Here is a 71,784-nt window from a genome sequence, read left to right as displayed (position 1 = left end):
GCTTTTCCTGGCCAATGTTGACTGAATCCAGAGAGGCTGATCAAACTACAGGCTTTTCTTTATCCTCACAGGGCCCCATCCTCTCCCCAGGCAAGATTTCTGTAGATATTTGGCAAGTTACAAGTGAACAGAGACAGTTACTTCATCTTGGCACAAGAGGGGGTGGTGTCACAAATTGTGAATAGTGCAAAGATTAGTTTTGCACTCATATGCAGTTGAGTGTGCAAGTCACTTCAGCCATGCTTATGTAAGAGATGATGGGAGTTAATTAGATACAACCACTATGTATTTATATAATCTCCTTTTCTGCACCTCATCTGTACTCTTCGCTGAAACACAGACCAGTGGTTCTGCTGGCTCATGATGTTTTGGAATCTCTCACGCAAGTATTGCAGAGTTATTCTGTGCAGGACCCTGTATTTAAGTGTTAGGAACAGCTTCTGGTCAGTTACCAGGAGACAGTGTCATGCAACTACTCACTGAAGAAAAAATTGAAAAGAGTAGTTGGAATACCTCTGAAATACTTTCCAAAGCAAAGGCCATTAAATACTCAAGTTACCCCTGGTCCTTACTGTACAGATTCCAACAACTCGGCTGCTGGCTTTCGATATACACGCATGTAGTGAAATTTTGGTTTGTAATAACTGTATTAAGATGAAAAGTTTTGCCATTACATTTATAGAACTATACTTTCGCGCACACACATGTAAACCCATTCTTTCCCCTCGTATCTTCTTTCAGTGATGATTTCTCAGACTAGAGGGGGACATAAAACATATCTTCCGAAACTGAAAAGATTGCAGCCTCTCAGCCCTCATTCATTCTCTTGTCAAAAGTTTGGGAAAGCCTCTGCAACTAGTAGTTCCTCTATCCTTGGGTGAATAGCTGACTGGTTCCCCTTAGCGTCTGCGATGTCAATCTGCAGCCTTTATCCAGAATGGGATCATCCTATACAACATTCATTCCCTGGGCTCTCGCTCTCTAGTACACTAGTTTTCAACCTTTTTCACTTCCAGAACCCAACAAAATTTCGAATGAAAGTGTGAAAACCTGTGGGAACCTAACAGATAGTTCATTTCACAGATGAAAGTCGTCTATTACTCACTCTCTCTCTGACTGTCTATGTATTGTATTCAGAAAATACACAGCACCTTGGAACGGTATTGTGACATCCATGGAGCTGAGATGCCATAATCATGAGTGTGTATGTTAAACCCAATTCTTGGGCTGTTGATATGGTATATTGGGTTAAATATCAGGATATTACCAGCATGGCTAGTCTTAATTTAATAGCACCCTGCTGGAAAACAAGCAGGAAGGGAAACAATAGCTAAAGAAAAGCCATCTCTCACTAAACACTTCAGGGATGTTGAGAGAGAACCCCTGAGCTTCACGCTGTGAAGACCCCATATCCGGGCTCCAGCCAAGTTACACAGCTTGCTTTGCCAGTGCTGGGAGTTTGTCCAGAGGTGGGGCAGCAGGTGCTGAGAAGCTCCTGACACTAACACACACACAGACAGCGCTGGGAGAGTTGGAAAATGATTAACCTGCCTGGGTCCCCATCAGAGTGGAAGGGCTTCAGAGAGACGTACAGACTGTTGTTTTAAATCCCGTTTATTCTCTCCTGTGATGCTTTATTCCTACGGTTCATATAAAATAATACTTTGGTTCAGGAAGGCTGGCTGGTCACTCTTCTCACCATAGGTCAGAGACCCTCAAAGTGTGGGAGAATCAAGGTATTCTACACCAGGAGAGGGAAAGGGACGAGGCTGACAACTGGCACTTGGAGACCAGAGAGGAGACAGAGATGCAGGATGCCCTGTAACTGTGAGGAGCATCTACAGAGCAGAAATGCTGGAGCCCTCATCCAGTCACGAAACAGAACTATTCCATGTGCCTTATATGATCCGTTACCACAAAGCAACACAGCTCTGAATTCCTGGGTTCACAATCCAGTCAGAGAATAAAAGCTTTGAACATGGATTTGCTGATTAAATTTCCAGGAGCAAATAAACCTGAGGTGATTTGGGAACTAGTCACTGATATTCCATGGGCTCTTCTCTTGCCCAGAGCTCAAGGCACCTCTGGAAATGGGACCCATTGAGAAACCCTGACTCAGGGCATTGGGGTTTTCACAGTCTGAGATCGCTTAGAATCTGGGATTTCTGTGTATCTGGAATGATCCTGCATGGACCACGGGCACATGGATTGGAGGGTTCCCTGGCTACCTAGTGCTGCCTGTTCTCCAGCCTCTGTCACTGAGTCACACCCACAGCCCAGCAGAGTCAGCTGCCGCTGCACAGAACATCTGCCCATCTCAACAGCTGGCAGCCTTTACCCTTCCCTTGGCGTTTGAAAGATTTAAAGACACAGAAACCTACCAACGTACCCAATGCCTGCGAGAAGGGGAGCAGCTACCAGCAGAGATCTGCACCCTAACGGAGAAGGAGTCAGCGGAGAGCTTGCACGGGCAGCAGGCAGTGTCTGCTCAGACAGGCTGCAACTGTCCTTATGAAGCATGTTTGCCTATTTCCTTGGGGGGCCACTTGGCCACCTGGGACGCTCAGCTGATTGGTTCAGTGTGTGCCAGCTTTAACCCCGTCACGGCCAATGGCAAACTTCTGGAAGCCCAATCACAGGGGATTCTCGGTGATGCCGCCATACTGGACAGCAGTACACGTCCTGCCGCAGGCTCTATTCTTGCAATCCAGGCCGTCAGTACAGTGCGTATGGCTCAGAGGAGTGAATGGGCTCCCTTGAGGGCAGCCGAGTGGTACCGATGATGTTGTTACATCTGTAATCTTGCTGCAATACAGTAAAATAGTCTAATAATAGTTATGTAGGTTCAGATTATGTAGGTTCAGATTTCTCCCCGGCATCCCCCTTTCCTGCATTACAAACCCAGAGTGCTGGCTGGGGGAGGAAGATTCCACACAGCTCCTACCTGGAAATTTCCCTCAGATTGTCCCAGTAGGGCAGGTCCCTTCCCTTCTCCCTGACATATAAACAGGGCGACCCAGCATCCATGGATCCCCAAAGCTATGCACAGATCTCAGTGATTCTCTGATAGCCAGGCCCTCCCACCCACAATCTCTGTGCCTCCACAACTGCTCTCGGACCCTCTGGATCTTCCTGGGAGCACAGGTTCACTGTAGATGTGCTACCGGGGTCTGTCACAGTAGCCACTGCCCACAGGATATGCTGCAGGCTGCATGATCGAGCAGGATTTTTATAGTCCTCTCTAGTTGTCTGTCCAAGCTTCCACTTCTTGTAAGCTTCCTTTTAGAGCTTAAGCTCATGTGAGATCTTTGTTAAGCTAAGCTGTTTGCATGCCCTATTTGCTATTTTTTCTGCATACACGGATATTTTTTTCCTGCTCCTTTAATAAGGTTTCTTTTAAATAAAGTCATCTTCCTTAGACTCATTTTCTCCTTCAAATTGGCCTTCCATGGGATCCTGTCCATCAACTCCCTGAGGGAGTCAAAGTCTGTTTTTCTGAAGTTCAAGGTCCATATTCATCTGTTCTCATTTCTTCCTTTGGTCAGCAACGCCATGGCAACAGAGTATAAATGATCAGTTTTATATGAAATGCCCCACAATGGAGGAAATTTTACTATGGGTCAAAATTTTTCATTGGTGGAGAATCCTCTGTTTTCCAGCCCAGCTCCAACTCAAACCATTAGCCTCTGTCAGTCGTGTTACCGGACCCCGAGGTGTCAGCACCAGCCCACATCGGCCTCGTGCACTGAGCAGCCCTGCGACCTCTGCTGGGCGCTATACTGGCTCTATGGAAGAGGGAGCCCCTGGAAATGGCCTGCCTGTGGCTACCCATCCATCTGTGGAACAATCTAAGAACACAGGAACGGCCGTATGAGGTGAGACCAATGGTCCATGGAGCCCAGTGTCCTGTCTGCCAACAGTGGCCGGTGCCAGTTGCTTCAGGGGGAGTGAACAGAACAGAACAATTTAGCGACTGATCCATCCCCTGTCACTTAGACCCAGCTTCTGGCAGTCAGAGGTTTAGAGACACCCGGAGCATGGGGCTGCCTCCCTGACCAGCTTGTCCTCCGTGGGACTCTGTAACACTTTTCTGAGCCCAGTTATGCTTTTGACCTTCACAACATTCCCTGATAATGAGTTCCACAGGCTGCCTGCCCATTGTGTGAAAAAGATCTTCCTTTTTTTTATATTTAAACCTGCTGCCAATTATTAATTTCATTGGCTGACCTGTGGCTCTTATTTTATAAGAGGTAAATAACGTTTTCTTATTCACTTTCTTATTCCACTCCAGTCTTGGTTTTATAGATCTCTATTACAACCTATTAAGAAGCCTAGTCTTATTAATCTCTCCTTATGTGGAAGCCGTTCCCTTCCCCCTAATCATTTTTGACACCCTTCACTGTACTATTTCCAAGTCAAATACATTGTTTTTGAGATGGGCGACCAGAACTGCATGCAGCATTCAAGATGTGGGCAAACCGTGGGCTTATACAGTGGCATTATGATATTTTCTGTTTTATGATCTATCCTTTTCCTAATGGTTTTTTACATTCTATTAGCCTTTTTGACAGCTGCTGCACATTGAGTGGATGCTTTCAGGGAACAATCCATAGAAATTCCAAGATCTCTTTCTGGAGTGGTAACAGCTAATTTAGACCCTGTCATTTTATATGTATAGTTCATTCCTTAGCATTTATCAATTTCTTCTGCTATTTTGTTGCCCAGTCGCCCAGTTTTCTAAAATCCCTTTGTAATGCTTTGCAGTCAGCATTGGGTTTAACTATCTTGAGTAGTTTTGTATCATCTGAAAATTTTCCCACCTCACTGTTTACCCCTTTTCCATATCACTTCTGAATGTGTGGAACAGTACTGATCCCATTATACACCCCTGGAGGACACCACTGTTTAACTCTCTCCATTTTGACAACTGGCCATTTATTCCTACTCTTTGTTTCCTATCTTTTAACCAGTTACTGATATACAGAAGAACTTTTCTCTTAAGCTATAAGAGCTTACTTTGCCTAAGATCCTTTGGCGAGGACGCTTGTTAAAGGCTCTCTGACAATATAAATACAATATATCCAGTGGATCACCTTTCTCTATGTGTTTGTTGACCTCCTCAAAGAATTCTAGTAGATTGGTGAGGTATGATTTCATTGTACAAATAAAATGTTGACTCTTCCCTAACAAATCGTGTTCATCTATGTATCTGATAATTCTTTATTATCGTGTCAACCTGTTTGTCTGGTACGGATGTTTACTGACCTATAATTGATGGGATTGCCTCTGGAACCTTCTTTACAAATTGTCGTCCCATTAGCTATCCCCAAGTCATCTGGAACAGAAGCTTATTTAAACGATAGGTTGCATTACACAGATAGCAGTTCCACAATTTCATGTTTCGGTACCTTCAGAACTCTTGGGTGAATCCCATCTGGTCCTGTGCTCACACATTACTGTTTAATTAATCAATCTCCTCATGACAAGCGCTCTGTGAGAGCTAGGGTTTATTATTAAGCCATGGGTGAAGGATCCATGTATAGAAAACTGCTGGGTCCCAAACCACTCCAGGCCCATCATACTTGCACATGGCTTCGATGCTGCTAAATGCACCAGATACCAGGTCCAAGTGCCTATTGTAGCCTGAAAGTGCCCAGGGATCACGTTCTCCTCTGAGTTGTTCACATCCCCAGGCACACGCCCGACCCTGACAAACACTGAAAAATAATAATAAATACTGCTCTATACCCAGAATCAGTGACAATCGAGTGAGCTTGATCTTCATGTATTTTATTTAAACTATGCATAATGAATGCGTGGAGATCCTGGCCACCAGCTGCTGTTGCTTAGGAGATTAGGAGGATTCAACAAAAGGACTGGACGTTTTTACGTCTGACAGGAACACACAGAGCTGTGTGCGACAAGAGCACAAAAAGGAGAAGAGTTCTGTTCTCTTTTATTTAGAGGTTGTTACCTTCTGCTCCCATCCTGTGGCTGAGAAAAGGAAGGAGGGTCTTGTGGGTGAGGCCGGAATAAGGCAACTCACATTGAATTCCAAACTCTTCCACACACTGCCCGTGTGACCTTTGACCTCAAGTTACAGAGTAGTGTCCAAATCATAGGACCAACATGTGAGCTGTACCGGTAGGATTCTCTACTGCCCCAGGGCTCCCCCTGATCTGTGGAGATGTCGGATAGCAAGGAGCCAGTTACAGGGGTTTAATTTCCGTGAGCTCCTGATGAACTGAACCTTCACTTAATGAACACCCTGATTATCCTTGCACGAATGGGTTTGGTTTTCACGCTGTACACAATTGGGTTCATCATGGGTGGGATCAGCCAGGAGACGTTGCCAAGGACATTCTGAAGCAAGGGAGAAGAGTTCTTCACGAATCTGTATATCACAGACAAGCTAATCGCGGGCATGTAGAAGAGCAGGACGATGCAGATGTGGGAGACGCACGTGTTCAGGGCCTTGAGGCGCGCCGCATGGGAAGAGATGCTCAGCACTGTTTTGAGGATCATAACATACGATAGAAAGATAAACAGCAAGTCCAACCCCTCTGAAAAGACTGTTATAAAGAACCCATATATGATGTTGACTCTGAAATCTGAACAAGCCATCGTCATGACCTCCTGATTCAGGCAGTAGGAATGAGAGAGGATATTGGCCTGACAGTATTGGTATTGTTTCAGGAGAATGGGGAGTGGGAATACTAGGGCCACCCCTCTAAACAGAGACACCAGTCCCATCTTGGATATTCTTGGAGGGGTTAAGATGGAAGCATATCTCAGTGGGTTACAGATCGCAACAAAGCGATCAAAGGCCATGACCAAGAGCACGGAGGATTCAGTGTATGTAAGCGAGTGGATGAAGAACAGCTGGGCAAAACAGGCATCATGGCTGATCTTCCTAGAGTTAAACCAGAATATGCCCAGTGTTGTTGGCATGGTGGATATTGATAAGCCAAGGTCCGTGATGGCTAACATGGAAAGGAAAATGTACATGGGCTCATGGAAGGTTGGATCTGTTTTTATAATGAATAGAATGAATGAATTTCCTAATATGGAAAAAACGTATATTAAGCAGAAGGGGATAGAAATCCATACATGGACTTCTTCCAGCCCAGGTATTCCGGTGAGAAGGAAGACTGCAGGTTGCAATTTGGTGTCATTGACAGCTGACATAATGCTCTGAGCAGGTCCAGGCAGTTTTGAATGTTATTTCCTGAAAAGAAAAATTATAGGAGACTAGATGATATTGAATGAGACATCATTCTGCTCTCAGTTGAAGTCTTGAGATTCCAGGAGCTTAGGCAAGATCAGCAAAAGCACAGTCTTGGGTTTATACTTCATGATTATCTGTTCTATTCATTCTATCTGCAGCACCTGGCATTTGCCACTGTTGGAAGAGAGGATACTGGGCTAGATGGACCATTGGTCTGACCCTATATGGCCGTTCTTATATTCTTATGTACACCACCTATACAAAGATAGATATCGTCAGATTGGAGTAGACCTGTAGTCCATCTAGCCCAGTATCCAGTGGCCAGTACCAGAAGCTTCAAAGAAAGATAAAAGAAGCCCTGCAATAGACAGGTGGGAGATATTCTGCTCCCAGGGAAAGATTCCTTCTGCCAGACATTAATTAGACATAGTTTATGGTGTAAATCAGGAAGATTTATAGCCCACCCAAGCCATTTTAAAAAGCCTTCACTACAGTAAGTAGATTATCTGATTACCCATATAGACACCCAGTCCCTCTTTGAATCCTACTAAACTCTTGGTCCCATTGATATCTTGTGGCTGTGTGTTCCACAGCCTACTTCAGCACTCTGTGATATAATAATTGTGACCTTGCTGACGACATAGTGAAAATGGTCTCTGTATTCATCTGTCCTGCACTGATGCTATTTATAAATGTGTTTCATTCCCTCCTTATTTTTTTTCTATTACTGAGATCCCAAATTACGCCTCTGCCTCTTTGCAGTACACAGCAAAAATTCTTAGTGCCAGGTTCTGAAATCAGAAACCTCGACTGCAACTGCAACAGCATCACTCCAAATTTACACGTGTAAATTCAATCAGACTCAGGGTCTATTAGCTTTCACTTACCAAATGCTCTTGGTGATACACTCTGACCTCCAAGAATCCCTCCAAGATAATCTGAATGCTTTGCCCCACTAGTGTTGTCTGGCTGCAGAGAGGTCAATCATCCCACAGGACCCTCATCCTCTCCTCATGCGAGGGGTCTGTAGATATTTCTGTAACTCTCTTCTTTTTCTGGGTTACTTAGGAGCAGACAACACTCACTGGTGTGCAAGGACGCCTAAGGTTGCTGACAACACAGGAGATCCTGAGTATCCCAGTGATGATGTAGGATAAGTTGGAATCCTTTATCCACCCCTCTGCTGCAGTCTCTTTATTCTTAAAGGAATTTAAAATTGACAGTGCGTCCACCTGACTGGACTGTGTACACGCTCAATAGCATGCTTTGGGAGCTTCCAGGACTAAACCTAGTCTAATAATTATAATAATCTGTGACATAGCTCTAACTCAGCAATGCAATTATGCAAAGTAAACATACAATATACTTAAATTAGAGTGAACACACCTTTACTGAACAAATTATGGACATATGGTGGTGTTAGAAATAACCAAACAGGTTGTCCTTGGGGCGGATTGGGAAGATGGAACCCTTTATTACCTGCTAGTTTTACTTTGACACTGCAAGTTAGTGACCGGGCGGAGGTGTTACTTTACAATTCTTTTATCCATACCAGTATGTAAATGGATACATTTCCAGCAACTCCCCATAGACCTTATTTGGTTACATTGACAATGAATATTAACAACTACATGATGAATACAATTATACCCGCCCCTGTCTGTTGTTCACAGGATTACCATACAGAGGGCAGGCACATCACCCTAAAACCTCTTAATTTTACATTAACAGTCTCTGAAGTAAAGATATGCTGGTGGGGGAAAGAAGATAATGCTTTCTTCCCACCAAGGCCTTGTGCAGGAGTGGTGATAGACTCATCCCCTGCACAGATGGCCAGAAAGGGAGGAGAAGAGAGATAAGAGAGTCTAACTAGAATTCATACCATTTAGCAGAAACAAGGTTTGTCCGTGCCATGACCCCATTCCCTATAACTTAGGCCTGACCATTTGTCTAGTTTTTAACTCTTTACTCTCCTACGGCCATAACAGACTGAAACTAAACATCACTATTATTTTAAATTCACAGGGGCAGTTGAATAAATCAATTAATAAAAATTGTATACAGTAATAAAGGAAACATATCTATCTGGCATCTACACTGCCACGATTTACCCCACCTCCCGTGAGTTACTTCAGCTGGGTGGGAGAGGGATTGGTGGCCCAAATGGTGAATAGTGCAAACACCAGTGTGACAGGGTGCTGAGCAATACCTGCTTAGTCTGCCCTGTGTCATGCCAGCTCCAGTTAGGGAGGTGAATTGAAGCTGGCTGGAGAGAAACCTGCGCCTAGTTAGAGAACCAGAGACAGCTGCCTGCCCAGTCAGCATGGGGGCTGCATAAAATGCTGAGGGGATGGAAGCCAAGGGAGGGAGGCAGGAGGTGGAAGTGGAGCAATAGGTCTTCCCTGCTGGGTGCAGATGCTAGAAGGCCAGCTTGGTACGGTGAAAAGGTGGTGGAAGCACAACCTGTAAATAAAACTGCGCCAGTGGTTACTGAATCTGAGGGTCTCCCACTGACTTTGTGAACTCAGCAGAAGCAGAAGCAGGGCAGGCACGGCAACACCCTGCTACAACTGGTTTTGCACTAATAACCAGTTGAGAGTGCAAGTTACTGCAGCGACGCCCATGTAACCAGTGATGGGCTTAAAATACATACAGCCACTATATAATCCCCTTGACTGCACCTCATTTTTACTCTTTCCTGAAACATGGACCAGTGGTTCTATTGTTTCATGATTTTTTGAAACATTTTGCACAATAATAGCAGAATTATTGTGTGCATAATTCTGAATGTAAGTGTTACAAACAGCTTCTGCTTTGTTACCAGGAGACATAATCATACAACTGCTCACTGAACAAAGAGTTAAGAGCACAAACCCATTGCAAATAGAATTTGGAATACCTCTGAAATATTTTCTGAAGCAAAAGCCGTTAAGTAGTAAAGTTAATCTTTCTGCATCACCTCTGCTGCTGGCTTTCGATAGACATGCATGTAATGAAAATTTGTTTTGTAGAAATTGTATTATGATTAAATGTTTTGGCATAACATTTATAGAACCATACTTTAGCACACAGACATGGACCCATTCTTTCCCCTCACACCTTCTTTCAGGAGTGATTTCTCACGTTAGAAGGGGACCTAACACTTAATGTGTGTCATCTTGCTTTTCTGAGAAGTTGAAAAAATGTTAACCTCTCGGCCCTCATTCAATCGCCTGTCAGCAAACAAAAAACTGGGGAATCCTTTGCAGCTGCTAAGTTCTCTATCCCTGGGTTCATAGATGACTGGTTCTCTGCTGGTTCTCTGATGTCATTCTGCAGTCTTTAACCGCAGCATGCAGGCTTTCAGATCAGCATATACAATATTTATTCCCTGGGATCTCACTTTCTAGCACACTGGTTTTCAACATTTTTTCATATCTGAACCCCTACAAAATGTCAAATGCAGGTGCGAATAACTTTGTAAATCTTATACATAGTCTGCAGACCCCCAGGGTCTGGTCTAGTCCATTGTACAACCACCAGGAACAACCACTGCTCTAGTTCATTGTAACGCAGCACCTGTTACTCAGCTATGATGAGGGCTTGCGGGAAGCAGGTTTCAAAATGAAATACATGAGTATTCATGGAAATCAAACTTCATTTCACAGATGAAAGTAATCTATTGCTCTCTCTCTCTCTCTGACTGTCTGTGCACTGTATTATATAGTCCCAGTTTAATAGCAGGCTGCTGGAAAACAAACAGGAAGGGAAACAATAGCTCAAGAAAAGCCAGCTCTCACTGCAGGGAGATGAAGAGAGAGCACCTGAGCTTCATGCTGAGATGAACCTATTTCCAGGCTCCAGCCAAGTTACACAGCTTGTTTCGCCAGTGTTAGGTGCCAGTTTAATGGTTGGGCAGCTGGTTCTGTGAAACGCTTTAGACTCAGACACACACACACAAAGCATGGGGAAGTCAGAAGATGCTCATTCTCCTTACTCCCAACGGAGTGGGGGTGCTTGAGATAAGAGTCACGTACAGACTGTTGTTTTAAAATGCTTTGATTCTGCCACAGGAGGCAATTTTTCTACTATTCAGATTAAACTACAATTTGGTTCAATAAGACTGGCTGATCACCACAGGTCACAGACTCCCAAATGGAAGAAGCAAAGTCGCAGAATACGTTTGACCTGCTGGGCAAACCCAGTTGACCCACCCTGTGCTGTAGCCCAGGGTCCAGTCTGAGGATGGGAGTACGGTGGAAATCCACCTCAGGAGAGGGAAAGGGACCAGGCTGACATCTGGCATTCGGGGACCAGAGAGGGGGGCAGAGATGCAGGATGCCCTGTAACTGTGAGGGGTTTCTACAGGACAGAAATTCCCATCAGCAAATAAAGGTGAGGTGTTTTGGGAAATACACATATTTCATGGGCTCTTCTCAGTCCCAGAGCACACGGCACCTCTTGAAATGGAACCCATTGAGAAATCCTGATTCGGGGCACTGGGGATTTCACAATCCGAGCTCTCTTTGAAACTGGGATTTCTGTGTCCCTGGAATGATCCCCCATGAACCACGGACACATGGAGGGAAGGGTCCCCCATTTACCTAGTGCTGCCTCTTCTCCAGCCCCCGACACTGAGTCACACCCACAGCACAGCAGAGTCAGCTGCCGCTGCACAGAATCTCTGCCCATCTCAACAGCTGGCAGCCTTTACCTGTCCTTTGGCGTTTGAAGATTTAAAGACAGAGAAACCTGCCAACGTACCCAATGCCTGTGAGAAGGGGAGCAGCTGCCAGCAGAGATCTGCACCCTAACGGAGAAGCAGTCAGCGGAGAGCTTGCACAGGCAGCAGGCAGTGTCTGCTCAGACAGGCTGCAACTGTCCTTATGAAGCATGTTTGCCCATTTCCTTGGGGGCCACTTGGTTCAGTGTGTGCCCCGTCACAGCCAATGGCAAACTGCAGGAAGGCAAATCCCAGGCAATGTGCAGTGATACCACTAAACTAGACAGCAGCACATGACTTATGAGGAGAGGCTGAGGGACCTGGGCTTGTTTAGTTTGCAGAAGAGAAGCGTGAGGGGGGGATTTGATAGTGGCCTTCAGTTAACTGAAGGGAGTTCCAGGGAGGATGGAGCTAGGCTGTTCTCAGTGGTGGCAGATGACAGAAAAGGGAGCAATGGTCTCAAGTTGCAGTGGGAGACATCTAGGTTGGACATTAGGAAAAAACCTTTTTCTCTATAAGAGTGGTGAAGCACTGAAATGGGTTACCTAGAGAGGTGGTGGGATCTACATCCTTAGAGCTTTTTACATCCCGGTTTGACAAAGCCCTGGCTGGGATGATTTAGTTGTGATTTGGTTACACTAGATAGCTCCTGAGGTCCCTTTCAACCCTAATCTTCTAGGATTCTTTGATATCTCAGGGAGAAGAGAAGGGACCTGCCCTACTGGAACAATCTGAGGGAAATTTCCATGTAGGGACCTGTGTTCAATCTGCCTTCCCCAGCCTGCACCCTAGTTTTGTAATGCAGGAAAGGGGGCTGCTGGGGAGAAATGTCACCCTACATAACTATTATTAGTCCATTTTACTGTACTGTAGCAGTATTACAGCTGTAACAGTATTACCTGTATCATCGGTACCACTCAGCCACTCTCGTGGGAGTCCTGTGACTCCTCTGAGCCGTATGCACAATGCTGACCTCCTGGATTGTAGGAATACAGCCTGTGGCAGGGCTTGCGCTACTGTTGGAGAGGATTTTCTTCTTACTAAAAATTTTGACCCATAGTAAAATATTTCCTTTTCATCCATTTTGTGGGTGGGTTTTCATAGGAAACTGATCATTTTTCACTGAAAAGTCAGTTGCCATGGAGTAACTGAAAAAAGGAAGAAAGGAGAACAGTAGGATACAGACCCTGGACTTCAGAAAAGCAGGCTTTGACTCCAACACGGAGCTGATGGGCAGGATCCCCTGGGAGGCTCATATGAGCGGGAAAGGAGTCCAAGAGAGCTGGCTTTATTTTAAAGAAACCTTATTGAGGGTGCAGGAACAAACCATACGTGTGTGCAGAAAACATAGCAAACAGGCATGCAGAGAGTTTGGATTAACAAAGAAGTCTTCCATGAACATAAGCACAGCTCTGTCCACACATCGACTCTAGTGACAGCATCACTGGTCCTAACCAGGCCGCCCTCTTCTCCAGGTGCCCTGTTCGAGAACTCTCTATGGTGGTGTTCGGCCCTTCTGCCCATCTGGGAGCAATGGGGGGGCTGCCCCCACATCCCGAGCAGTGGTGGAGATAGGCACAGAAGGAGAAGGAGGAGGGGTGGCCATGGGTGCCGGGTACTCAGGATACTCAGGGTCACCGGCGGTGATAGGGCCAGCGCACACTGGAACCTCAGGGAGCCCAGGTGCTCCTCCGGGCCGGGCCAGGCGGCAGTCCCTCCGGATGTGCCCCATTGCCCAGCAGAGGAGGCACCAGTCCTTCTGTGAGGAATAGTGGATCCGATACTGGGCCCCTGGATGGGGCACCAGGAAGGACCCCTCGAGTGCATCCCCATCACGCACTGCTGCTGACAGCAGCTGGATCTGGACCAGTCAGCAGAAGGAGAAAACTGACAGAGGATGTGGTCCTTGTCGCCCAGCTGGAGAGGGCTGATAAAAGACATAGGTTTCCCCAGGGTGGAGAGGAAGGGGATCAGGTTGGCATTAGGGAAGAAGGGCGGGACGGATGTGAGGACCACCCATACACCCAGGTCCTCTAGGGACTCTAGGGGGACATAGATGCCCCTCACCACCAGGCCCTTCTCTACCACCTCCTGGGCAGCGGCCTCTGGTGCTAGAAAGAAGATAACCTTGCCATACATCTTGGAGGCTGACGCAATGGCTGAGGGCCCCACTATCGGTGCCAACGCCTGCACATAGGTCTCTACATGGGTCAAGGCAGCCACCAGGAAGCAATGGATGCCTGGTCAGGGTGGGGAAGGGGCCGTGGCCACTAGAGATGTAACTTGAGGAGGCGGTGGGAGCAGATGATGAGGCGGCGGCTACCTGGGCATACGCTGTGGGGGTCGAGGCAGAAACACCCCCAGAGCTGGTGGAGGTGATGGCAGGGGAAGGTGGCCCTGTGGCTAATGGTGGGGCCACAGCGCAGAGAACGGCCCCCACCCTGGGTGGCTTTGCCTTCCTGGCGGGGTTCTTTCCCTTCTTCTTCCCCTGGCCCTTTCTGCTGGCCAATGAAGTCGCAGTAGCACCGGTGTCGGTCCCTCCCATGCCTGCCACTGCTGTTGTCCCAGTGGGGGCAGAGGTGACTTCATATCTGGTAGTGACATCAGTCAGAATGGTAGTCATGGGAATGGGTGAGGGAACAGGCTGAGGTCGGGGGCCGGGGTTGGCTGGGGGGAGTTCCCCTCACAGTCTCCCCATCCATCAGATATCGGGGACAGCAACAAGAACGGGAGAGGGTGGGCGAAGACAAGGGGGTGGGAAAGGGCCGACCCTTCCTCCCAACTGATGTGCAGTTCGGGGAGGACGGTACTCACAGGGAAGTGTCACAGGGGCAAGCACCGGGGAGAAGTGGGGGGTTCCAATTAGGAAGGGTCACAGGAGCCTTGTTTGGGTCATGGGGGTTGCTGGTTCCTCCAGCTACACTGGGTGAAGAGGGGGTTACAGAGGCATCGAGGGGGCAGTGAGCAGGGGCAAAACAAAAAATACACCAGGGGGCTGCAGGGGCTCACAACAAAAGCTGGAGGGCTCGGGCGGGGCAGGGCAGGGAAACCAAACCAACTCCCAGAGAAAAAAAAAACAAAGGGAGGGGGACAGAGTGGGGAACAAGGGGCGGACGGGGAAGGGTGGGAGGGAGAAGGGGGGGGTAAATTGCCTCAGAGAGACCGGAGGGCAAAGCAGAGAGTTGTGGGGGCCCTCCAGCCAAACGTAGCTGTGGAAGGGAGGGCACGTCCAAGATAGGGGGGAGGAAGCACATGCGCCCGGGTGGTAGAAAATAGAGTCCTTGCTGCTGCAGCAGTCCCAGGTGTTACAGGAGGTCAGCGGCTCAGTTGAGGGGTGAGGAGGTGAAGCAGCTGGTGGAGGGTGAGTGGGGTGGTGGAGGGGGCAACCGTGATGGTGGTGGGGTGGAGGGGAGTAGATGGATTGGGGGAAGGGCTCCACACTGCTCCCTCCTCTCCCCACGGTGACAACAGGAACTGCCCCCACCACAACAAGAGCAGAGATGTTAAAGTCGCTCAGTCCAGGAACAAACAAACCCCCTGCACAGACTTCTTCACCCGTCTGGAGGTCTCCCCCAGCAGCAGCAGCGATGGTTGTCCTCCTCCAGGCAGTAACAGCAGCAGGCTCCAGGGTAGCAGCATCAGCAGATTCCAGCTGTCCAGGAAGGGCCCCCCACAAGTGGTAGCAGCAGCAGCAGTGGTGGGGCCACTCACTCCCTGCAGGGAGGGAAGGAGGCAGGCCAGCAGAGCCCTGAGATGGCAGTGGTAGCCAGAGGTGCAGGGGGGCCAGCCCCCACAAGAGAGTACTAGCTCAAGGGGCAGGGTATCAGCCCCAAGCTCAGCAAGTCCCTTTTCCCCTGGTAGCTGAGCAAGGGTTACTCCAGGTTAATTAACACACCTGAAGCCAGGACTTGTTAAACCCTCCCCCCACCCCCCAAGAGAAAGGGTGTGACTGGAGTTGTGGAAGTGAGGTGAGCTACCAGAGTGTGTGAGCAGGCAGATACTGTGAACAGGGTTTTGAAGAAAGAGCACAACGCTGGCAGGAGAGATCCCTGCAGGTACAAAGACTGGGGAAGGGAAAACCCTGCCTGAAGAGGGCAAAGGACCTTTCCCAGGCCTGGAGGTCTAAGGGAAGAGACCCTGCCAGAAGGGAAATTTTGAATTGGACATTTGGTTGGGCACTACCATGGCCAGTGAGGCTGTGAATCGTCAAGAACCTTCCCTGTCAAGGAGGCCAGGAAAGACCCCCGTCCGAGCAGGCTATGGACATTAAATCAAGGGGCATGGGGAAGTCACCCAGGGAAGCTAGCAGCTTTTCTGAAGCCACAGCATGAGGCTGCTACTTGTAGGGTCCCAGGGCTGGGGCCCGGGGTCAAGCGTTGGACTGGGCCCCACCCCTTAGAACCCATTCACTGGAGGGGAAAGAGCTTCAGTGAAGAGCCAAGGGCCTCTGAGAACCAGAGACAGAACTGAGAGCCAGCAGGGAGCAGCCATCTTAGAGAGGCTGTAGTACCTTCCCCCACCAGTGGAGGGTGGAAGAAACACTAAGAAGTGAAGCAATTCTCTGACCTACTGCTAAAAGGAAGTGCTGGACCCCCCCAAGGTAGAGGAAGAGCTTTGCCACAGTACTTAGAGGCTAAAATAGGGACTTGGATCTGGAATCCAGTGCATTTAGCAGAACCAAAGCCGTGCCATGGCTGGTTGGGCCTGGAGTGGGGTGGGACCCAGCAGTTGGCTATGCAGGGATCCCTCACGCAGGGCTTAATAATAAAACTTTGCTCTCATATAGCACTTGTCATCAGGATATAGATAAATTAAACAGTAATATGTGAGCACAAAACCGGATTGGATTCACCCAAGAGTTCTGAAGGAATGCAAATGTGAAATTGCAGAATTACTAACTGTGGGGTGTAACCAATCATTTAAATCAGCTACTGTGCCAGATGACTTGAGGATAACTAATGTAACGCTAATTTTTAAAGAAGGCTCCTAAGGCGATCCCAGAAATTGTAGGCCAGTAAACCTATCTTTGGTACCAGGCAAACTCATTGAAACTATAGTAAAAAATTATCAGACACCTAGATAAACATGATTTGTTGGGGAAGAATCAACATAGTTTTTGCAAAGGAAAATCATGCCTCACCAATCTACTAGAATTCTTTGAGGGGGTTAACAAGCACTTGGACAAGAATGATCCAGTGGATATAGTGTATTTAGATTGTCAGAAAGCCTTTGGAAAGCTCCCTCACCAAAGGCTCTTAAGCAAAGTAAGCTGTCATAGGATAACAGAAAAGCTCCTTTCCTGGATCAGTAACTGGTTAAATGAGAGGAATCAAAGGGTAGGAATACATGGCCACTTTTAAGAATGAAGCGAGGTAAATAGTGGTGTCCTTCACGGTCTGTACTGGGACCAGTCCTGTTCAACATATTCATAAATGATCCTGAAAAGAGGAAAACAGTGAGGTGGGAAAATTTGCAGATGATACAAAACTAGGCAAGACAGTTAAGTCCAAAGCAGATTGCAAAGAATTATAAAGTGATCTCAGAAATCTGGGCAACAAAATAGTAGATGAAATTCAATGTTGATAAATTCAAAGAAATGCACATTGGAAAACATAATCTCAAAAATAAATATAAAATGATGGGTTCTAAATAAGCTGTTCCCACTCAAGAAAGAGATCTTGGAGTCTTTGTGGATAGTTCTCTGAAAACAGCCACTCACTGTGCAGCAGCCTGAAAAAAAGCTAAAAGAATGTTTATAAGCATGAGGAAAAGGATAGATAATAAGACAAAAAATATCATAATGCCACTGTATATATCCATGGTTTGCCCACATCTTGAATACTGCATGGAATTCTGGTCAGCCATCTCAATTAAGATCTATTTGAACTGGAAATACTACAGAGAAGGGTGACAAAAGCCATGGCTTCCATATGAGGAGAGATTAATAAAACTGTAAGTGTCTCCCAAATCACTTCAGGTTTATTTATTCCTAGTTAAAAGCTGTTACTAGATGCCCCCAGTCCCCAGATCTGATTGGTGTTTATCTCTTTAAATCAGCATTAAGAACCAAATTCTCGACTGCAAGGTAGGGATAGGATACAGAGTGACCTAAACAAACTGGAGGATTGGGCCAAAAGAAATCTAATGAGGTTCAACAAGGACAAGTGCAGAGTCCTCCACTTAGGAAGGAAGAATCCCATGCACAGCTATAGACTGGGGACCGACGAGCTGGGCAGCAGCTCTGCAGAAAAGGACCTGGGGGTAACGGTGGATAAAAAGCTGGATATGAGTCAGCAGTGTGCCCTGGTTGTCAAGAAGGCTAATGGAATATTGGGCTGCATTAGGAGGGGCATTGCCAGCAGGTCACGGGAAGTGATTATTCCCCTCTATTCGGCATTGGTGAGGCCGCATTTAGAATACTGTGTCCAGTTTTGGGCCCCCCACTTCAAAAAAGATGTGGACAATTTGGAGAGAGTGCAGCGGAGGGCAACCAAAATGATTAGGGGGCTGGAGCACAGGACTTATGAGGAGAGGCTGAGGGAACTGGGCTTGTTTAGTCTGCAAAAGAGAAGAGTGAGGGGGGATTTGATAGCGGCTTTTAACTACCTGAAAGGGGGTTCTAGGGAGGATGGGGCTAGGCTGTTCTCGGTGGTGGCAGATGACAGAACAAGGAGCAACGGTCTCAAGTTGCAGGGGGAGGTCTAGGTTGGACATTAGGAAAAAGTTTTTTACTAGGAGGGTGGTGAAGCATTGGAATGGGTTACCTAGGGAGGTGTTGGAATCTCCATCCTTAGAGGTTTTTAAGCTGAGGCTTGACAAAGCCCTGGTTGGGATGATATAGCTGAGGTTAGTCCTGCTTTGAGCAGGGGGTTGGACTAGATGACCTCCTGAGGTCCCTTCCAACTCTAATATTCTATGATTCTCCCCCATTAAGTAAGAATCCCACACTTTCCCTGACCTTCTTCTTGTTACTAACAGAGCTGTAGAAACCCTTCTTGTTACCCTTCATGTCCCTTACTAGCGGCAACTCCAATTATGATTTGGCCTTCCTGATTTCCCCGCTGCATGATCGAGCAGGATTTCTAGTCGTTTGTCCAAGCTTCCACGTATCATAAGCTTCTTTTTTGTGCTTAAACTCATGTAAGATTACATTGTTAAACTAAGCTGTTCGCGTGCCCTATTTGCTATTTTTTTCTGCAGACATGGATGTTTTTTTCCTGTGACCTCAATAAAATTTCTTTAAAATACAGTCATCTCCCTTGGACTTCCTTTCCCCCTCAGATTAGCCCTCCAGTAGTTCCCACCCATCAGCTCCCTAAGGGAGTCAAAGTCTGCTTTTCTGAAGTTCAGGGTCCATATTCTTCTGTTCTCCTTTCTTCCTTTGGTCAGCAGCGCCATGGCAAGTGTGTTTTCAGTAAAATTGGTCAGTTTTATATGAAACTGCCCCTCCCCCCAAATGGATGAAAAAGAAACATTTTATTCTCTGTTTTCCAGCCAAGCTCTAGCTCAAACCGTGAGCCTCTGTTGCTCGTGTGTTACCAGACCCCTAGGTGTCAGCATCGGCCCCCCATTGGCCTCTCGTACTGAGCAGCCCTGTGACCTCTGCTGGTGGGGCTATGCTGGCTCTATGGCAGAGGGAGCCCCTGGAAGTGGCCTGTCTGTGGCGACCCATCCATGCGTGAAACAATCTAAGAACACAGGAACGGCCATATTGGGTGAGACCAATGGTCCATGGAACCCAAGGTCCTGTCTGCCGAAAGTGGCCGGTGCAAGATGCTTCAGAAGGAGTGACATTACTAAACACTCAGGGAACTAAACTCCTCTAACATCACTAGGTGAACAGGAACCCAAGACCAACTCCTTTCCCAGATAGTTACTCTGAGCCATACTTTTTCCTTAGTCTATTTTGAGACAAAGCCATTGGAGAGGGCACAAGTCAGGGGTCAGAGTGGACAAGCAACTCAACATGAGCTCCCAGTGTGACACAGAATGAGCTAAAGTGACCCATAGAAACTCAGGGCCAGAAGGACCTCCTGGGTCTGTGAGACCAAGCCCCGGCTTTAACAGGCGACCCCGGCATATCCCCCAGGGCGGACACCTGTCAAGCTCCATTTTAAAACCAGTTGGGTTTCCCCCCCGCTCCTGTTGAGTAGCTCATCCAGAACATCCCTCCTCTGAAGGTCAGAAACCTTCCTCTCCTTTCCAGCCTCAGTTTACTTCTGTCCCAGTTATCCCCATTTGTTCCTGTGCCAGCACAGTCCTTTAGGTTTAAAAGCTCTTCTCCCCACCTGGTGCTTTACCCCTCCTCCCACAATGTATTTATAGAGCAACCAGTTCCCTGCTCAGCCTGCATTTTGTTAGGCTAACCCAGCCAAGCTCTCTTAGTCTCCTCTTAAGCCAGGCTGTCCTTTGCCCTGACCATCCCAGGAGCCCTTCTCTGCACCAGAGTCAGTCTGAATTCTTCTTTCTTGAATATGGGTGACCAGAATTTTACAGAGATTTTCAGAATAGGGTTCACTAGTGCCTTGTATAATGCTATTAATACTTCCCTGTCTCACCTGATACATTCTGGGAGCTCGTTTGCCTTATTCACAGCCGCATCCCATTGGTGGCTCACAGTCATCCTGGCACTGACTAATACACCCAGCTCTTTCTCCTCCTCTGTCCTTTTCAACATACCCTTGGCTGTATAAACAGAGGTGTAGTGAGTAGAAGTAGGGAAGTGATTTCACTTCTGTAGATGGCATTCGTGAGACCGATGCTGGAATACTGCATCTGGTTCCTCTGGTGCCCATATTTCAAAAAGGATTTTGAAAAATTGGAGCGGGTGCAGAAAAGAAGCACAACAATTTTTCAATGGCTGGCGAAAATGACTTACAGTGAGAGCCTTTGAGAGCTGCACCTGCTTAGCTTATCCAAAGGATGACAGAGCACTGACTTGATCACAGTGTACCGCACCTTCACAGGGACAAAATACTGGGTCCTAAAGGGCTCTTTAATCTAGCAGAAAATCTTATAACAAGAATCAGTGGCTGTAAACTGAAGGCAACTGAAATTAGTCACACATTTTACACACTGAGGGTGATTAACCAGTGGAACAAACTCCCAAGGAAGGTGGTGAATTGTCTTCATATCCCCAAATCAGGTCTGGATGCCTTCCTGGAAGATACACATTAGAGATGAACACAAATTAAGCTTTAGTCAAATACAAGACTTTCGGTTCAATAAGGGAGTAAATGGGTGAAATTCTGCAGCATCTGATATATGGGAGGTCAGACTAAATGATCAAATGGTCCCTTAGGGCCTTAAATTCTATGAATCATTGTCTTGAGTGAATCATTTTCTTGGATACATTTTGAATAAGTTGGAACACTGAATGCTTAAGAGCATTCAACAAGAAGATATGCTGGCCAAGATAAATCGGGGTTGTCAGAGTAAAACCAGGCTATATGAACTCTATACCATATAAACCAGGTATTCCCCTTCTTGGGGTCGAATCTCACAATTGTCCCCTTCTTCAAGTTGGGTATGACACCCTATCTATGCCAAATGCATATCATCATGCAGATCAAATTGGACATCTGAGTCTCTTCCCTTTATGTGCTTTTCATCAGAGCTATACAATTCCCCCAATCTCCTTAAAACCAGGGGCTTTATTAGCAAACAGCACAAAGAATGACGGAAAATGTTTTTAAAATAACAAGCAGCTGTTACATATCTTCACTCATCTATATGATGCATCAGTACAAGCTAAGTTAGACAGGCTTTACACTGGAGATACACTAACAGAACCGGCCAAAGGGAAATGAAGGAGCTTTTGCGACCCAGCCTGGTGTCTGAGAGAGCACATTCCCATTTGTGTGCCCCTTTCTTGAGGAAGCAGCCTTTCCTCAAGGCCTCCCTGCGTTAGCCTGGGCCCAGTCACCATTGTGCTCAGCTGTGCCTGTGTCACAAGGCTGAGGGATGAAGCTGACGTGGAAACATGAAGTTTGTCACAAAGACAGTTTGAGCATGTAGCTGAAGGCTGAGAGGACGTTAGGACATGTGCTGACTGATAAGAGTGGTCAGCTAGGCTGGGTGAAGTTTTCTCGGAAGCTGAATGAAATAGCAAACTACTGACTGACTCTTTCTTCTTAACTGAAGTTGTATTTTTCCAATTTAGCAATAAGCTATGTGCATGCCTTCTTTTGTAACCAAATACGGGAATGTAACCAAATACAGGACGTTCCTTGTTTTGCTGTATAACAATGACTTTGTAATAGGTTTGTATAAAAACCCTCACGCGACGCAGCTCAGGGGTGCAGTTCAGTTAAAGCTGTTGCCCCAGGTAATTACCTTGTAATAAAGGTCTTTTCCTTGCCCACCCAAAGAGAAGTGAAGACTGTGTTTTCTTTTACACTGACCTTTGCCCTGAGACTGCTTTCTCCCAGCCTGGACATCTAAGATGACACCCCTGTGGCTGTTGCTCCATTGTTTGGCAGTTAGACCCATTCAGCCCCAATGGCTTGAGATCACCAGTCTGGTGCATGGACTGACACCCTTGGCTTCCCCGTGACACCCCAGCCCTCCCATCAGAGATCCAGCACCTAAACCTCACTGCGGGGAGCAGATCAACAGTCACCCTGGAGCACCCCCACATCTGCCCCAGAAACCCAGGTGCTGGAGTCACTGGGATTCCCAGAGACCAGCTGTCACAGGAGGCTGTGGTAAAGCTGTGGCTTCTGACAGCCAAATGTCAGGGGCGTTGCTCTTTGGATCCCTGGCCTGATCTCTGACCTGATCTTAGGGTCTCCCTCTGCCCCCTCCTCAGAATATCTGGGCACCTTGAACATATTCATCCTCCCGCCACCTCTGGGAGATAGGGCTGGGCTATCATCTCCTTGTGGGGGTTGATTCTCTGACCGGTTCCCCAGTGGAATGTGGAGAAGCCTAGGGGCTGAGCTGACACCCGTCCATTGGCAACAGCTTCCAAGAGCACAGAACAGTCAGGCCAAACCCCTGAGGATGTGTGTCACCCCAGCATGCCACCTTGCGCACTGAGGTACCCTGCAAGCACCCTGCCCTTCCCTCTAAGGTCCTTGCAGTGACTTACTCTCAGCCTGGAAGACTGAAAACAAGATCCCCCTGTGTGGGGTCATATTTGTTCTCCAAAACACAGGCTCTCTTATCCTGCACCCCACCCTCCTCCATTGCCCAGGAGCCCCCCGGCCCTCCTATCTGGGGTCTGCATTGGTTCAGGCTCACCACAGCTTTCCTGGCTCCTCGCCAGCTGATCCCCTCGGTAGCTCAGTCCTTTCCCCCCCTAGGCTGAGCATGGGCAGCTGTCCTTCCCCTGCTGCAGTTGCCATGGTCTGAGAGAAGAGGTGGCCAAGACCTGCCTCCCACGGCTCCCGTGGGTGGCAGGGAGTGAGGGGAGCCAATCCCTGCCCTGCGCTACCACGCCCTGGTCTCAGGCCCTTAAAGAAGCAGTAGGCTGGGATTTCCCAAAGCATGAACTATTCCCCAGATGGGACCATCTTCCTCTGTCCCCGTAGCTGCCTCTGCTAGGTCTGTGTCAGCTCCTAAAGTCCCAGGAACATTAAAGGGTCAAACTGTGGAGCAGAGGGTGACTTACCCCGCAGGCCTCTCCCACCCTCAAAGGGGAGAGTTCCTGACACACCCCCTCTAATGGCTACTGAATGGCTGGGCTGGGTTAGGAGCCAGTTGTGTCTCTGCTGGGAAGCTGAGGCCCGTTTCCGCCCCTTTTCATGGCTGGGGCAGAACAACAGGAGGGGATGGGGAAGGAAACTGGGTGTCAGGTTGCAGCTGTGCTCCTGGAATATCCCCTCTCACAGCTTGTGTCACTCTCATGGATCACGCAGCAGCCAGAGTGCTCAGGAAGGGCCAGGACTGCAACAGCAAAACTGCTCTCCAGCTTTTCTCATGGTCCCTGGATGTTTAACCAGAGACAGGACAGTGACAGGTCATGTACAATGGGTCACAACATCCACATTCATTCTCTGTTCTGACTGCATTGATAGGAATTCTGAGGTCTGAGCTGACACTGATACAGCTCTTTATTCGATAACATCCCACCCATCCCCTGGCTCAACACAAACACAGTCACTGTGTAAATGCTGCTGTGCTGCGGTCCCGTTCCCAAATGCGTTGGTGAGGGAGATCAGTATCTCATGTCCACTCGGAAGTACCTGAAGTGCAGTTCCAAAGACAATGGGGCTAGGCTGTCCTCAGTGGTGGCAGGTAACAGAACTAGGAGCAATGGTCTTATGTTGCTGTGGGGAAGATCAAGGTTGGATATTAAGAAAATCTTTTTCACCAGAAAGGTGGTGAAGCACTGGAATGGGTTACCCAAGGAGGTGGTGGAGTTTCCTTAGAGGTTTTTCAGGTTTTAAAGCCCTGGCTTGGATGATGGTTAGTCCTGCCTTAAGCAGAGGGTTTAACTAGATGACCTGAGGTTCCTTCCAAACCTAATTGTTAGAAATAACCAAAAAGATTGTCCCTCGGGGTGAATTGGGGAGACAAAACCCTTTATTGCCTGCTCGTTCCACCTCGACGCCGCAAGTGAGCGATGAGGGGGGGGGTCACTTTACAATTCTTTTATGAATAACAGTACATGTGTACTTTTCCAGCAACTCCCCATAGCCCCTTATTTGGTTACATTGACACCTATAAAATGAATATTAACAACTATAAGATGAATACAATTATACCCACCCATGTTTGTTGTTTACAGGATTATTTCACAGAGCCCAGGCACGTTATCTTGAAACCTACTAACATTCTTTAAAGTACACAATATACAAAGGAGGGAAAGAAGATAATGCTCTTTTCTCACAAGAGGCCTTGCACAGGAGGGGGAATAGTTATTTGTTAGCCTCAATCCTTGCGCAGATGGCTAAGAAGGGAGGAAAAGAAGAGAGATAAAAGACTCTAGCTAGAATTCACACCAAGTAACAGAAACAAAGTTTGTCTGTGTCATGATCCCATTCCCTGTAGCTTAGGCCTGACCACTTGTCCAGCTTTTAACTCTGTATTCCCCTACACTAATCTTCTGTGATGTAAGTGTCTGGGATGGAATAGGTGGTCCGTGTTTTTCATTTCCCGTGTCACCAGCACTGCAGCCAGGTGATGAACTGACCCTTTACTTGACGAACAACCTGATTATCCTCACATGAATGTATTTGGTTTTCAAGCTGTACATGATTGGATTCATCAGGGGAGGAACCAGAAAATACGTGTTTCCCATGACAATCTCTACCAAGGGAGAAAATTTCTTTCCAAATTTGTATATGACAGACAAGCTAATCGATGGCATGTAGAAGAACAGGATGACACAGACATGGGAGAGGCAGATGTTCAAGGCCTTGAGACGCTCCACATGGGACACGATTCTCAGCACCATTTTGAGGATCTTCCCATAGGATAGGAGGATGAGCAGCAAGTCCAACCCTACTGAAGAGATGGTTACAAACAAGCCACCGATTATGTTGACTCTGATATCCGAACAAGCCATGTTCATGACTTCTAGGTGGAGGCAGTAGGAATGAGAGAAGATGTTGGCATGACAGTATTGGTACTGTTTCAGGAGAATGGGGAGCGGGAATACTAGGGAAATCCCTCTTAGCCCCATCTTAGCTATTCTGAACGGAGTTAAGATGGGAGCATATCCCAGCAGGTTACAGATCGCAACAAAGAGTTCAAAGGCCATGGACAAAAGCACGGAGGATTCAGTGAATGAAATGGAGTGGATGAAGAACAGCTGGGCAAAACAGGCATCGTGGTTAATTTCCCTAGAGTTAAACCAGAATATACATATGGATAAGCCAATGTCTGTGATGGCCAACATGGAAATGAAAATGTACATGGGCTCACGGAGGGTTGGATCTGTTCTTACAATGAAGAGGATGAGTGAGTTTCCGAATATTGAAGTAACATATGATAAGCATCAAGGGATAGAAATCCAGACATGGACATCCTCCTGCCCAAGTATTCCTGTGAGAAAGAACACTGCAGGTTGCAATTTGGTGTCATTGAAAGCGGACATGGTGCACTGGGCAGGTCCGAAGAGTTTTGAACGTTACTTGCTGAAAGGAAAAATATGAGGAGACTAGATGATATTTTACAAGACATAATTCTGCTCTCAGTGCATGACTTCCAGGAGCCCAACTGTAGGAGAGTAAAGGGTTAAAAACTGGACAAATGGTCAGGCCTAAATTAGAGGGAATGGGGTCATGGCACAGGCAAAGCTTGTTTCTGCTAATTGGTATGAATTCAAGTTAGAGTCTGTTATTTTTTTTATTTTTTTTCCTGGCCATCTGTGCAGGGAATGAGGCTAATAAAATAACAATTCCCTCTCCTGTGCAAAGCCTTTGGTGAGAAGAAAGCATTATCTTCCTTCCCCCACCGGCATATCTTTACTTCAAAGAATGTTAGTGTAAAATTAATAGGTTTTAAGGTGATGTGCGTGCCCTGTTATAGATAAAAGAATAGTAAAGTAACCCCCTCGTTGCTCACTCGCGGTGTTGAGGTGGAGTGAGCAGGCAATAAAGGGTTCTTTCTCCCCAGTCCGCCTCAGGGACAACCTGTTTGTTATTTCTAACATCTGGCATCACGAACAGGATCCCAGGGTAGAGAAGTACTTGATCACCACTCCTCTCCATGGATTTCGGTATGTTAAACGGCCCCTTTATGGTAACTATGGTCAAGGAATATATTAATAAGTTGGTAAGGAAATGGGGGGCCATATGCGGGCTCCCGGGGGACGTCAGGACTGACCAGCCATCCAGGGGTGGGTGGAAGCCTCCCTCACATCCAGGTATTCCTAGGATAAGGAAAAGGCTGTTTTGATGCAGGCTCTCTGCAAGGGCTTGTCTGGGTTATGAGAGAAAAATGCAAATATTAGGAGCAAGTTTGAATCCTTGCAACAAATCACAGGGGAGCAGCTCACAGTTAATCATCATAGTGTGTTTGTGGTAAGAATGGCTGAGAGCCATTCTGACCACCTTAAGTCAGAAAACCTGGCCCTGAAGGGTCAAGTGGATGCCTTAAAGCAAAATTCTGTTACCCCGTCCCCTCTTTATCCTCCCCTTCCATCCAGTCCCTCTGCCCCCGCAGCCTATGAGAATAAACTCGGTCACAATAACACTGTTTTTCCTATCATGACCAGGACAGTTTTCAGTGTTCCCAATGCCCTACCCCCTGGCATGGATCTTCTCCACCGGTCTGGTATCCAAATTCCCGCTTGTCCCCAATCGAACAGAGAAGAGGGCCCCACTGTCCATCAAAATGGGGACAGCCAATCTCATCTAAAGGACCTAGTGAATCAGCAAAGAATGTTAACAGAAAAATCCTGGAGCAGTTTTGGGATGGTTGGCAAGGATTGCTGACACCCCCAGTTTCACTCCGGTGGCTGTGGCAGCAACTCCCACTCCTCTCTTAGAGCCAGGATAAAGGCTTAGGGGGGTGAGTTTCCAAGGAGTCCTACTTCCAAGGGGCCCCACTGATTTCTGTTGCTTTCTGTAACTTTTTCAGTTTAAGTTTTTTTTCTTCCTAAGTCTCTCTTTGTTCTTCTCCCCCCCCCACCCGCTTTTCTCTGCTTCTTCCCCCCCCCCTCCCCTTCCTCTATCATTTTTTCTTCTTGTTTAAGAGCTAAGGGTTAAAGCTGCAGTTAGAATTTTAAAGAATGTTGTTGCTGTTAGCCTGTACTTTAAAATAATTTCACAAAACTAATTGGTTGCTTTTCACCCTACTCCCCCTTGCACTTTTGTTTTTTCTGAAATTTTAATGGAGGGAATTTTGGATACACTTTGGATGTAAAAAAGTTTTTGACAAAGCACAAACTAAGGTAGCTGTGTTGGAAAAAATTGTACTTGGTTTTATAAGCACAATATGCCACCTGAAGAATGCAGCTCAATAAAAACAGTGGCTAATAAACACAGCACTCTAGGTAAAAAACTAAAAAGTTTAAAATCACAAAACTATGTTGCCAGTAAAATGTTAAAGCTATAGCAGCAAAAAATAATATAATAAAACTAAAATATATTTAATTAAATGCAAAAGTAAATATTTTTTAAAGTTAAAAATAGCTTTTATAAGTTAATACTACAAAAATTTAAAACAATTAAATAATTACAATTATTAAATTATTAAAGATATTTAGCAAATTACAATCTAATAGAGACAGTTACTTCATCTCAGTGGTAGAGGGGTTGACGTCTCAAATGGCTAATAGTGCAAACACTAATTTTGCATTCATATCCAGCTGAGTGTGCAAGTTCCTTCAGCCATACACCATGTAACAAATGATGGTTATAAATTACATTCAACCACTATTATAATCCCTTTTCCTGCACCTCATCTCTACCCTTTTCTGAAACACAGACCAGAAGTTTTCTTGTCTGCTGACTGTTTGGAGAGTCTCATGCAAGTATTGCAGAGTTATTGTGTGCATGATTCTGAATGTAAATGTTACAAACAGCTGCTGGTCAGTTACCAGGAGACAGTATCATACAAGTGCCCACTGAACAAAGAGTTAATAGAACAAACCCATTACAAAGAGTAGTTGGAAGACCTCAGAAATACATTCTCAAACCAAAGCCATTAAATAGTAAAGTTACCCCTGCACCTTTCTGCAGAGAATCCAACAACTCTGCTGCTGGCTTGTATAGACATCCATGGAATGATAATTTAGTTTGTAATAATTGTAGTAGAATAAAAAGTTTTGGCATCTATACTTTAGCTCACACGTATAAACCCATTCCATCCCCTCTGATTTTTCAGTGATGATTTCTCAGGTTAGAATGGAACCAAAAATGTAGTTTCTTCATCTGGATTTCTTCAGAACCTGAAAAGATTGCAGCCTCTCAGCTGTCATTCAATCTCATGTCAGCAAACAAAGGACTGAGAGATACTTTGCAGCTAGTAACTCCTCTATCCTTTGGTTAATAGCTGACAGGGTCTCTTCACGTTCTTTGATGTCAATCTGCAGTGATACAGGCTTTGGGATTAGCATATACAATATTCATTCCCTGGGCTCTCACTCTCAAGTGCCTTGCAGATTTTCTGAAGGGCACGAATTGGGCTTCTAAGTCAACTAAAAATCCACCAGTGAATCATTTGGAGACATCAGCCTCATATCAAGGGATGGCTGAAGATTCTCTCGTACAGTGGTGTCATGCTGTCTGAATGAGGGGGGGCCCTGAGTTGTATTCAGGAGCTCTGATTACTCCTTCCTACACCACTGTCACGTTAGGGGTGTGACACTGGTTAGATTGGGGGGGCATTTAGTATATGGTTTAACATTCATATGTCAAAATCATAATGATTCATGTAAGATATGCCATGTCAGGTACTATTAGAAAGGATGTAATGTGCTGAGAAAGATGGCAATATTTATGTTCATGTCTTATAGCTGTAATGGAAGTTATGGACATATCTGATGTACCTGTGTTTCTAACTATGCTGTATAAGACACACCCCAGACAGAGGCGGTAGGACAATAGCCTGCTTAATGGCCCATCAAAACCTTTAGTTTCTTCCTGGGTCCTTTGCTTCTGTAAAGGCATACCTGAAGAGTTACCAGGATTGGCCCATGTAACTTGGACTCCATTTTAGTTCTTGTAACATTCCACAAGACAGCATGGCCAAGGCCAGAGGGTATATAAGGCCAAGCCACAGAATCCATTTTGTCTTTGTTCCTGTTCAGCTGCAGACACACACCCACCTCTGGATCTATTCATTTTGCAACTGAACCGAAGGACTTAGACCCATCCAGGTACTGGATGTGTACCAGAGGAAATGTACAAGCCTGCAACTCCACAATTCTCCCAGAGTCTTGATGTATATGGGCTTTCAATCTTCTGTATGTATTTTGTTTGCTTTGACCCTTTAACATTTCTCTTATGGTTTACTTCTTTCTGTTTACAAGAAATTTTTAATTTTAGTTACTAAAGGATTGGCTGGCAGCGTGGTATTTTAGGTGGGATCCAAACTTATATTGATCTGGTACTGTGGCTGACCCCTTGGGGTCAGAGGGAACCTTTTTGGTAAAGAGCATAGAGTTTAAATAACTGGTCTCTTTACTAGATCTAGTGCTGATTTTGGGAGCCAGAAGCTGAGATACAGTAAAGGGGGCTGTGTGTATTTGTGGACTGGCTTCTTGATAACCAGTGTGGGGAAATCAGAAGCAATTCATGTCTGTTTGGGAAGCCTGACTTCAATGTCATCCATCAGCGCTGGGAGAATCTGCTCTCCATTTACAGCCTGCCCTGATCTTGGCATTTTCAGGTGGCTACTCTGGGCAGATGACGGGTCACAAGTGGTTTGCAACTTCTTTTCATTTGCAGATCCCTACAAAATTTCAAATACAGATGTGAATTCCTTTGGAAATCTAAAACATAATCTGCAGACTCTAGAGGTCCATGAACCACGGGTTGTAAACTACTGGCCTAGTACAGAGTAACCCCAGCACCTGTTATTCAGCTACAATGGGGGTTTGTGGGAAGTGGGTTTCAAAGTGAAATGCATGAGTATTCATGGAAATCAAACTTCATTCCACACATGAAAGCCGTCTATTGCTCTCTCTGACTGTCTATGTATTGTGTTCATAAAATCCATGCCACCTGGGACAGTATTGTGACAGCCATGGAGCTGAGCTTCCATAATTATGAATGTGTATGTTAAACCCAATTCTTGGGCTGTTGATTTTAGGACTATACTGGGTTAAATATCCGGATATTACCAGTATGGCTAATCTTGGTTTAATAACAGGCTGCTGGAAAACAAGCAACAATGGAAACAAGAAAAGCCATCTCTCACTAAAAACTTCAGGGAGGTTGAGACAACCCCTGAATTTCATGCTGTGAAGACCCTATTTCCAGGCTCCAGTCAAGTTACACAGCTCGGTTTGCTAGTGCTGGGAGTCTGTCTAGTGGTGGGGCAGTGCTGAGGAGTTCTTCATACTGACACACAAACACACCACTGTGAAAATAAAAAAACGCTCAGCCTGCCTGGGTTCCCATCAGAGTGGGAGGGCTTGAGGTAAGCATCATATACCGATTGTAGTTTTAAAACCCTTTTCTTCTTTCCTGTGATGGCTTATTCCTGCTGTGCAGATTAAACACTACTTTGGTTCAAGAAGGTTGGCTAGTCACTCTTATCTGGGAAGAGCACAACTGCCATACCCAGTCAGACCTGCTGGGCAAGCCTTCTTAATCCGCAGTGTGCTATTACCCAGACCCCAGTCTGAGGGTTGGAGAATGGTGGGATTCCACCCCAGGAGAGGGAAAGGGACAAGGATGACATCTGGCACTCAGGGACTATAGAGGGATGAGAGATGCAGGTAGCCCTATGATTCTGAGAAGTTTCTACAGGGCAGAAATGCTGGGACCCTTATTCAGTCAGGAAACAGAAATATTCCATGTACCTTCTCTGACCTTTTACTACAAAGCAACACAACTCTGAATTGCTGTGTTCAGAACTAAGTCAGAAAAGTTATTAAATTTCCAGGAGAAAATAAACCTGAAGTGATTTGGGAGCTACTCGCAGTCTTATTAATCTCTCCTCACATGGAAGCCATGGCTTTTGTCACCCTTCTCTGTAGTATTTCAAGTTCAAATAGATCTTTCTTGAGATGGCTGACCAGAATTGCATGCAGTATTCAAGATGTGGGCAAACCATGGATATATACAGTGGCATTATGATATTTTCTGTCTTATTATCTATCCTTTTCCTCATGCTTATGAACATTCTTTTTGCTTTTTTGATGGCTGCTGCACAGTGAGTGGCTGTTTTCAGAGAACTATCCACAAAGACTCCAAGATCTCTTTCTTGAGTGGTAACTGCTAATTTAGACCCCATCATTTTATATGTATAGTTGAGATTATGTTTTCCAATGTACATTTCTTTGAATTTATCAACATTGAATTTCATCTACTATTTTGTTGCCTAGATTTCTGAGATTACTTTGTAATTCTTTGCAGTCTGCTTTGGACTTAACTGTCTTGACTAGTTTTGTATCATCTGAAAATTTTCCCACCTCACTGTTTTTCCCCTTTTCAAGATCATTTATGAATATGTTGAACAGGACTGGTCCCAGTACAGACCGTGAAGGACACCACTATTTACCTTGCTTCATTCTTAAAAGTGGCCATGTATTCCTACCCTTTGATTCTTCTCTTTTAACCAGTTACTGATCCAGGAAAGGAACTTTTCTCCCCCATGCTTGCCCCTGTGACCTTTCCCTGTGAGTACCCTCCTCCCCTGCCTGCGCATCAGTGGGGAGGAAGGGTCAGCCCTTCCCCACCTATTTGTCTTTTGCCCACCCCCTCTGGTGCTTGTTCCTGCCCCCTATCTCTGATGGATGGGGAGACTGTGAAGGGAACTCCTCCCCCAGCCCACCCCGGCCCCCGCCTTCAGCCTGTTCCCCCACCCATTCCCATGGCTACCACTATGACCGACACCGCTACCGGATCTAAAGTCACCTGTGCCCCCACTGGGTCACCGGCAGCAGCAGGCACCGCCAGCGCTGTTGCTGCAACTTCGTCGGCCAGCAGAAAGGGTTAAGAGGAAAAGAAGGGCAAGACCTTTGCCAGAAGGCAAAGCCACCTGGGGCGGGGGTCACTGTCAGCGCTGTGGCCCCACCAGTGGCCACAGTCCCCTCTTCCCCTGCTGTCCTTTCTACCAGCTCTGGGGGTGCTCCTGCCTCGACTCCCACAGCATATGCCCAGGTAGCCACCACCCCTCCAGCCGCCGCCCCATCATGTGCTCCCACCGCCTCCTCAAGTTACATCTCTAGTGGCCACGGCCCCTTCCCCATCCTGACCAGGCATCCATTGCCTCCTGGTGGCTGTCTTCACCCATGTAGAGACCTACATGCAGGCATTGGAACCGATGGTGGGTCGCTCAGCCATCGCGGCAGCCTTCAAGATGTATGGCAAGGTCATCTTCTTTTTGGCATCGGAGGCCACCGCCCAGGAGGCGGTAGAGAAGGGCCTGGTGGTGGGTGGCATCTATATCCCCCTAGAGACCCTGGAGGACCTGGGCGTACGGGTGCTCCTTACCTCCATCCCATCCTTCCTCTCTAACGCTGCCCTGCTCCCTTCTTCTTCACCTTGGGGAAACCTATCTCTATTATCAGCCCTCTCCAGCTGGGCTGCAAGGACCCCACCCTCCATCACCTTTTGTCCTTCCGCTGGCAGTCCAGATCCAGCTGCTGTCGGTGGCAGCGCCTGATGGGGAGGCTCTCAAGGGGTCCTTCCTGGTGCCCCATCAAGGGGCCCAGTATCGGACCCACTGTTTCTCAGAGGAGTCCCGGTGCTTCCTCTGCTGGGCGACGGGGCACGTCTGGAGGGACTGCCCCGTGGCCCGGTACGGAGAAGGACCTGGGCCCCCTGAGGTCCCAGTGTGAGCCGGCTATGTCATCGCCAGTGACCTGAGTGCCCAGCCCCCATGGCCGCCCCTCCTTCTCCTCCTGTACCTGTCTCCACCACTGCCCGGGATGCGGGGGAAGCCGCCCCATCACTCCCAGATGGGTGGAAGGGCCTGTTGCCACCACAGAGAATTCTGGGACTGAGCACCAGGAGGATAGGGGATCCAGGTTGGCACCGAATTTGGGAGAGGGCTTAACCCAAGGGGAGGTTTCCCATCCCTTTGCCACCCCACCCCTGTTCTCTCAACACACGATGTCATTGCCCTTGCCACCTGGCCCTGCCCCCGCTGACTAGCCCTCCACCTTGGATGTGGAGGAAGCCCCCCGAAAGTCTCTGTGAGGGGTTGCCACCGAAGATGCTTCTATCGGGCCCACTGATGAGGTCCGGCGGAAGATGCCGATTGAGGAGGAAGTCACTGCAGTGAAGAGAGGCAGCACAGCCCCCCTCCTGGAGGCCCTTTCAGATTCCCTCCCTGGGGAGGTCTCAGAGGAAGCCGCCTCCACTACCTTGTCATCTGCACTCCCTGTCGGCGCCAAGACAATTGCCTACTCTTCTTCTGGTGGGGTGGCCCCTCTGGTGGTGGAGGGGGACTTTGACTCCATCTTCGAGGAGATCGAGGCCCTTGGTCTGACCCTGCCAGCATGCCTTGATCTGGGTGGCGATCTCCTCACGCCATCCCCTCCTCCTCCCCTGTCCCCCAGACCACTGTTCCCACCCTCGCCACCGGGTCAGCCCCGGACCCTTCCACCTGCGGCTGCCGAGTCTCTTGAGGCGACACCCAGTGCCGAGCAGCTGGACCCCGGGTTCCCATTCCAGGCGGGACAGCCCCAGCACCCCTTCCTAATGACTCTTATCCGTGTCTCCTCCTGCCCGCAGCTGTGGCCCTGGGAGCTGAGTCTATCATGATGCCTGGGCCTAGCATAGACGAAGGCGCCCACCCCAAACCCAGGCTCCTGACCTCTGTGCCGGGTCAAGTGGAGCCACTCCCCGGTGGCTCAGTCACCAGGGCCTCTGGTCTCAGTCCCGCCCCTGACTATGTTCCTGCCACCATCTGTGACCCTGCTCCTGTTCCTGCCCTTATTACCACCCCAGTCCCATCCCTGTCTGCCCCCCATATTGCTGCTGCCCCTGGGGTTGTGTCATTTTCCCTTCCATCCACCAACCCCCGGGAGGGTGACATTTGTGTTCCGCCTTCCAGCTGGGATTCCAGTTTTCCCTCTGCCACCATCCCATATGCCAGGGATAGAGCCGGGCAGCACGGAGCCCACAACATGGGCTCCGCGTCAGGGATCAGTCTTGGCTGGCTGCGGGGCCTCCACGCGGACCTGGCCTGAGGATGGCCGGGATTCCTTGACCTCGGAACCCTTTGCGCTGCGGGACGAGCTGCACGCTTTCATGGCTGACTCCCAATGCACAATGGACAGGGTGCAGCTCGCCCTGCAGTTCAGGGGGGACTTCCACGTCCTGCTCCGGACCATGAGGGCTATACTGAGGGAGGGTAAATGGACCGGAAGGCAGGATGCCGTGGCCTACCAGCGGGCCTGCGGCTTCCGTGACTCCCTGATGACCTTTGGAGTAGTCATAGATTGCTGTGGGGCCTCATGGGGGCCGCTAGCACTAGTGCCCGTGAGGATCCTCCCCAGAGCCCCTTATGGCCCCAACCATCTTTGCCACACTAAATGCCCGGGGCTGTAGGATAGGTCTCCACAGATGCCAGGTGCTGTCCTTCTGAAGGAGGGTACTCTGTGGTTTTTCTGCAGGAGACCCATATGGATCCAGCTGCCAAGGCCAGCTGGCGGCTGGAGGGGGGAGACACGTTGTTTTTTAGCCAACTCTCCACCCATTTGGTGGGAGTGGACACCCTATTCTCACCCAGCCTGCAGCCCAAGGTGCTGGGGGTTGCCAAGGTCATGCTTGGTCACCTGCTACACCTCCGGGTCTGTATGGAGGGGCTAGCATTGAACTTGATTAATGTCTATGCCCCGAATTCGGGCCCAGAGTGGGTTTGTTTCTTTCAGCAGGCATCCACCTTCCTTGGCACGTTGGATCCTCATGAATGCCTGGTCCTGGGCGGGGACTTTAACACCACCCTCGAGGAACGGGACCGCACAGGAACCGAGCAGTGCCAGGTCACCATGGACATCCTCCGGGAGATTATCGGCCATCACTCCCTTATGGACGTCTGGCGCAACCAACACACATACAACAACATTACCTTCACTTTTGTCCGGGTGGGGGAAGATCAGTTGCACCACTCCCGGTTGGACCGCATCTACTTCCCGTGTTACCATCTCTCGCGGGCCCACTCCTCCAGCGTCCAGCCAGCCCCATTTTCAGATCACCGTATGGTGACCATGATGGCCTCTCTGACTGTGGAGAGGCTGGCGCCAGCCTACTCCATTTTAGTAATAGGTTTCTGGAGGACATGGGCTTTGTGGTGTCCTTCCGGGAGTTCTGGCTGACCCGCGGGGGCAGAGGAGTGCTTTACAACTGTGGGGCCTATTTCTGTTCCTCCATCTGTCCACGCATCTGGGCAGAGTTCCTCTGGTCAGCGTCTGCTGGATCCCTAGACACCTTCTGGGGGCAGTGGGCACTCCCCGGGGTTCTCTGCTTGGTGTCCCTTTCTGGTTCCCTTCGTTTAAACCTGTGATCCTCACGCCCCTTCCTGTTTTTTCATTAGTTGTCCCACAAAATCAGTTGAATCCTGGGCCCAGTGGCTCCACCTCTTAGGATGGGGGAGGGGCCTTTAGCAGCGGGAGAGCTTATGCCCCCCCCCCCCCACCTGGAACTCAAATAGTAGCACTCTCCAGTACACATCTAGTCAGACCCTGTCACAGTGCCCAGGGATCATGTCCTCCTTTGTTGACGTCACATCCCCAGGCACATTCTTGGCCCTGGTAAAGATTGAAATATAATAAAAAATTCTGCTCTAAACCAAGAACCCATGACACCTGAGTGAGCCTGATCTCTTTGCATTTTATTTAAACTATGCATAATTAATGTATGAAAATCCCTGCCATCACCTGCTGTTGTTTAGGAGATCAGGAAGATACAACAAAAGAACTGGATGAATAAGGCAGGGGACCAGGATTAAGAGAACCCACATTTTATTCCAATCTCTGGCACAAACTCCTTGTGTGACCTGGGACCTTGAGTGGCAGAGCAGAGCCCAAACCACAGGACCAACTTGCCAGCTGCACCAGCTGGATTCTCTTCTGATTCTCTGGAGCTGGGTGATGAACTGACTCTTCACTTGATGAACACCCTGATTATCCTCGCACGAATGTGTTTGGTTTTCACGCTATAGACGATTGGGTTCATCAGGGGTGGGACTAGCAAATAGACATAACCCATGACAGTCTGAAACAAAGGAGAAGAGCTCTTCACAAATCTGTATATCACAGACAAGGCAATCTCTGGCATGTAGAAGAGCAGAACAACGCAGATGTGGGAGACGCAGGTGTTCAGGGCTTTCAGGCGCTCCGCGTGGGATGCGATGCTCAGAACTGTTTTGAGGATCATCCCATAGGATAGGAGGATGAGCAGAAAGTCCAACCCCACTGAAGACATTGTTACAAAGAAACCATAGATGATGTTGACTCTGATATCTGAACAAGCCATCTTCATGACCTCCTGGTGCAGGCAGTAGGAATGGGAGAGGATGTTGGCATGACAGTATGTGTACTGTTTCAGGAGAATGGGGAGTGGGAATATTAGGACCACTCCCCTTAGCAGAGACACCAGTCCCATTTTGGCTATTCTTGGCATGGTTAAGATGGAAGCATATCTCAGAGGGTTACAGATAGCAACAAAGCGGTCAAAGGCCATCGACAAGAGCACGGAAGATTCAGTGAATGTAAGTGAGTGGATGAAGAACAGCTGGGCAAAACAGGCATCATGGCTGATCTCCCTAGAGTTAAACCAGAATATGCCTAGTGTCGTTAGCAGGGTGGATAATGATAAGCCAATGTCTGTGATGGCCAACATGGAAAGGAAAATGTACATGGGCTCATGGAGGGATGGATCTGTTTTTATAATGAACAGCATGAATGAATTTCCTAATATTGACGTAACATATATTAAGCAGAAGGGGATAGAAATCCAGACATGGACGTCTTCCTGCCCAGGTATTCCGGTGAGAATGAACACTGCATGTTGGAATTTGGTATCATTGAAAGCTGACATAATGCACTGGGCAGCTCTGAGGTGTTTTAAACTTTACTTCCTGAAAGAAAAAATAATAGCAGACTAGATGTTATTGAACAAGACATTATTCTGCTCTCAGTGAAAGTCTGGAGACTTGTAGTAGCTCAAGAAAGATCAGTAAAAACAGAGTCTTTGATTTACACTTGATTATTACCTTTTCTGTTCATTCCCTCTGAAGCACCTGGTATTGGTCACTGTTGGAAGATAGAATGCTGGGGTACATGGACCATTGGTCTGACCCAATATGTCCATTCTTGTGTTCCTATGTACACCACCGATAGGAAGATAGGGATTGCCAGATTGGATCAGCTCTCTGGTGCATCTAGCCAGGGTTCCAGTGACCAGTACCAGAAGCTTCAGGGGAAGGTAGAAGAAGCTCTGCAATAGACAGCTGACAGATAACCTGCTCCCAGGAAAATATTCCTCCTGACATGCACAAATTAGACATATTTTATGGTGTAAATCAAGAAAGTTTATAGCCCTCTCAAGCCATTTTAAAAAACTCTTATTATTGTAATTGGATTTTCTGGTTCCCCATATAAAGCTCCCATCTGTCTTTTAATCCTACCATTGATATCTTGTGTCTGTGAGTTCCGCAGCTTACTTCAGCACTGTATGATTTTAGAGTTGAGACCTTGTGAGCACATAATGAAAATGATCATTGTATTTATCTGTCCTGCACTGATGCTATTTATACACTTATTTATTACCTTGTCATTTAAAAAAAAAAATGTCTCCACTCCCAAAAGCCCAAATTACGCAACTGCCCCTCTGTAATATACAGGAAAACATTTAGGGCCAGAATTGAGGAACCTTGACTGCAGCATCATCACTTCAGATTTGCATGTGTAAATTCAATCAGAATCGGATTCTATTAACTTTCACTTAACAAATACTTTCAGTGATACACTGTGACCCACCAAGAATCCCTCCAAGGGAAGGTGAATACTTTTCCCTGGACAGTGTTAACTGGATCCAGACAGGTCGTTCATCCTAAAAGCTTCTCTTTATCCTCACAGGACTCGCATCCTCTCCTCATGCGAGGGTTCTGTTGATATTTAGCAAGTTCCAAGCTAACACAGTGAGTTACTTCAGCTGGGGGAAGAGATTGGTGGCCCAAATGATGAATATCACAAACACCAGGGTCACAGGGTGCTGAGCAAGAACTGCTTAGTTTTCCCTCTGTCATGCCAGCTCCAGTTTAGGCAGGTAAATTGGAGATGATTGGAGAGAAACCTGCGCCTAGTTAGAAAACCAGAGACAGCTGCCCCCCCAGTCAGCCTGGGGGCTGCATAAAGTGCTAAGAGGAGGGAAGCCAGGGGAGGGAGGCAGGAGGTGGAAGTAGAGTGATAGCTCCTCCCTCCTGGGTGCAGATGCTAAAAGGGAAGCTTGGTACGGTGAAAAGGTGGTGGGAGCACAACCTGTAGATAAAACTGCATCAGTGGTTCCTGAACTGAGGGTCTCCCACTGGCTTTGTGAATGCAGCAGAAGCAGGGCAGACACTGCAACACCCTGCTACAGCTGGTTTTGCACTAATATCCAGTTGAGAGTGCTAATTACTTCAGACATGCTCTTGTAACCGGTGATGGGTGTAAATTACATACAACCACTATATGATCCCCTTGACTGCACCTCATCTCTGCTCTTTGCTGAAACACAGCGGTTCTGTTTCATGACTTTTTGAAACATTTTGCACAATAATAGCAGAATTGTTGTGTGTATGATTTTGAATGTAAGTGTTACAAACAGCTTCTGGTCAGTTACCACGAGACATAATCATACAACTGCTCACTGAACAAAGAGTTAATAGCACAAACCCATTGCAAACAGAATTTGGAATATCTCTGAAATGTAAGCATTACAGACAGCTTCTGGTCAGTTACCAGGAGACAATGTGATACAACTGCTCAGTTAAAGAAGAGTTAATAGCACAAACCTTTTCAAACAGGATTTGGAATACCTCTGAAATACCTTCCAAAGCAAAAGCCATTAAGTAGTAAAGTTACTCCTGCTTCAACACCTCTGCTCCTAGCTTTCAATAGACATGCAGGTAAAGAAAGTTTGGTTTGTAATAATAGTATTACAATGAAACGTTTTGGCATAACATTTACAGAATGATATTTTAGCACACACATGTAAACCCATTCTTGTCCCTTGGATCTTCTTTCAGGGATGATTACTCAGGTTAGAGGGGGACCTACAATGTAGCGTGTCATCTGGATTTCTTCAGAACTTGAAAAGATTGCAGCCTGTTGGCCCTCATTTCATTGCCTGTCAGCAAACGAAAGTCTATGGAATCTTTTGCAGCTAGTAGCTTCACTAACCTTGGGTTAGTAGCTTACTGGTTCTCCTCAGGTTCTGTTATGTCATTCTGCAGCCTTTATCTGGAGTTTTGCACGCTTTGGGATCAGCATATACAATATTTATTTCCTGGGCTCTAACTCCCTAGTACAGTGGTTTGCAATCTTTTTTGATTTCCAGACCAACTGCAAAATGTCAAATGCAGGTGAAAATATCTTTGGAAATCTTACACCTAGTCTGCATATCCGCAGAGGTCCATGGACGACCAGTGGAAAAACACTGCTCTACTACATTGAAACCCAGCTTTTCTTTCTCAGCAATCATGAGGGTTTGCAGGAAGTAGGTTTAAAGTGAAAAGCTGGAGTATTCATGGAAATCAAACTTCATTTCACAACGCATCTATTGCTCTCTCTCTTTCCGACTGTCTATATTTTATATTCATAAAATACATGCCACCCTGGAACGGTATTGTGACAGGCATGGAGCTGAGATGCCATAATTATGAATGTGTATGTTAAACCCAATTCTTGGGCTGTTGATTGTATGGCTATATTGTGTTAAATATCAGGATTCTACCAGTATGGATAATCCTAGTTTAATAGCAGGCAGCTGAAAAATAAGCAGCAACGGAAACAAGAAAAGCCATCTCTCACTAAACATATCAGGGAGGTTAAGAGACAACCCCTGAGCTTCACGATGTGAAGACCCCATTTCAGACTGAAAAACACAGACACCGCTGGGGAAGTGAGAAAACACTCAGCCTGCCTGGGTCCCCATCAGAGTGGGGGTGCTTGAGGTAAGGGACAGGTACAGACTTTTGTTTTAAAACACTTTTATTCTCTCAGGTGACGCTTCATTTTTACTGTTCAAATTAAAGAATACTTTGGTTCAGGAAGGCTGGCTGGTCACTCTTTTCACCACAGGTCACAGACTCCAAAAAGCAAGAAGCACAGGTGCTGAGCCCAGTAAGACCTGCTGGGCAAGCCCAGTTCATCCAGAGTATGCTGCAGCCCAGGGCCCAGTCTGAGGGTGGGAGAATGGTGAGATTCCCCCACAAGAGAGGGAAAGGGACGAGGCTGGCATCTAGAGACAAGAGAGGAGGGAGAGGTGCAGGATGCCCTTTAACTGTGAGGGTTTTCTACAGGGCAGAAATACAGAGCTCTCATTCACTAAGAAAACAGAACTGTTCCATGTGCCTCATCTGACCAGTTACCACAAAACATCACAGCTCTGAATTCCTGCGTTCACAAACGAGCCAGGGATTTGCCAATTCAAATTCCAGGAGTAAATTAACTCGCTGATATTCCACGGGGTCCTCTCCAGCCCAGAGCACCTCTGGAAATGGGACCCATTGAGAAATCCTGACTCAGGGCATCAAGATTTTCTCACTCCCATCTCCCTTTAAATCTGGGGTTTCTGTGCAACTGCAATGATCCCCCATAGACCACGGGCACACGGTCCCAGCTACTTAGTGCTGCCTCCTCTCCAGCCCCTGTCACTGAGTCACAATCACAGCCCAGCAGAGTCAGCTGCTGCTGCACAGAACATCTGCCCACGTAAACAGCTGGCAGCCTTTACCCTTCCCTTTTAAAGACAGAGAAACCTGCCAACGTACCCAATGCCTGTGAGAAGGGGAGCAGCTGCCAACAGAGATCTGCACGCTAACGGAGAAGGAGTCAGCGGAGAGCTTGCACGGGCAGCAGGCAGCGTCTGCTCAGACAGGCTGCAACTGTCCTTATGAAGCGTGTTTGCCCATCTCCTTGTGGGCCACTTGGCCACCTGGGACCCTCAGCTGATTGGCTCAGAGTGTGCCAGCTTTAACCCCATCATGTCCAATAGCAAATTGCAGGAAGCCCAATCACGGGGGATGTGTGGTGATGCCACCAAACCAGACAGGAGCGCAAATCCTGCCTCAGGCTCTATTCCTGCAATCCAGGCTGTCAGTGCTGTGCCTATAGCTCAGAGGAGCCACAGGGCTCCCTAGGGGGCGGCCAAGTGGTACCGATGATGCTGTTACAGCTGTAATCTCGCTGCAATACAGTAAATCAGACTAATAATAGTTATGTAGGGTCAGATTTCTCCCCGGGAACCCCCTATTTTTATACTCCTCCCTAGCCATCTGACCAAGTTTTCACTTTTTGTAAGCTTCCTTTCTGTGCTTATGTTCACAGAAGACGTCTTTGTTAATCCAAACTGTCTGGGGTACATTTGCTAAACGCGAGCCAGCCACGCAATGGCAGTGTCACGGTTCAATGGTCCCAATCTCTCAGCAATAGCCTTAGCTTGATTGGGAGACCATCTCACCATGCCTATGACCATCTCTGTTGTGGGGAAATCGGCTCCTGCTACTAGGTGTTTAACCTCCCTTGTGGAAACAGGGGCAACATTATGCACATGGGGCCAATTAGGGTTGAATGGGCCTGTGGGGACAGCATTGGGGGTATTTCTATTTTCCCAGGGTGCCCAAAGTCACAATCTTCTTGTCACGCTGTCTGGATAAGGGGGCCCCGAGGTGTATTCAGGAGCTCTGATTACTCCTTTCTACACCAGTCTCGCGTTTGGGGTGTTACACGGACTGGCTTGAGTGGGGGGACATTTAGTATATTGTGTGACATCAATATGGCGGAATCATGATAATTGGTGTGAGATATATCATGTCTGGTACTGTTAGAAGGGATATATTGTGCTGAGTAAGATAATAATACTTATGTTCATGTATTATATGTAAAATGGAAGTTATGGATGTATTTGGTATTTCTGTATGTCAGTTTGGGCTGGCTGGGACACACCCCAGACAGACAGGTGGCAAGAAAATAGCCTGCTTAATGGCCCATTAAGACACTCACAGAGGAAAGGGGCCCAGGAAGAAACCCCAGGCATACCTGAAGGATTGGCCCATGTGATTCTGGACCCCAGCACATCTGAAGAGTCACCAGGATTGGCCCCTGTGAGTCTGGACTCCATTTTAGTTTTTGTGACTTTCCCCAGGCCGCATAACCCTGGACAGAGGGTATATAAGATCAAGCCACAGAATCCATTTTGTCTATGTTCCTGTCCAGCTGCAGACACACACCTACCTCTGGATCAATCTATTTTGCAACTGAACCGAAGGACTTAGACCCATCCGCTGACTCCTCTCCATTAGGGTGCAGACCTCTGTTGAGAACTGTTCCCCTTCTCGCAGGCATTGGGTATGTTGGCAGGTTTCTCTGTCTTTAAATCTTTCAAATGCCAAGGGAAGGGTAAAGGCTACCAGCTGTTGACATGGGCAGATGTTCTGTGCAGCATCAGCTGACTCTGCTGGGCTGTGGGTGTGACTCAGTGACAGGGGCTGGACAGCAGGCAGCACTAGGTAGCTGGGGTACCTTCTATTCCATTTGTCCATGGTTCCTGGGGGTTCATTCCAGGGACACAGAAATCCCAGATTCAAAGGGAGCACAGAGTGTGCAAACTCCAATGCCCTGAGTCAGGATTTCTCAATGGGTCCCATTTCCAGAGTGCCATGAGCTCTGGGCAAGAGAAGAGTCCATGGAATATCAGTGAGTAGTTCCCAAATCACCTCAGGTTGATTTGTTCCAGGAAATTTAATCAGGAAATCCATGTTCAATGCTTTTATTCTCTGACTGGATTGTGAACGCAGGAATTCAGAGCTGTGTTGCTTTGGGGTAGCAGGTCAGATAAGGCACATGGAATAGTTTTATTTTTATTTTCTGTCTGGATGAGGGTTCCAGCATTTCTGTCCCCTTTCTGGTCTCCAAGTACCAGATGTCAGCTTTGTCCCTTTCGCTATCCCGGGGTTGGAATCCCACCATTCTCCCACTCTCAGACTGGGCTCTGGGCTACAGTACACTGTGGGTCACCTAGGCTTGCCCAGCAGGTCCAACTGGGTTCAACAGCTGAGCTTCTTTCGTTTGCGAGTCCATGACATGTAGGAGAAAAGTGACCAGCCAGCCTTCCTGAACTGATGTATTGTTTAATCTGAACAGCAGGAAAAAGCATCACATGAGAGAATAAACTGGTTTTAAAACAACAGTCTGTTCATCTTTCTGAAACCCTCCCACTCTGACAGGGACCCAGGCAAGCTGAGCGTTTTCTGACGTCCCCAGCGGTGTCTGTCAGTCTGAGGAGCTTCTCAGCACCAGTCGCCCCACCTCTGGACAGACTCCCAGCACTGTGTAACTTGGCTGGCGCCTGGAAATGGGGTCTGCACAACGTGAAGCTCAGGGTTTCTCTCTTAGCTTCCCTGAAGTGTTTAGTGAGAGGTGGCTTTTCCTGAGGTCTTGTATCCCTTCCTGCTTGTTTTCCTGGAGCCTGCTACTGAACTAAGACTAGCCATAGTGGTCATATCCCCATATTTAACCAATATAGCCATACTATCAACATCCCAAGAATTGTGTTTAACATACACATTCATAATGATGGCAGCTCAGCTCCATGGCTGTCACAATACCGTTCCAGGGTGGCGTGTCTTTTATGAACACAGTACATAGACAGTCAGAGAGAAAGTTAGCAATAGATGACTTTGATGTGTGAAATGAAGTTTGATTTCCATGAATATTCATGCATTTCACTTTGAAATCCACTTCTCACAAACCTCTATTATAGCTGAATAACAGGTATTGGGATTACTCTGTACTAGGCCAGAGGTTTTCAACCTGTGGTACATGGACCTCTGGGGATCTGCAGATTACATGTTAGATTTCCAAAGGTATTCAGATCTGCATTTGAAATTTTGTAGGGGTTTGGAAATGAAAAATGTTGCAAATCACTGTACTAGAAAATCTTCGGCCATCCCTTGATACCAGGGTGGTTTCTCCCAAACGATTCATTCTTGGATTTTTAGGTGACTAAGGATCCCAATTCGTGTCCCAGAAAAATCTGCAGGGCACTAGAAAGTGACAGCCCAGGCAATGGATATTGTATACGCTGATCCCAATTTCTGCAGCACTCTGGATAAAGGCTGAAGATTGACATCACAGAACCTGAGGAGAACCTGTCAGCTACTAACCCAGGGATAGAGGAGTTAACTCTTAACTCCTTAATATAGGAGTTAACTATTAGCTAGATATTAGTACCACCCAGACCTTTGATTGTTGACACGTATTTGAATGAGGGCTAAGAGGCTGCAATCTTTTCACATTCTGAATAAATTCAGATGACACAAGCTACATTTTAGGTCCCCCTCTAACCTGAGAAATGGTCTCTGGAAGAAGGTCAGAGGGGAAAGAATGGGATTACATGTGTCTGCGAAAGTACACTTCTATCAATCGTTATGCGAAAACTTTTCATCGTAATATAATTATTACAAACCAAACTTTCATTCCATGCATGTCTATGGAAAGCCAACAGCAGAGTTGTTGGAATCTGTACAGGAAGGAGCAGGGGTAACTTTACTGCTTAATGACTTTAGCTTTAGAAAGTATTTCAGAGGTATTCCAAATACTCTTTGTAATGGGTTTGTTCTATTAACGCTTTGTTCAGTGTGCTGTTGTATGATACTGTCTCCTGCTAACTGTCCAGAAGCTGTTTCTAGCACCTACATGCAGAGTCATGCACACAATAACTCTGCAATACTTGCGTGAGACTTTCATAAAAGTCATGACCCAACAGAACCGCTGGTCTGTGTTTCAGGAAAGAGTAGAGAAGAGGTGCAGGAAAAGGGATTATAATAGCTCATCATCTGTTACACCAGTATGGCTGAAGGAACTTGCACACTGCTGTATATGAGTTTAAAATTAGTGTTTTCACTAATCACAATTTGAGTCTCCAACCCCTCTACCACTGAGCTGAAGTAACTGTCTGTGTTAACTTGTAACTTGCCAAATATCTACAGAGCCCTTGCCTGGAGAAAGCATAGGGGACCTGTGAGGGTAAATAGAAGCCTGTACGATGATCGACTTCTCTGGATTCAGTCAACACTGGCCAGGCAAAGATCTTCAGTGTCTCTTGGAGAGATTCTTGAGGTCAGAGTGTCTCACTGAGAGCTTTTGGTAAGTGAAAGTTAATCGAGCCCAATTCTGATCAAATTTACGGAGTGACGCTGTTACAGTCAATGTTCCTGAACTCAGAACCTGGAAAACTCACAGTAATGAGGATTTTTTCAAAAAGTCTGCAAGCTATGAACATTCCTGATTTACACCATCAAATATATCAGAAGGAATCTTTCCCTGGAAGGAAATTATATCTTAGCTGTCTATTACAGGGCTTCTTCTACCTTCCCTTCAAGTCTTTTGTGCTAGCCACTGGATACTGGGCTAGATGGAGTACAGTTCTGATCCAATCTGGCTATACCTATCTTTGTATAGGTGGTGTACATAATAACTGCCATGCTTGGTCAGACCAATAGTCAATCTAGCCAAGTATCCTGTCTTCCAACAGTGGCAAATGCCAGGTGCTTCAGAGGTAATGAAAGGAACAGATAATCACCAAGTGTAAATCCAAGTCTATGTTTTTGCTGATCTTTCTCGACCTCTTGGAAAACTCTAGACTTGCACTGAGAGCAGAATGATGTCCCTGAAAGAAGATCCGAGGGGAAAGAATGGGTTCACATGTGTGTGCTAAATTATGGTTCTATTAATGTTACGCCAAAACTTTTTATCGTAATACAATTACTACAAAACAAATTTTCATTACATGCATGTCTATTGAAAGCCAGCAGCAGAGGTTTTGGTTCAGGAGTAACTTTGCTACTTAACGGCTTTTGCGTTAGAAAATATTTCAAAGATATTGCCAACTCTGTTTGAAATGGGTTTGTGCATTTAACTTTTTGTTCAGTGAACAATTGTATGATTCTGTCTCCCGGTAACTGACCAGAAGCTGTTTGTAACACTTCTGCTATTATTGTGCAAGACATTCCAAAAAGTCATGAAACAATAGAACCGCTGGTCTGTGTTTCAGCAAAGAGTAAAGATGAGGTGCAGTCAAGGGGATTATACAGTGGTAGTATGTAATATAAGCCCCTCATTGGTTACACAAGCATCGCTGCAGTAATTGATATTAGTGTAGCAGGGTGTTGCAGTGCCTGCCCTGCTTCTGCTTCTGCTGCATTCACAAAGTCAGTGGGAGACCCTCAGGTTCAGGAACCACTGGTGCAATTTTATTTGCAGGTTTTGCTTCCACCACCTTTTCAGCATACCAAGCTCACCATCTAGCATCTGCACCCAGGAGGGAGGAGCTATCGCTCTACTTCCACTTCCTGCCTCCCTCCTCTGGCTTCCCTCCTCTCAGCACTTAATGCAACCCCAAGTGTAACTGGGCAGGCAGCTGTCTCCAGTTCTCTAATTAGGTGCAGGTTTCTCTCCAATCATCTCCAATTCACCTGTCTAAACTGCAGCTGGCATGACAGAGGGCAGACTAAGCAGTTCTTGCTCAGCACCCTGTCACACTGGTGTTTTCACTATTCACCATTTGAGTCACCAATCCCTACTCCACCCAACTGAAGTTACTGTATTAGCTTAGAACTTGCCAAATATCTACAGAGCCCTTGCATGAGGAGAGGATGTGGGTCCTGTGAGGATAAAGAGAAGCCCGTGGGATGATCGACTTCTCTGGACACAGTCAACAGTGGTGGGGCAAAGCATTCAGATTCTCTTGGAGGGATTGATTGTTGGAGGTCAAAGTTTATCACCAAGAGTTTTTGGTAAGTGAAAGTTAATAGAGCCCAATTCTGATTATGTTTTGGTGATCTTTCTTGACCTCTTGTAAGATTCTAGACTTGCAGTGACAGGAGAATGATGTCTCGTTCAATATAATCTAATCTCCTCTTATTTTTGATTATGTTTTGGTGATCTTTCTTGACCTCTTGTAAGATTCTAGACTTGCAGTGACAGGAGAATGATGTCTCGTTCAATATAATCTAATCTCCTCTTATTTTTCCTTTCAGGAAATATCTTTCAAAACTCCTCGGACATGCCCAGAGCATTATGTCAGCTGTTAATGACACCATATTCCAACCTGCAGTGTTCCTTCTCACTGGAATACCTGGGCTGGAAGACATCCATGTCTGGATTTCTATCCCCTTCTGTTTAATGTACGTTATTTCCATATTAGGAAATTCACTCATTCTGTTAATTATAAAAACAGATCCAACCCTCCATGAGCCCATGTACATTTTCCTTTGGCTTATCGATAACCACCATGCCAACAATACTGGGCATATACTGGTTTAAATCTAGGGAGATCAGGTTCGATGCCTATTTTGCCCAGTTGTTCATCCACTAACTTTCCTTCATTGAATCCGCCCTTGTTAATGGCCTTTGACCACCTTGTTGCGATCTGTAACCCGCTGAGATATGCTTCTATCCTAACCCCACTGAGAATAGCCAAGATGGGACTGGTGTCCTAATATTCCCGCTCCCCATTCTCCTGAAACAGAATCGATACTGTCAAGCCAACAACCACTCCCATTCCTAATGCCTGCACCAGGAGGTCATGAAGATGACTTGTTCAGATATCAGAGTGGACAGCATCTATAGCTTGTTTCTAATAGTCTCCATGGTGGGGTTGGACTCGTTGTTCATTCTCCTATCTTATGTGATGATCCTCAAAACAGAGCTGAGTGTTGCGTCCCATGCGGAGCATCTCAAGACCCTAAACACCTATGTCTCCCGTGTCTGCACCATTCTCCTCTTCTACACGCCAATGATCAGATTGTCAGTGATACACAGATTTGGGAAGAACTCTTCTTCCTTCATTCAGATTGTCATGGGCTATGTCTACACAATGGTCCCACCTCTGATGAACCCAATTGTGTACAGCATGAAAACCAAACAAATTTGTGCAAGGATTGTCAAGGTGTTCTTCAAATAAAAGGTCAGTTCATCACCCAGCTACAGGGCTGGTGACATGGGAGATGAAAAACAAGTGCCACCTATTCCATCCTAGACACGTCCATCCAAGAAGACATGAGCTACAGATCTCATCTCTTCACAGAAAGGTTAAGACTCGATTGAGGCCTGGAGCAATAGGACAGGGGCTGTCCCCAGCAGCTGCTAATGGAGGACAGTGCACTGGGGTAACGGAACTGAGACAGGCAGCAGCATTTACACAGTGACTGTGTTTGTGTAGAGCCAGGGGATGGGTGGCATGTTATCGCAGAATTGCTGTGGATACAGTCAGTACAGGGAAGGAACGTGGATGTTTTGTCGCATTGTATAGGATCTGTCACTGTCCCGTCTCTGGTTAAACACCCAGAGGCCATGAGAAAAGCTGCAGAGCTGTTTTGCAGTCACAGTCCTGGCTCTGTCTGCTGCGTGATCCATGAGAGCAGCACCAGCTGTGGGAGGGGCTATTCCAGGGACAAGGCCGCCCACCCTTCCCCTGCGCCCTCAACCAGGCACTTCTGACTGAGTCTGTCAGAGACAGGATTAAAGCAGGAGCCCCAAGAGAAGCCATTCAGGCAGCCCCCGCCCCATGCATGGCTCTGCACACAGCACACCTGCTGGACCCTCCCGCTCCAACCATTCTGCCTCCAAGAAGAGCAGAGCTGTGTGTATGACTGAAGGTCGCACACACAGGAATCCTGGCAAGACATTCAGGCCCAGATTACACATAATTTAAATAAAATACGAAAAGATAAAGCTCACTTTATTATTATGGGGTTTGGATTTAGAATAGAATTTTTTTTTTTTTTTCAATCTTTGCCATGGCCAGGCATGTGCCTAGGGATGTGAAGCACACAAAGCAGGGCATGATCCTGGGCACCTACAGGTTAAAATAGGTACTTGGATCTGGTATTTGATGCATTTAGCAGCACTCAAGACATGTCCCATCACAAGGGGTCTGCAGTGGGATGGGACCCAGCAGCTGGCTATACAGGGATTCTTCACCCAGGGGTTAATAACAAACCCTAGCGCTTATATAGCAAGTGTTACCATGAGATTAGCAAATTAAACAGTATTATGTGAGGATGGGACCAGTTGGGATTGACCGAAGAGTTCTGAAGGAACGCAAATGTGAAATTGTAGAACTACTAACTGTGGAAAGTTACAAATCATTTAAATCAACTTTTGTACCAGATGACTGGAGGATAGCTAATGTGACGCCAATTTTTAAAGAAGGCTCCAGAGGTGATCCCGGCAATTACTGGCCCCCTAAGCCGATTTTCAGGACCAGGCAAATTGGTTGAAACTGTAGTAAAGAACAGAATTATCAGACACTTCGATGAACACAATCTGTTGGGTAAGAGTAAACGTGTTTTTATAAGAGAAATCATGTCTCACCAATCTACGAGAGTTCAACGTGCATGTGGACAAGGATGATCCAGTGGATATAGTGTATTTAGATTTTCAGAAAGCCTTGACAAGGTCCCTCACCAAAGGCTGTTTAGGTGGCTGAGGTTCTGTGGGCTGCATTGTGCAGGAGGTCAGACTAGATGTTCAAATTGTGCCTTCTGATCTTAGATTCTATGAGTCAGCAAACTAAGGTGTCATGGGATAAAGAAAATCATGCCTCAGCAATCTACTAGCATTCTTTAATGGGGTCAACAGAACGTGGACAAAGGTGATCCAGTGGATATAGTATATTTAGATTTTCAGAAAACCTTGACAAGGTCTCTCACCAAAAGCTCATAAGGAAACGAATCTGTCATAGTACAAGAAGGAAGGTCTCTCCTGGATCAGTAACTGCTTAAAAGATAGGAAACAAAGGGTAGGAATGAATGGTCAGTTTTCAGAATGGAGAGCGATAATAGTGGTGTCCCACAAGGGTCTGTAAAGGGACCAGTCCTGTTCAACATATTAATAAATGATCTGGAAAGAAGGGTAAACAGTGAGGTGGCAAAGTTTGGAGATAATAGAAAATTACTCAAGATAGTTAAGTCCAAAGCAGACTGCGAAGAGTTACAAAGGGATCTCACAAAACTGGATGACTGGGCAACAAAATGGCAAATGCAATTCAATGTTGATAAATGCACAATAATGCACATTGGAAAACAGAATCCAAACTATACATATGTAATGATGGGGTCTAAATGAGCTGTTACCACTCCAGACAGAGATTTTGTACTTATTGTGGATAGTTCTCTGAAAACATTCGCTCAAGTGCAGCAGCAGCCATAAAAGCTAACAAAATGTTGGGAATCATTGAGAAAGGGATAGAAAATAAGGCAGAAAATATCGTATTGCCTCTTTATAAATCCATGGTGCACCCACATCTTGAATACTATGTGTAGATCTGGTCACCTCATCTCAAAAAAGATATATTGCAAATGGAAAAATATTGAAAAGGGCAACTTAAATGGTTAGGGGTATAGAACAGCTTCCATATGAGGAGAGATTAATGAGGCTGGAACTTTTCAGCTTGGAAATGAGATGACTAAGGAGTTACATGATAGAGGTCTATAAAATCATTACTGGTGTGGAGAAAGTAAATAAGGAAGTGTTATTTACTTCTTCTCATAACAAACACACACAAAAAAAGGGGTCACCAAGTGAAATGAATAGCCAGCAGGTTTAAAACGAGCAAAAGGAAATATTTCTTCACACAACACATAGTCAACCTGTGGAACTCCTTGCCTGAGGATGATGTGAAAGCCAAGTCTATAATGAGGTTTCAAAAAAAACTAGATCAGTTGGTGGAGGGTATATCCATCAATGGCTATTAGCCCAGATGGTCAAGGAGGCAACCGTATGCTCTGGTGTCCCTAAACCTCCTGGTGCCAGAAGCTGGATTTCGATAAATTTTGACCCAAAGTAAACTATTTCCTTTTCATCCATTTTTGGGGATGATATTCATAGAAAACTGATAATTCTTTGATGATAATTCAGTTGCAATGACAGCCCACAGCTGCCTGGGTTCCCAAGAGAAATTGGACCTTTGTCATCTGCCACTTCCTCCTAACAGCAATGAAGGTGCCACTGACTGAGTGTCTAACTGCACTCTGGGTAGGGAAAGGCTTAAGCCTCCTGCCCAGTGTGTGTGCGTTGGGCTTTGTTCCTCACCAGCTACCATAACCAGCCCCCTCCATCCTCTACAAGGGTCCCTAAGCAGATCCTGTGGGCAGTGGCTACTGTGACTGGCCCCAGGAGCACATCACCAATGAACCTGTGCTCCCAAGGAGCTGGAGAGGGTCCTAGAGCAGTTTTGGGGGCACAGAGATTGTGGGTGAAAGGGCCTGGCTATCAAGGGATCACTGAGATCTGTGCATAGCTTTGAGGATCCATGGATGCTGGGTCACCATGTTTATATCGCAGGGAGAAGGGAAGGGTCCTGCCCTACTGGGACAATCTGAGGGAAATTTCCAGGTAGGAGCTGTGTGGAATCTTCCTCCCCCAGCCTGCACCCTGGGTTTGTAACACAGGAAAGGGGGCTGCCGGGGAGAAATCTGACCATACATAACTATTATTAGTTTATTGTATTACACTGCAGCAAAATTACAGCTGTAAAAGCATCATCCGTACCTCTGGGCCGCCCTCAAGGGATCCCTGTGACTCCTCTGAGCTGTACGCACAGCGCTGACAGCCTGGATTGCAGGAATAGAGCCTGAGGCAGGGCTTGTGCTGCTGTCCAGTTCGTTGGCATCACCGAGCATCCCCTGGGATTGGGCTTCCTGCAGTTTGCCATTGGCCGTGATGGGATTAAAGCTGGCACACACTGAACCAATCAGCTGAGGGTCTCAGGTGGCCAAGTGGCCCCCAAGGAAATGGGCAAACATGCTTCACAAGGACAGTTGCAGCCTGTCTGAGCAGACACTGCCTGCTGCCCGTGCAAGCTCTCCGCTGACTCCTTTGCCGTTAGGGTGCAGATCTCTGTTGGCAGCTGCTCCCCTTCTCGCAGGCACTGGGTACGTTGGCAGGTTTCTCTGTCTTTAAATCTTTCAAACGCCAAGGGAAGGGTAAAGGCTGCCAGCTGTTGAGATGGGCAGATGTTCTGTGCAGTGGCAGCTGACTCTGCTGGGCTGTGGGTGTGACTCAGTGACAGGGGCTGGAGAGCAGACAGCGCTAGGTAGCTGGGGAACCCTCCACTCCATGTGCCTGTTGTCTATGGGGGATCATTCCAGGTACACAGAAACCCCAGATTCAAAGGGAGCTCGGAGTGTGAAAACCCCAATGCCCCATGTCAGGGTTTCTCAATGGATGCCTTTCCAGAGAAGAGCCCATAGAATATCAATGAGTAATTCCCAAATCACCTCAGGCTTATTTCCTTAAGGGAATTTCTCTCATGCAGAAATCCCTCACAGTTACAGGGAATCCTGCATCTCTGCCCCCCTCTGGTCTCCGAATGCCAGATGTCAGCCTCGTCCCTTCCCTTTTTCGGAGGTGAGATCTCACCATTCTCTCACCCTCAGTCTGGACCCAGGGCTACAGCACAGGGTGGGTCAAATGGGCTTGCCCAGCAGGTCAAAGTTGTTCTGCAACTTTGATTCTTCCCTTTGGGAGTCTGTGACCTGTGGTGATCAGCCAGTCTTATTGAACCAAATTGTTGTTTAATCTGAACAGTAGAAAAAAATGCCTCACATGGGAGAAAAAAATGATTTTAAAATAACAGTCTGTACATGACTCTTATCTCAAGCATCCCCACTCCTTTGGGACTCAGGCAGAATGAGCATCTTCTGACTTCCCAGATCTGTGTGTGTGTGTGAGAGAGAGAGAGTCTCTAAAGCGTTTCTCAGTACTAGCTGCCCAACCACTGAACTAGCACTGGTAAAACAAGCTGTGTAACTTGGCTGGAGCCAAGAAATAGAATCGTTTCAGTGTGAAGCTCAGGTGGTTCTCTAATAATGCGCAGGTTTCTCTCTAGCCAACTCTATTTTACCTCCCTACACTGGAGCTGGCATGACAGAGGGCAGACTAAGCAGTTCTTGCTCAGCTCCCTGTCACACTGGTGTTTGCACTATTCATCATTTGGGCTTCAATCCCTCCCCCACCCAGCTGCAGTAACTCACTGTGTTACCTTGGAACTTGCCGAATCCAGTCACTCTGTACTTCAGGGGCCTTGGAATTTAATTGGGTGTTTTACAGTTGGGAAGATATTGGGAGACTAAAACTCCCATGATGCCTTGGGGAAAAACGAGAGAGACTCTTCGCCTTCCAGGGAGTGAGAGAAAATCAGGTGGGGGACTCCATTTGGTTTTTCGGGTGCAGCGTGGGCAAGGCTTGAAGCTGCTGGCTGTTGCTGGGGTCCCGAAGCTGCTGCTGAGAGCCTGCTGGGGTTTTGATCGAGCAGGGAGCTTCGGAGGTTGGTGGCATTGCCCAAGCCAGGTCAGGGACTGAACTTGGAGCTGACTGAGATGGGCCTGCAGTGAAGGTGGGGTGAGTGCCCTCCACTTTTTTGTTTGGGGCAGGGCTTTTAAAAGAAGGGGTACAGCAGACAGACTTTAACTGGGCCTGAGGACTGCTGACATTTGGTTGGGCTTGATCACTGGGCTGATCTGATACACTAGACCAACAGAGTGCTGTCTCCTTCTTCAGATCTTCAAGCGCGCCCACGCAAGCAAGGGGTTAGGGCTCTGAACTCTAGGGCAGTGCACACACTGGAGGTGGGGTAAGTCGCGGCAGTGTAAATGCCAGTTAGACAAGTTTCATTTATTACTGTATACTATTTTTACTAATTGATTTATTCAACTGACCCTGTGGATTTAAAATAGTAGTGATGTTTATTTTCAGTCTGTTATGCCATATTTCCTTAATTTGTTCAGTAAAGGTGTGTTCACTCTAATTTAAGTATATTGGATATTTATTTTACTTAATTGCAATTGTTAAGTTAGACCTATGTCACAGATTATTATAATTATTAGACTAGGTTTAGTCCTGGAAGCTCCCAAGTCCCGCTATTGAGTGTGTGCAGAGGCCAGCCAGGTGAAGGCACCGCCAGTTTTAAATTCCTCTCAAAGTAAAGGGACTTCAGCAGGGGGGTGGATAGAGGATTCCCACCTATCCTACATCACCGCTGGGATACTCAGGATCTCCTTTGTTGTCAGCAACTATAGCACCCTGGCACACTGGTGAGTGTTGCCTGCTCCCAAGAAAAACCAGGGGGTTACATTTTGGATGCACCACTAGGATCCCTCTTCCACCCCAAGTTCTGCAGCAGGAAACCATTTAAATCTATTTATTTAATTTTATTTAAGTTCTGACTGTTTTCCTGAAACTTACTGAATTTGAAGGACCTTGTTTGCTTTAGTGAACTTGTTATCTGCTACATCATTGGGCATCACAAGTTAATGTCCTGGTGTAAACAGGTAGAAGTGCCTCCCAGCTGAGACATTTTACTGGTTAAGGTGCCCATAGACACCGAGGATGCTGTTATACATCAGGCATTGGAAACTGTGAAAATCTTTGAAAAGACCATAACTTATGGTCACCATAGGGACTCTAACAACCAGACTATGTCTGGATTGGTGAGAGTGGCTGCTGAATTGGACCCACAGTGTGTACACCAGGAAGTTGGTATTGTGGGTTAAATTGGCCCCTGGCCTGTTTTTCTGCCTGGGACTGTCCCAAAGGAGCAGACCATGTTAGCTGGGACCCCTGATTTTGTGACTAAATTGGATGGTTGGCTGCAACAAGAGGGAAAGACACTGGAAGATGTGAGGGCTATTGTTACCCCAGCATCTACTCCCCCAGCTGCTACAAATGAGGGTCTCATAACTGCACTAGGACAACGAATGGAAAGGTGTACTCGCCCACCCTATGAAGGAGGTGGGTATCGTAAGCTGAGATTCTTCTCTGGGATAAAACCTACCCCTGCTAGAAAGGATCATTCTGAATCTTGGATGGACCAAGCTACCCAGATGATGGAGGAATGGCAATGCCCGGATAATATCAAAAGGCAACGACAAGCTGAAAGTCTTAGGGGACCAACTTCTGATTTCATCAGATCGTTGTGGACAAGCAACCCCTCTGCTGGTGCTATGGCGTATCTACATTCTCTGGATGGTATATATGGGACTACTGAGAGTGGGGGGGAAGAGTTGTACCTGCGCTTTCAGTCCACATATCAAGAAGAAGGTGAAAAACCTTCGCAATACATATGCCATCTAGACAAGCTATTACATAGGGTACTGGTAAAGAAGGGGATTCTTGATACCCGCATGAATCAGGTGAGAATGGAGCAAGTACTGAAGGGTGCTTGTCCTGGCAATCTAATAGCCCTGAAGCTGTAGCTTTCTAATTCACTCCAGAATCCTCCCTCTTTCTCCAGCCTGGTATGGGATATCAGGGAAGAGGAGAATCAACTGGCAGCCCGGGAAACTGGTTGCATACCTGTCTCTTCTGTCTGCACTCTGACCTCTGTTGCTTCTCATGATGAAATAGATGACCTCAAGAAAGGTCTGCTGTGTCTAACTGAGCAAGTTAATCAGCTACTTCGGCTGAGCACTGGAGTGGAAAAGCCTGACAGATCCTCTCAATCTCAAAGGAGGGATGCCACTGGGAGAGTCAATAATTCAATGGCTGATATTACCACCCATAGTTCAAGAGACTCTGGTGAAACTACTTATAGAAGTGACATCTTCTGCTACAAGTGTGGGGAGGATGGTCACACAAAATGAGACAGTGAAGCTGAAAAGGATTTGTGGAAAGTCACCTGCAAGCTCATCCGAGCCAGAAAGAATTCAGGAAACTTCAGAGAAGCCCAGTAAAGAAGCGAACTGGTGCTTCAAGAAGAATATGCTCCACTAAGTGCTGCCCACAGGTTGCTAGTACCCAGAGGGAGTTGCCCCAAGGACTGGTCGGTCCGGCTCCCATTGTTCCTGTTCAAGTAGAAGACATTTATGCTCATTTCCTTCTGGACAGAAGTTTACAGGCTACCATTCTATATAAGACATTTTAGAACACTTACCTTTGTCACTTGCCCATCCAACCCTTAGATAATTTGGAAATATGGAGGTTGAGTAATGAAAAATACCCATATGAGGGGTACTTGTGCATTCAGATTGAGTTCCCGCTGTCCATCATGGGAGTTCCCAAGAAGCTGGGCACTTTAGTCCTAGTATGCCCAGACCCCTGCGTGAAGAATAATGTTGCAATCGTGGTTGGAACCAACACCAGTCTGGTCCAGTGATTTTTCAAATTATGCACAGAAACCATGGGGGAACGGTGCATCAATACCTTGCCTATCCACCCTAACATCTGTGGGGCCTACAAATGTTTCTAAGGAGAACCTCCCTCAACTTCTGATGAGCATGCTAATAGGTACGGCAAGGTATAGTACACACAGAAAAAAACAATCCACATACCACCAGGCGGCATCTGTCAAGTAACTGGGATTCCTAAGTATTCTGTTCGGCCTACTGATCAGTTGTTGTTAGTGGATACACCGGAGGAAATGTCCTCTCTTGGAGGGTTTGTGGTCAGACCTGAAGTGCAAACAGCTACCGTAGTATCTGCTAGGAGGATCACGGTTACTGTTAGAAAAGTATCTGCTCATGAAGTGACCCTTCAGCATGGGACAGTGATTGCCCAGTTGTTCCCAGTTGATGTAGTGTCTCAGACTCATGTTGCAGCTGTCAAGAGCAACATTGATGATTTAACATCCAACTGTTTTGATTTTGGGGATTCCCCTATCCCTGAGGAATGAAAACAGTAACTTTGTAGGAAAATGTTAGAGCATGCTGATGTTTTCTCCCAACATGAGTGAGATGTGGGCCATGCAAAAAGTACTCAACATGAGATCCGTCTGACTGACTCTCGACCTTTTAGAGAACAATCCCATCACCTAGGAGGATGTTTGGAGACACCTACATGACTTGATGGCTGCTGGAATATTTTCTGAAACACAAAGTCCATATGCCTCCCCAATTCTTATGGTGAGGAAGAAGAATGAGTCTGTCATAAAGTGTGTTAATTATGGAACTCTAAATAAGTGAACAGTGCGAGACCCATATACAATGCCAAGGATTGAAGATGTCCTTAACTGCTTACCTGGAAGTAAATGGTTTACTGTAATTAGATCTTCGCAGTGGATATTACCAAATACCTATGAACAAGATGGATAAAGAGAAAACTGCTTTTATCTGTCCACTTGGAGTTTACCAATTTGAGAGGATGCCCCAAGGCATTTGTGGGGTTTCTGCTACCTTCCAAAGATTAATGGAGCGAACAGTTGGAGACATGAATCTCCTGGAGGTTCTTGTTTACTTGGATGACCCAATTGTTTTTGGGTGGACTCTTGAAGAGCATGAAGAGAGGTTGCTTAAGGTCCTTAGTCGCTTGAGAGAGGAAGACTTAAATTGTTCTTGGATAAGTGTAAGTTTTGCTGTCCTTCAGTCTCTTATGTGAGCACATAGTATCAGAGCAAGGTATTGCCACAGATTCATCAAAAATTGAGGTGGTCTCCACTTGCTCAGATCACAGAACGTATCTGCCTTGTGTTCATTTTTGGGATTCTGTGGTTACTATAGGTGTTTTGTGAGGGGATACTCCAGTTTAATGAGACCACTGAATCAGCTGTTGCAGGGCTACCCTCCACCACCTTACATAAAGGGATCAAGATCTAAGCCTGTACCAACTGGTAAAACTTATTTCCATCCCTCTGAAGCATTTGGAAAGCGATGGAATGATCAGTGCAAAGAGGCCTTTCAGAAAATTAAGGCATGCCTCGCCAAAGCTCCTGTCTTGGAATTTGCTGATCACCAGAAGCCTTATGTTTTGCATGTGGACGCCAGTATGGATGGCTTAGGAGGGGTGTTATATCAAGAACACCTTGAGGGGTTAAGGCCTGTTGCTTTCATCAGCCGAAGCTTGTCAACTACTGAGAAAAATTCCCTGCACACAAATTTGAATTTCTGGCTTTAAAATGGGCTATAGTAGACAAGCTGCGTGCTTATCTGTATGGGGCAAGTTTTGAGGTTCGCATGGATAATATAATGACTTATATTTTAACATCAGCCAAACTGGATGCCACTGATCACCGGTGGTTAGCGGCATTGTCCACCTACAACTTCAGCCTAAAGTACTGCCTGCGTAACAAGAATTTGGATGCTGATGCATTAATTAGGCGACCTCATAATGTTTCAGCATCTGAGGATGAATGGGAAGAGGTATCTGCACCTGGGTTCGAGCTTCATGTCAGGTTTCTACTGTTTGTGGGAAACCAACTAAAATACCACCTACCCGCCTTATTGATCTTTTAGGAGTGACCGCCCAAGATATTCCTCATGCTTACTGCAGCCTTGCTTCTTTAGACACCTCCCACCTTCCTCAATTGAATTGTTCTGAGCTTCAGGCTGCACAACAGGACGATCCCTGTTTTGGAGAGGTTTGGCGGGCAGTTGATCAAGGAAACTCTGCTGCTGTGGATAAGAGCAAGCACCTTGATATTCCACTCCTAATGAAAGAATGGGATCAGATTTCCTTGGAGAATGGACTCTTGTATAGAATCACTAACCAGCCTGAACAATGCATAAAAAAACAACTGATTTTACCTCAACTATATCGCAAACTTGTACAGCAATCTTTACATGATGACCATGGGCATCTTGAGTTTGATAAGACTTATGGGCTTGTACAAGACCAATTGTACTGGCCATGGATGAAAACTGATGCTGAACAGTATTATAAAACTTGTGCCCACTGTATACAACGGAAGACTTTTCACAGTGAAGGCCCTATGGATTTGGTCCGTATGGACTTTCTCACAGATAGCAGAAATACTTGTAATGTATTAGTTGTAACTGATCATTTCACAAGGTATTCACAGGCTTTTCCCACTAAGGATCAAAAAGCCACTACTGTTGCTAAAACTCTGTGGGAAAAGTACTTTGTGCATTATGGCCTGCCCAAGCAGATGCACTCCAATCAAGGACAGGACTTTGAGAGTCGATTAATTCAGGAACTTTTGACTATGCTAAATATAAAAAAATAAAGAACACCTTATCATCCACAAGGAGACCTACAGCCTGAATGATTTAATCAGACCCTGCTTAATATGTTGGGAACCTTGAATACCAAACAGAAATCTAGATGGAGTCAGCATGTTAGCTATCTTGTGCATGTTTATAACTGTACTCAAAATGAGGCCACTGGGTATTCTCCATATTTCCTAATGTTTGGACAAGAAGCCCGATTACTGGAGGACCTCTGTTTTGGGGTCTCAGTGGATGGGTCCTCCCACCAATCTTACCTCCAGTATGTGGCTAATTTAAAAAAAAAAAACTTGAGTACTGCTTATCAGCTTGCTCAGGCTGCACCAGATAAGATGAACCGGGGAATAAAAGGCATTATGATCAGAAGGTGCAATACTGTGATCTGCATCTGGGTGATCGTGTTCTTATCTGGAACTTGGGCTCCCCGGAAAACATAAACTTGCAAACGGTTGGAGTTAACAGCCCTACATTTTGGAGAATCAGCTGTCTGGGCTACCTGTTTACAAACTAAAGCTTGAACAGAAGAGTGGCCCATTAAAGATTTTACATCAAAACCATTTACTTCCTCTGGGGCAACATGTCAGAATGGATGCTTCATCAGTTATTGAGCCTACCCCTGTACCCAGATCATCCTGCCAAAGGAGAGCCCTGAATTCCGAAAGTTCTTCCTCCAACTCTGTAGGTGGTGCTAATCCTGTGTTAGATCCTGCCACCTTGAGAGATATATTTGGTCCCCCATCAGAGATTGATTCTGAGGAGGTCCACCCTGACCATATACCTATGTATCATGGATCCTCAGATATGTCTACTGGGTCTGTTGTACCTTCACTTAAGCCAGCTCAACCAGAAAGTTAAACTAAAATGCCCACTTTAAACCCTGAAGCTATTCCATTTTTTCCTGTGGGAGAAGCTCTTAGGGAGGGTGCAGAAATCTGCAATGATCCTCCTGGATCTTCTAATGCAGGGAATGACATTGTTACAGATGTTGCTCCTTCTGCAATGGGTAATTCTGTGATGGACTCCAAGTTTGAAGGAGTTTTATTAACACCTTCTGTAGAGGAGGAAGAGGGGATTGCACAGTCCTTAAGGAGATCCCAGCGAGAAATCAGCCCCGCCCCCAGCGACTAACATATGATGTGGCTGGAGTCAGCAGTGAGGTGTCTATCCCCACAGTACATCGTGGGCTGGTTGCACTGAACAATTCCATAACACTTGTAGAGTCCAAACCAGGAAGTGTATCCTCTAAGGATGGGCTCAAGTATTCATGGTGGTGCGCACCTCCGGCTAGATGCCTAAATTGCGCCTATTCTAATGGGCCTGTACTTTACCCTGCATCGAATGTTACCCCAGGCAGCAGTAGGAGTTAAGAATATATGTATTATGCTGTAAATTAATCTGTTTTCTTCATTGTTCTGGTTCCTTAATGGGGACATTAAGGATTTTTCTGGTGAGGGGATAATCTAGGAACCCTGTACTTGAGGGGCCTCATAAAGCATTATCTCCTCCCGTCCCCCGGCATATCTTTACTTCAAAGAATGTTAGTGTAAAATTAATAGGTTTTAAGGTGAAGTGCCTGACCTCTGTATGGTAATCCTGTAAACAACAAACAGGGGCAGGTATAATTGTATTCATCATATAGTTGTTAATATTAATTTTATAGGTGTCTATGTAACCAAATAAGGGTCTATGGGGAGTTGCTGGAAATGTATACATTTACATACTGTTATGGATAAAAGAATTGTAAAGTAAACCCCCCTCCGCCCCGTTGCTCACTCGTGGCATCGAGATAGAACTAGCAGGTAATAAAGGGTTCCATCTCCCCAGTCCGCCCCAGGGACAACCTGTTTGGTTATTTCTAACATCACCATATTTCCTTAATTTGTTCAGTAAAGGTGTGTTCACTCCAATTTAAGTTTATTGTATGTTTAGTTTGCATAATTGCATTGCTGAGTTAGAGCTATGTCACAGATTATTATAATTATTAGACTAGGTTTAGTCCTGGATGTTCCCAAGGCATGCTATTGAGCGTTTACATTGTCCAGCCAGGTGGAGGCACTGCCCATTTTAAATTCCTTTAGGAATAAAGGGACTGCAGCATAGGGGTGGATGGAGGATTCCCACCTATCCTACATCATCAACGGGATACTCAGGATCTCCTGTGTTGTCAGCAACCTCAGGCGTCCTTGCACACCGGTGAGTGTTGCCTGCTCCCAAGTAACCCAGAAATAGAAGGGAGTTACAGAAATATCTACAGACACCTCGCATGAGGAGAGGATGGGGGTCCTTTGAGGATAGAGAAAAGCCTGCGGGATGATCTGGATCCAAACAACACTGGTGGGGCAAAGCATTCAGATTCTTTTGGAGGGATTCTTGGAGGTCAGAGTGTATCACCAAGAGCATTTGGTAAGTGAAAGTTAATAGACCCCAATTCTGATTGAATTTACACATGTACATTTGGAGTGATGCTGTTACAGTTGCAGTCGAGGTTTCTGAATTCAGAACCTGGCACTAAGAATTTTTTCCTGTGTACTGCAAAGAGTCAGTGGTGTAATTTGGGATCTCAGTAGTAGAAAATTAAAAATATATATATAATGAGGGAATGAAACACATTTATAAATAGCATCAGTGCGGGACAGATGAATACAGTGACCATTTTCACTAAGTGGTCAACAGGGTCACAATTATGAAATCACAGAGTGCTGAAGTAGGTTGTGGAACACACAGCCACAAAATATCAATGGGACCAAGAGTTTAGTAGGATTCAGAGAGGGACTGCGTGTCTATATGAGTAATCAGATAATCTACTTACTGTAGTGAAGGCTTTTTAAAATGGCTTGGGTGGGCTATAAATCTTCCTGATTTACACCATAAACTATGTCTAATTAATGCCTGGCAGAAGGAATCTTTCCCTGGGAGCAGGATATCTCACAACTGTCTATTGCAGGGCTTCTTTTATCTTTCTTTGAAGCTTCTGGTACTGGCCACTGGATACTGGGCTAGATGGACTACAGGTCTAATCCAATCTGACGATACCTATCTTTGTATAGGTGGTGTACATAAGAATATAGTAATGGCTATATAGGGTCAGACCAATGGTCCATCTAGCCCAGTATCTTGTCTTCCAACAGTGGCAAATGGCAGGTGCTTCAGATGGAATGAATAGAACAGATAATCATTAAGTATAAATTCAAGACTATGTTTGTGCTGATCTTGCTTGAGCTCCTTGAAGTCTTTAGACTTGCATTGAGATCTGAATGATGTCTCATTCAATATCATCTAGTCTCCTCTTATTTTTCCTTTCAGAAAGTAACTTTCAAAAGTCCTCAGACCTTCCCAGTGCATCATGTCAGCTGTCAATGACTCCAAATTCCAACCTGCAGTGTTCCTTCTCACCGGAATACCAGGGCATGAAGACATCCATGTCTGGATTTCTATCCCCTTCTTTTTAATGTATGTTATTTCCATATTAGGAAATTCAGTCATTCTGTTCATTATAAAAACAGAGCCGACCCTCCATGAGCCCATGTACATTTTCCTTTCCATGTTGGCCATCACAGACCTTGGTTTATTAATATCCACCATGCCGACGACACTGGGCATATTCTGGTTTAACTCTAGGGAGATCAGCCATGATGCCTGTTTTGCCCAGCTCTTCTTCATTCACTCGCTTACGTACACTGAATCCTCCGTGCTCTTGTCGATGGCCTTTGACCGCTTTGTTGCGATCTGTAACCCACTGAGATATGCTTCCATCTTAACTCCCCCAAGAATATCCAAGATGGGACTGGTGTCTCTGTTTAGAGGAGTGGCCTTAGTATTCCCACTCCCCATTCTCCTGAAACAATACCAGTACTGTCAGACCAATATCCTCCTCATTCCTACTGCCTGAATCAGAAGGTCATGACGATGGCTTGTTCAGATTTCAGAGTCAACATCATATATGGGTTCTTTATAACAGTCTCTTCAGTGGGTTTGGACTTGCTGCTCATCCTCTTATCCTATGTGATGATCCTCAAAAAAGTGCTGAGCATCACTTCCCATGTGGCACGCCTCAAGGCCCTGAACACCTGCGTCTCCCACTTGTGCATCGTCCTGCTCTTCTACATGCCAGGGATTGGCTTGTCTGTGATATACAGATTTGTGAAGAACTCTTCTTCCTTGGTTCAGAATGTCATGAGCAATGTATCTTTGCTGGTGCCACCCCTGATGAACCCAATCATGTACGGCGTGAAAACCAAACACATTCGTGCAAGGATAATCAGGGTGTTCAACAAGTGAAGGTTCAGTTCATCACCCAGCTCCAGAGAATCAAAAGAGAATCCAGCCAAACCCGTGTAACTGGCTCATTGCTATCCCGACTCTCCAAAGCACAGTGGGAGCCCTGGGACAGTAGAGAATCCAACTGGTACAGCTCACATGTTGGTCCTGTGGTTTGGACACTACTCTGCAACTCAATGTCCAAGGTCACACAGGGTGTCTATGCCAGAGCTCGGAATTAAATGTGAGTTTTCTTATTCCTGGTGCCCTGCCTTACCCAAAAGACCGTCTTTCTTTTTTCCAGACACAGGATGGTAGCAGAAGGTAACAACATCTAAATGAAAGAGATCAAAACTCTTCTCCTTTTTGTGCTCCTGTTGCACACAGCTGTATGTGTTCCTGTCAGATGTAAAAACATCCAGTCCTTTTGTTGAACCCACCTAATCTCCTAAGCAACAGCAGCTGGTGGCTAGGATCTCGATGTATTCATTATGCATAGTCTAAATAAAATACATGAAGATCAAGCTCACTCGATTTTCATTGGTTCTGGGTACAGAGCAGAATATATTATTCTTTTTCAGTCTTTGTCAGGGCCAGGCGTGTGCCTGAGGATGTGAAGGACCCAGCGGAAAACATGATCCCTGGGCAATTTCAGGCTAAGATAGGCACTTGGATCTGGTATCTAGTGCATTTAACAGCACCAAATCTATGCGAAAGCATGATAGGCCTGGAGTGGGTTGGGACCCAGCAGTTGACTATAAAGGGATCCTTCATCCATGGCTTAATAATAAACCCTAGCTCTCACAGAGCACTTGTCATGAGGAGAATGATTAATTAAACAGTAATGTGTGAGCACAGGACCAGATGGGATTCACCCAAGAGTTCTGAAGGTACGCAAACATGAAATTGTGGAACTGCTATCTGTGTAATGCAACCTATCGTTTAAATAAGCTTCTGTTCCAGATGACTTGGGGATAGCTAATGGGACGACAATTTTTAAAGAAGGTTCCAGAGGTGATCCCAGCAATTATAGGTCAGTAAACGTCCATACCAGACAAACAGGTTGAAACGATAATAAAGAATTATCAGATACATAGATGAACACGATTTGTTAGGGAAGAGTCAACATTTTTTTTTGTACAGTGAAATTATACCTCACCAATCTGCTAGAATTCTTTGAGGAAGTCAACAAACACATGGAGAAGGGTACTGTTCCACACATTCATAAGTGATCTGGGAAAGGGATAAACGGAGAGGTGAGAAAATTTTCAGATGATAAAAAACTACTATAAATAGTTAAGCTCAATGCTGACTGTGAAGCATTACAAAGGGATTTTAGAAAACTTGGTGACTGGGCAAAAAAATAGCAGATGAAATTCAATGTTGATAAATGCTAAGGAATGAACATTTGAAAACATAATCTGAACTATACATATAAAATGATAGTGTCTAAATTAGCTGTTACCACTCCAGAAAGAGATCTTGGAATCTCTGTGGATAATTCCATGAAAGGATCCACTCAATTTGCAGCAGCTGTAAAAAAAGTTAATAGAGTGTTAAGAACCATGAGAAAAACGATGTATGATAAAACAGAAAATATCAAAATGCCACTGTTTAATCCCATGGTTTGCCCACATTTTGAATACTACATGCAGTTCTGGTCGCCCATCTCAAAAAAGATATATTTGAATTGGAGACAGTACAGCGAAGGGTGACAAAAATGATTAGGGGGATGGAAGAGCTTCCATATAAGGAGAGATTAATAAGATGAGGCTTATTAATAGGTTGTGATAGAGATCTATAAAATTATGACTGGTGTGCAGAAAGTGACTAAGAAAGTGTATTTAAATCTTCTCATAAAGCAAGAGCCAGGGGTCAGCCAATGAAATAAATAATTGGCAGCAGGTTTGAAAAAAAAAGGGAAGATGTTTTTCACACAACAGTGAGGCATCCTGTGGATCTCATTGCCAGGGAATGTTGTGAAGGTCAAAAGTATACCTGGGCCCAGAGAAGAATTACACAGGCCCACGGAGGACAGGTCTAGGTGGGTCTAGGTGACAAGGGATGGATGGTTCACTATGTGCAGATGGAAAAAAGTTGTCCACCCTATTGATTCAGACTTTAAAGATATGTTGGCTATGGTCTCAAGATGGGCACCATTTGGCAAATTTGGACTAATCGCACACCAATTAGCCAGACAGATTTCGGTGACAAAAAGAAGGGTAGCGCTGTCCCAACAAATATGGAAAGAAGCTCTAAATCAATTTGAATACATGATCCATGTAGCAGTTGTTCAAATACCTTGGGAGGAGGGGAAAATTATGGTAGAATCTTATGAATTTGGATACCAAATAACAGGGAGGTACACAAGAAGGCAATCATACCTGCACATAAGAAATGGGGCACTACTGATCACGTGAAAAGTACACCAGTAAAGGAAGTGCTGGCCTTATTAGGAGCTTTAGATCAGTGGGGATTGGAACGCTTTCCTCAGACAGTCAAAATGTATATGCCTTCAGGATCCGATCTTGTGAAACTACCTCCATGGATCCTACTTGAAAGTGAAGGAACTCCACATAGATTATTTCAAATTAAAAACAAAATAGAATATGCTTGTCGAGGGTGCACTTTTTTCCATTTATATCAAACGCCTCCCCCCAACTCAGCTATACCTGTTCGAGTCACGACCTCTTCAAATGAAAATTACATGGCATCAGATGGGAGTTCTAAGACAGGACAGTGTGGATATTCGTGTCAGAAATGTCACATGGTTTATATGCAGCACCCAACACCCCTGTCAGCTCAAGGTTTAGAAAGGATGGGTGTTATGTCTGCCTTAAAACATTGGTTACTTAACCACCATCAAATTTATTAGGGTTTGCAAACCGACTCCAGTTGGGCATTGGGAGAGCTTTTGGGAAGAGCGCATACTGGCTGCATCAAATTTGATGATTTTGTTGAGATGCTAAATTGGACCATACAGAATAAAAAAACATGGATTCTCTGCAAAGTTCGCAGCCACCTAAAAAGTACACCAAAATTACATCAAAATATGGATCAGGCAGTACAGAATACCCCTTTCAGATATTGACTGTAAAAGAACGGTGAGAGTTGAGTGACTCTCAAGCTTTACAAATACCTATGGATGTCCATGATGATAAACAACACCCACAATCTCAGCTATTAAAACAATTGATAATGATTCAGAGTGTTTTCAGTCTTCCAGACTGAGAGTCAGTATTTTCAAGGACCTTAGAGGGAAGGGCAGGAAGTCTGAAGGGTACCTCAGCCCGCAAGGTGGCATGCTGGGGTGGCACCCATCCTCAAGTTCTTGGACAGAGCGTGCTGTGCTCTTTGAAACTGTTGCGAATGACCAGGAGACAGCTTATCCCGCAGGCTGCTCTAAACTCCATTGAGGCTGGTGCACAGTCATCCAGAGAATCAAACCTCTGTAACTGGCTCCTTGCTGTCCCCGCTCCCAACAGCACAGCGGGCAGCTCTGGGGCAGCAGAGAATCCAACTGGTCCAGCTTTCAGGCTGGTCTTCTGGTTTGGGCATTGCTCTGTGACTGAAGGTCTCAGGTCACACATGGAGTCTGTGCTAGAGTTCGGAATTTTATGTGGGTTGCCTAAATCCTGTTGTCCTGCCTTAGCTACAAAACCCTCCTTCTTTTTCCCAGCCAGAGGACAGGAGCAGATTGTCACAACCTGGAACATAAACAGATCAAAGCTCCACTACCTTTTGTGCTCCTGTTGCACACAGCTGTGCATTTTCCTGTCACACATAAAAACCTCCAGTCCTTTTCTTGAATCCTCCTAACCTCCTAAACAATAGCAGCTGGTGGCTGGGATTTCCACGTGTTTATTATGCATAGTTTAAATAAACTACGAAAAGATCAAGATCACTCGATTGTCCTGGGTTTAAAGCAGAATTTCTTATTATTTTTCAGTCTTCCCTAGGGCTGGGAGTTTGCCTGGGAATGTGAAGCACCCAAAGGAGAACATGTTAAAACATGCTAAAATAGACACTAGGTTCTGGTATCTGGTGCATTTAGCAATACCAGAGCCATGCCCCAGCTGGATGGGTCTAGAGTGGGATGGGACACAGCAGTTGGCTATGCAGGGATCCCTCAATAAGGGCTTAATAATAAAACACAGTTCTTAGATAGCACTTGTCATCAAGAGATTGATAAATTGAACAGTAATAAGTCACCAGGACCTCATGGGATTCACCCAAGAGTTCTGAGGGAACTCAAAAGTAAAGTTGCAGACCTACTAACTGTGGAACATAACTTATCATTTAAATCAGCTTCTGTACCAGATCACTGGAGATTAGCTAATGTGATTCCGTTTTTTAAAAAGGCTCCAGAGATGATCCTGGGAATTACAGGGCAGTAAGCCAAACTTCAATACCAGGCAAATTGGTTGAAACTATAGTAAAGAACAGAATTATTGGACACATAGATAGATGAACACGATATCTTGGGAAGAGTCAACATGCTTTATGTAAAGGGAAATCATGCCTGACTAATCAGAATTCTTTGGGCGAGTCAACAAACGTGACAAATGAAGAAGAACTGCTAGGGGAAGTAGAAGTTGATGGTAACCTGGGCAGCAGTGACCATGAGATGGTCGAGTTCAGGATCCTGACAAAAGGAAGAAAGGAGAACAGCAAGATACGAACCCTGGACTTCAGAAAAGCAGACTTTGACTCCCTCAGGGAGCTGATAGGCTGGATCCCCTGGGAGGCTAATATGAGGGGAAAGGAGTCCAAGAGAACTGGCTGTATTTTAAAGAAACCTTATTGAGGTGCAGGAACAAACCATCCCGATGCACAGAGAGAATAGGAAATGTGGCAGGTAACCAACTTGTCTTAACAAAGAAGTCTATTTGAATGCGGATGGAGAATGTGCACTTAACTCACCTCTGAATATCTCCCTTCACCCTCCCCACCCTGATCATACTCTCAGCAGTTACTGTATCTGGGATAAAGAGACAAAGGATTTATTCTTGGTCTATTACTGTGTCCTTCTATCTGTCTCAGTATCTGTGTTTTTTTTTTGTTTTTTTTATCTGTGTGGTTTTTTCCTCTGGTTCTCTCAAGTTTTCCAATTCAGCAACTTCACTGCCATGTTAAGAAGTGTACACAAAGCCTCTGCAGTCGGTATCTGTGATACCTGAGATTTCACAACACGAATGTGTCCCACAGGGTTTTACAGAATCGCTAGATTCTGCTCTCACATTCTCCTCCAGCGGCTCACTGCAGATTGACACTGCCATCACTGAGAGCAAAATCAGTGCCCCTGTGTTTTGAAATCCCCATCTTTCATGCCCGGTCTCAGGATGCCACATAAACTGGGGATCTTCATTCAGACTCTTTCAGCACCTTAACAGAATAGCTGTCGCTGCTGCAGGACCTGAAGCCAGGATCTTCACAGCAGGGAGCCTAAAGTTCCACAGTAAGGGTGAAATCTTTGTCCCATTCAGATCAATGCCAAAACTCCCATCAGGACCAGGATTTCACCACAAAGGCACATTTAGGGACTTAAATAAAAGGCCTGATTTTCACCAGCCATGAGCCTCCAGTGACTTCTTTGTTCTTAGAACACATATTGTTCACTTCAACCCAGTTTACCAACCAATCCAGATCGCTCTGAATCAGTGACCAGTCCTCTTCATTATTTACAATCTCCCAATTTTTGTGGCATCTGCAAACATTATCAGTATTCAAGCATGTGAAGGGTAAGTAGCTGGGTTGCTGATGGGTGTCTCTGCTTACCCTTGTCAGTTAACAAGGCAGAATGACGAAACCATTGTACTTGTTATGTCCCAAAGAAAGCTGGATGCCTGCAAGAAAGTGTGCTCTGTTACGTCCCTTATTTCTTTTGGTGATGCAGAGTCCCACCCTGACATGATAATAGCTGTTTCCATGAGGAAAACGTGACTCCTTTACAACAGAGGAATTGCATGGTCCATCTAGTCCAGTGTCCTCTATATCATAGTGACAAACCCATGGGATATTGAAGAAGATGTTGGGGGAATAACCTGACAGTCATGAGACTGTCACCTTAATGCCCAACAGCCAGAGATTGGCTTGTGCCCTGAGACTCGCGGGCGTATAGGCTTTCCAAGATATTTATTTAGCTGTAGCTATTGTAATGGAAGATTCTTACTATCCATGCAAATATCCTAAACCTTTCTGATTCTTGCTTCGCTCCTGATCTCAACTTCATTTTGTGGCAATGAGTTCCTCAGTCTAATTATGCACTTAGTGAAGAAAACTTTCTTTTTATAATCAGTTTTGAATTTGCCATGTTTCAGTTTAACCGAATGTCCTCTTGACCTTGTGTTAAGAGGAGGAAGAACACATTCTTGATATCCTCTCTGACAGTCAGTATTTCATAGACTTTTCTCAAATCCCCTCTTATTTCTCTCCATTCGAAGGTAACTATCCCAGTCTCTATGTGAGTCACCCAGGCCCTTCATCATTCTCATGACCCTTCCCTGATCCCCTCTTTTGCAACATCCTCTTTGAGAAGGGTGCTCAGTACTGCACAGAGGAGTCCAGAGGAGGGTGAAACATTGACTGATTGATCTCATGGCATTGTATTTTTGGTATTATTCCCAATCCCAATCATTCTGTCCCAATGTTTTACTTCATTACTGACCATGCTTGCACTTTGAGCAGGGTTTCACAGAGCTGTGTACCATGACACCAGGTCCCTGTACTGAGTTCATACAGTTAAAGTAGAATCTTGTAAGGTGTCTGAGGAGTTTAAGTTTTTCCCTCCAATGAGCATCGAACAACATCTCCCATCAGGCGGCTCGTTCATTGTGTTGGTTAGCTCCCTCTGAGGACATCTTTGGACCAGACTATGCCTAAATAATTTGGAGCAATCTGCAAATCATAGAATCATAGAAAATTAGGACTGGAAGGAATCTCAGGAGGCATTTAGTCTAATGCTTTCCTCAAAGCAGGACCAATGCCAAATAAATCATCCCAGCCAGGGCTTTGTCAAACCTCACCTTAAAAATCTTTAAGAATGGAGATTCCACGACTTCCCTTGGTAACCCATTCCAATACTTCACCACCTTGCTAGTAAAAAAGTTTTTCTAATATCAAACCTAGACCCCCCACTTCCAGTACAACTTGAGACCATTGCTTCTAGTTCTGTGATCTACTACCACTGAAAACAGCCTACTTCCATCCTCCTAGGAGCTTTCCTTCAGGTAGTGAAATTTACTTTCAAATCCCCCCTCATTCTTCTCTTCTTAACACTAAAGAAGCCTAGTTCCCTCAGCCTCTCCTCATAAGTCATGTGCTCCAGCCCCCTAATTGTTTCCCCCCCCCTCTCCAATTTGTCCACATCCTTCCTGTAGTGGGGGGCCCAAAACTGGACACAGGACTCCAAATATGACCTCACCAGTGCCAAATGCAGCAAAATAATCACTTCCCTTGAATTGCTGACAATGCTTCTACCAGCCCAATATGCCATTAGGCTTTTTGGCAACAAGGACACACTGCTGAGTCACATTCAGCTACTTGTCCACTGTAACGCCCAGGTCCTTCTCTGCCGACCTGCTGCCTAGCCCTTTGGTCCCTAGCCTATATCAGTGAATGGGATTCTTCCATCCTTCATCCAGAGCCCCCTTTGTGGATTTTTCCAACTCTCCTGAATTCAAGACCTGTCCCTCCAGCCAGATTTCCTTAAAGTTCCACTCTTTCCCAGGCAATACTGTCCTTCAAATAACGTCCTCCACCAGTATGGGAGCGAATGGAGGAAACCCCAAAAGGTCTCCCATCCCTTCTGGTACTTCCCTTTGATGAGAACTTGGGGAGATGGATTTGAAGATGATGA

The 71,784-nt window shown here is 46.0% G+C and overlaps 3 protein-coding genes and 1 pseudogene across 3 annotated transcripts; 1 reads left to right on the top strand and 3 right to left on the bottom strand.

Annotated features, from left to right (window-relative positions):
• Positions 1 to 6,252: 6,252 nt before the first annotated feature.
• On the bottom strand, positions 6,253 to 7,261 carry LOC137149990 (olfactory receptor 51G2-like). The gene has a single exon (XM_067543638.1). The coding sequence runs from the start codon at positions 7,186 to 7,188 to the stop codon at positions 6,253 to 6,255; it is 936 nt and encodes a 311-aa protein (XP_067399739.1). The 5' UTR covers positions 7,189 to 7,261.
• Positions 7,262 to 25,071: 17,810 nt separating this feature from the next.
• On the bottom strand, positions 25,072 to 26,539 carry LOC137149981 (olfactory receptor 51G2-like). The gene is made up of 2 exons (XM_067543634.1): positions 26,445 to 26,539; positions 25,072 to 25,819 (listed from the first exon to the last, which is right to left on the bottom strand). Exons 1-2 carry the CDS (start codon positions 26,537 to 26,539, stop codon positions 25,072 to 25,074), a joined length of 843 nt encoding a protein of 280 aa, XP_067399735.1.
• A 9,924-nt stretch (positions 26,540 to 36,463) lies between these two features.
• Positions 36,464 to 38,566, bottom strand: LOC137149987 (olfactory receptor 51G2-like). Its single transcript, XM_067543636.1, has 2 exons — positions 38,485 to 38,566; positions 36,464 to 37,583 (listed from the first exon to the last, which is right to left on the bottom strand). Exon 2 carries the CDS (start codon positions 37,541 to 37,543, stop codon positions 36,608 to 36,610), a length of 936 nt encoding a protein of 311 aa, XP_067399737.1. The 5' UTR covers positions 37,544 to 37,583; positions 38,485 to 38,566; the 3' UTR covers positions 36,464 to 36,607.
• Positions 38,567 to 63,012: 24,446 nt separating this feature from the next.
• Positions 63,013 to 63,947, top strand: LOC137149989 (olfactory receptor 51G2-like; annotated as a pseudogene).
• Positions 63,948 to 71,784: the final 7,837 nt, after the last annotated feature.

This window comes from Emydura macquarii, unplaced genomic scaffold, assembly GCF_026122565.2.
Source record: "Emydura macquarii macquarii isolate MOO-44397 ecotype Brisbane River unplaced genomic scaffold, CSIRO-AGI_Emac_v2 contig_934, whole genome shotgun sequence".
In the NCBI taxonomy this organism is placed as follows: domain Eukaryota; kingdom Metazoa; phylum Chordata; order Testudines; family Chelidae; genus Emydura; species Emydura macquarii.
This window is presented reverse-complemented; position numbering and strand designations above follow the sequence as displayed.

Excerpts from the sequence above, each read along its gene's own strand:
- LOC137149990 (XM_067543638.1), bottom strand. The coding sequence starts at position 7,188 with ATGTCAGCTGTCAATGACACCAAATTGCAACCTGCAGTCTTCCTTCTC.
- LOC137149981 (XM_067543634.1), bottom strand. The coding sequence starts at position 26,539 with ATGCCAGATGTTAGAAATAACAAACAGGTTGTCCCTGAGGCGGACTGG. Across the intron at positions 25,820-26,444 it reads ACTCCACCTCAACACCGCGA|AACAGATCCAACCCTCCGTG; the intron begins GTGAGCAACGAG and ends CTTCATTGTAAG.
- LOC137149987 (XM_067543636.1), bottom strand. The coding sequence starts at position 37,543 with ATGTCAGCTTTCAATGATACCAAATTCCAACATGCAGTGTTCATTCTC.